This window comes from Cajanus cajan, chromosome 9 (assembly GCF_000230855.2).
Source record: "Cajanus cajan strain Asha chromosome 9, NIPB_CcT2T_4, whole genome shotgun sequence".
In the NCBI taxonomy this organism is placed as follows: domain Eukaryota; kingdom Viridiplantae; phylum Streptophyta; class Magnoliopsida; order Fabales; family Fabaceae; genus Cajanus; species Cajanus cajan.
In genome coordinates this window covers 20,541,089-20,613,177 of record NC_138525.1, presented here as the reverse complement: position 1 = coordinate 20,613,177, position 72,089 = coordinate 20,541,089, and the positions used below count along the sequence as shown (strand labels likewise).

The 72,089-nt window shown below is 31.7% G+C and overlaps 8 protein-coding genes and 1 long non-coding RNA gene across 13 annotated transcripts; 6 read left to right on the top strand and 3 right to left on the bottom strand.

The window, feature by feature from the left end:
• Nucleotides 1–5,173: 5,173 nt before the first annotated feature.
• On the bottom strand, nucleotides 5,174–8,993 carry LOC109795205 (peroxidase RIP1). The gene is made up of 3 exons (XM_020354644.3): nucleotides 8,729–8,993; nucleotides 6,904–7,098; nucleotides 5,174–5,959 (listed from the first exon to the last, which is right to left on the bottom strand). Exons 1-3 carry the CDS (start codon nucleotides 8,933–8,935, stop codon nucleotides 5,399–5,401), a joined length of 963 nt encoding a protein of 320 aa, XP_020210233.1. The 5' UTR covers nucleotides 8,936–8,993; the 3' UTR covers nucleotides 5,174–5,398.
• A 4,213-nt stretch (nucleotides 8,994–13,206) lies between these two features.
• BLOS1 (GCN5L1 family protein) lies at nucleotides 13,207–15,346 on the bottom strand. The gene is made up of 3 exons (XM_020354481.3): nucleotides 15,115–15,346; nucleotides 14,829–15,034; nucleotides 13,207–13,550 (listed from the first exon to the last, which is right to left on the bottom strand). The coding sequence occupies exons 1-3, from the start codon at nucleotides 15,233–15,235 to the stop codon at nucleotides 13,461–13,463; spliced, it is 417 nt and encodes a 138-aa protein (XP_020210070.1). The 5' UTR covers nucleotides 15,236–15,346; the 3' UTR covers nucleotides 13,207–13,460.
• Nucleotides 15,347–32,911: 17,565 nt separating this feature from the next.
• Nucleotides 32,912–37,217, top strand: LOC109789590 (peroxidase 4). The gene is made up of 4 exons (XM_020348573.3): nucleotides 32,912–33,214; nucleotides 34,650–34,832; nucleotides 35,272–35,443; nucleotides 36,529–37,217. The coding sequence occupies exons 1-4, from the start codon at nucleotides 32,990–32,992 to the stop codon at nucleotides 36,924–36,926; spliced, it is 978 nt and encodes a 325-aa protein (XP_020204162.2). The 5' UTR covers nucleotides 32,912–32,989; the 3' UTR covers nucleotides 36,927–37,217.
• A 1,854-nt stretch (nucleotides 37,218–39,071) lies between these two features.
• Nucleotides 39,072–44,324, bottom strand: LOC109792799 (U-box domain-containing protein 4). 2 transcript variants are annotated; one of them, XM_020352245.3, is made up of 4 exons: nucleotides 44,148–44,324; nucleotides 42,341–42,626; nucleotides 39,610–41,595; nucleotides 39,072–39,526 (listed from the first exon to the last, which is right to left on the bottom strand). In XM_020352245.3, exons 2-4 carry the CDS (start codon nucleotides 42,614–42,616, stop codon nucleotides 39,467–39,469), a joined length of 2,322 nt encoding a protein of 773 aa, XP_020207834.1. In that variant the 5' UTR covers nucleotides 42,617–42,626; nucleotides 44,148–44,324; the 3' UTR covers nucleotides 39,072–39,466. The 2 variants fall into 2 exon arrangements, with proteins under 2 accessions (XP_020207834.1, XP_020207829.1); XM_020352240.3 differs by having other exon boundaries at nucleotides 42,341–42,621.
• A 1,291-nt stretch (nucleotides 44,325–45,615) lies between these two features.
• On the top strand, nucleotides 45,616–48,899 carry LOC145951908 (uncharacterized). Its single transcript, XR_014429836.1, has 2 exons — nucleotides 45,616–47,660; nucleotides 48,625–48,899. It is a non-coding gene; the product is annotated as an uncharacterized LOC145951908 (long non-coding RNA).
• A 2,304-nt stretch (nucleotides 48,900–51,203) lies between these two features.
• LOC109810026 (uncharacterized) lies at nucleotides 51,204–53,810 on the top strand. Its single transcript, XM_020373408.2, has one exon. The coding sequence runs from the start codon at nucleotides 51,204–51,206 to the stop codon at nucleotides 53,808–53,810; it is 2,607 nt and encodes an 868-aa protein (XP_020228997.2).
• Nucleotides 53,811–53,840: 30 nt separating this feature from the next.
• LOC109810042 (uncharacterized) lies at nucleotides 53,841–56,048 on the top strand. Its single transcript, XM_020373409.2, has one exon. The coding sequence runs from the start codon at nucleotides 53,841–53,843 to the stop codon at nucleotides 56,046–56,048; it is 2,208 nt and encodes a 735-aa protein (XP_020228998.2).
• Nucleotides 56,049–56,117: 69 nt separating this feature from the next.
• Nucleotides 56,118–56,504, top strand: LOC145952001 (uncharacterized). The gene has a single exon (XM_083064218.1). It carries the CDS (start codon nucleotides 56,118–56,120, stop codon nucleotides 56,502–56,504), a length of 387 nt encoding a protein of 128 aa, XP_082920344.1.
• Nucleotides 56,505–62,008: 5,504 nt separating this feature from the next.
• EMB2768 (Tyrosyl-tRNA synthetase, class Ib, bacterial/mitochondrial) lies at nucleotides 62,009–69,341 on the top strand. Of its 4 annotated transcripts, none has more exons than XR_014429462.1 (5): nucleotides 62,009–63,478; nucleotides 66,339–66,620; nucleotides 67,027–67,078; nucleotides 67,346–67,596; nucleotides 68,910–69,341. XR_014429462.1 is itself a non-coding variant. In XM_083063190.1 (2 exons), exons 1-2 carry the CDS (start codon nucleotides 62,063–62,065, stop codon nucleotides 65,590–65,592), a joined length of 1,578 nt encoding a protein of 525 aa, XP_082919316.1. In that variant the 5' UTR covers nucleotides 62,009–62,062; the 3' UTR covers nucleotides 65,593–66,271. The 4 variants fall into 4 exon arrangements, 1 of the variants encoding a protein (XP_082919316.1); XR_014429461.1 differs by having other exon boundaries at nucleotides 66,298–66,620; XR_014429460.1 differs by having other exon boundaries at nucleotides 66,289–66,620.
• The last annotated feature ends 2,748 nt before the right edge of the window (nucleotides 69,342–72,089 follow it).

Below are 72,089 nucleotides of genomic sequence, written 5' to 3'. Positions count from 1 at the left end.
AAAAGAAAAAAACGAAAATTCATGACACATATACATGGTGAATGTAGTGTAGGAAATAAATAGTGAAAGCACACTAAAGTATGTCAAATCATGCTGTAAGAAAAGTTGATAATGGTAGGAAAAAAACAAAAGCCAATAACACATCTTTATACAATGTGAACGTAGTACCAGGGGTTGCAAAACCATTGAAATGTATCACATCATACTCACAAAGTTTTTAAAATAGTTGCTTGCTTACAGATTTGATGTGAATCCTGCCTGTAAGAAGGTGCACTGTGCAAGAGATGATTTTCTCAAAGGTGTTTCCCAGGCTGCACCTCATTGACGGTCTCCCCCTTGTTTAGACATTTCCTTCTCCTTTTATGGCTCTTCCCCTTTCGCTTTTGGCAACTGCCCTTTTGTTTTTTTTCATTTTTTTCCTCTCTTTTATCAATTGTTTATAAGCACCGAAAATTTTTTCAAAGCTTCCGTGAAGTCTCCAACTGCTCCCTTTGATCTGTCTCCTTTTTTTTTTTGCTACCAGCTTGCTAAGTTTGAAATTCTAAGAATTGTTTTACCGCATGGGGTTCCAAAACCAAGACTTTCTTACTAGTACCAAGACTTTGGCTTCATCTATTTGGCATTTTCTGAGTTTTTTTATTTTAAAAAAAAAAAAAATTGGTGTTTACAATATTTAATCTTAATTATACATAATTGCGTCATAATTTGTCAAGTTGAAAATTTAAAATTGATAAATTAAATGTTTGGCCTTTAGGCCATAGAAGAAGGTCTTGTACTAAAATTAAAATTGTTAACGAAAACCAAAGAATTCAGGTCTAATACTCCTTGCACTTAAAAAAAAAAGTGTTCGTTATCAACTCTTCATTATAACTTAGTCAACTATAGTTTCTTTTTTAGCGCAAAAAAAAATATGCTAAATTATAAAATTGATTTTATTTTCCTGTCGGCCGTCGCGAAAAATTCTTGGGCGTTATCTTCAAGATGGAAAAGTATAGTTTTAAATTAAAATTCAAATGATTTCTCATTGGATAAGCATGTAAATAATTATTTATCATTAGTTGCTATAAATTAATATTTTAATATTTAGTATTCTTTTATAATTTCATAATTTTGACTCCATGCTTAAACGGAGAATACTCTCGGGTAATTATGATTCTATTTGTGTTAGAGATTCTTATTTTGCTAATGTAGTTTTTGGCAAAAAAGAGAAATTAAGGGTACTTATGTTTTTTATTTCTTATTTTTACTTTTTAATTATAAAACTATTTTTTTCTTCTATTTTCTTTATAGCCTTTTAAAATTAAAACATACAATAAATTAAAAATAAGATGAGAATCTTATAATTAAAATTGGAAATTACCCTAAAGCTCTCGGCGTATAGGTAGTAGCACTACACTAAAATTAATTTTTTGTGGCAATTAATTTATTATTTAGTGGTTATATAAATGATCATTATTTTTTTTACCAGCAATTAAATAAAAGCTAGTGTATCCAATATCACTAATACTATTACCGGTATTTATATAAAATATTGGTAAAGATCTACTAAATTGTCAGAAAAAATTATTTTTTTTAGTGACAATTCTAATAGTCATTTTAAAGGTTATTAAAAGTTATTTTTTTCAATTGTTTCCTTTACTTTAAATAATTTATTCCTATAATTTCCTTTTCTAAATTCATAGCTTATATACTTTTTTTATCTCTACTTGATGTAGGATTTGTAAGATGAGGGTTGTCTTTTATTTATATATTTTTAAATTTATTTTTTTAATTGTCTTGTCTCTTAGGAAATGTGAGATTTATAAGGTGAAAGTTACTCTCTAATTGTTTTATAACACTATTGAATTTGATAATAATGGTGATTTGATACTAATTTAGAATAGTGAATTAGGAGACAACCCTATAAAATAAACATGTAAGGTGATAGTTATTACTCACTTATATACTATTTAATTATCATATCTCTAATCAATGTGGGACTTAAGTTTTTTCTAATAAATAATTATCGTTAATAATAAACTTTAGTGTAATATAAATACATTTTTAGTGGTTATTATATATTAGTCATTAATATTTTTATATATGACAGTAATTAAATTATTGTCATTAAATAATTGTCGTTAATAATAAATTTTGTTGTAGTATAGTTAGCATAGTTACATCAATGTTTTTATACATGTATAGAGGTAATTGTACAAATGGCACTAGTTTAGTACACGGCATGTTTTCATCTTTGACATCAAAAGTAAAACTATATAAAATGTGATCATCACAAAGAAATAATTAGTCAAGAATTGGTCCCTCTAAAGAATATTAGTCTTGCTAGCTGTGAGATTTAATAATGCCTTATAAAAATGTAAAAATTCGTGTTAGAAATAGAAAATTGCTATAAGGACATTAATATATATATATATATATATATATATATATATATATATATATACGAGTAATGCAGTGGCATGAAAGCAGCCTTAGCAGTAATTAATACATTAGATCAATACTTGGAGAACATTCATTACCCAACACGCTTTTCCTTAACTCTACACAACACTTGTATATTTTATTGAGTTGAAAAGATACGAAAGGAACATCTAAACTTCCAAGTAGTTGTAGGACAAGGAAACTGAATGTGCCCCCAAAACGATTTTATGTAATGATAATGCCATAATATGTAAAGTAATCACGTTTTCAACTTTTTTATTCTTTCTTTTTTACAAAACACTAGCTTTTTACAATGTGTGGAGAGGGATAGGAAGAGCAGAAGAAAAGTCTATCACAATATGGGTGTTATTATAAGAGTTAATTAATTTTTATATTATTATTCTGTACAAGCTTTTACATTATAAATTATAGATATAATTTTAAAAATAATTATTGAAAAAATCAACAATATTATTATATATTACTATAAAAAAAATAAAAAATAAAAAAAGGTATTGTGTCTCCATGTGTTTTTTTTTTAAATAAATATGAATGGTGAATAATAAGTTTTTGAATAGATATAGTTGCAAGGATAATTTTTTAAAATAGTAGAGAGAGAGAAAGAGTAATTTGAGGGATGGTTATAGAAATAAAATTGTCCAAAAAAAATTTGTACACTAAATGAAATAATTTTATTTATTAATAACTAGTGAATAAGTGCCTCTTTTAGTAAAATAAAATAGTTATTTAAAAGTGTGTCTCTCTTTTAAAAAGAATTAAAACAAAAAAAAATAGTAAATTGAGGTAATTATTTAAAAGGTGTGAGTAGTTTATAATTTATAAAAGAGTGATTTAAAAGTAAAATTATAATTAAAATGTATATATAAAAAAAGGTATATCATCTATATTATAGTTATAGATATAGATCACAATTCATTGTTGAATGTGAATGTAAAAATATTTTATACTATTAATAAAATTTTACTTAAACTCGTATATATAATAATAAAAGATATAAAAAAAAAACTATATATAAAAAGGTGATGTAAAAAATATGAATAAATACCATTACACTATTAGCGATAGATAATTATTATTGTGTCAAATGAAAGAACTACATCCTAGCCATATTGTCATAGTAACGATAATGGGTATTAGCAGAAATCGATAAATCTTATAATTGAATTATAAATAAAAGTCAATTTCATGCAGAGAATGTGAAAATAGTCGAAAAGACGAAAATTATAATAAAAATTTAAGAGATTGCTTTAATGATTAAAGGTGTAATTTTTATTTTGATTATTTTTTTTCATAAATTTGAAGTTTAATATGTCAGCATAAAAACAACAACAATGAGTTCATTAAATATATTATCTAATTGTGTGGGGATCGAAAGAAATATATGGTTAAGGATATTCATTATGGATTAATAAAAAATAATAAAGATAAAGAAGTTTTGTAGTTGAATTTGATTATTTTTTTAAAATTTTTTTTTGTATAATTCTCTACAAAAGATCTACAAAAGATAATCATATTTAAATTGAATATGATAATTATGGATAACAAAAGTCACCTCATAAATGATAAAGAACTTAAAAGCGTTAAGATGAATTCTAATGTCAATTAAATTATTTTGCTTTCTTTAGTCACGGACAAAACGCAGCTCTTTTGCAATTGCAGAATGATGATCCAAAAAAATATTGGACATCACTGAATTGGATCATGACAGTTGACGAGGTTTTTCAATCAATAGATTAGACCGACTAATATTGAATTATTGGTTAATTAATTAGTTGATTTAAGCAGCACCCAAAACTGATGCAATGGTAATTAAATTGCTAACCTAAAGGGTATACTTGTAAACAAGATTAAATTGAATTTGGGCCTTGTGGTTATCATATTGAGCTTCAAATACTTGGCTGTTGCACAGAAATTCGAAAGACAAAGAAGGGAGTTTTTCTTTCACAAAGCAAAATAATAAAGTGCAATTGCATAACTATACTTCCTTATTTTAGGAAAGAAAATAATATCTAAATTGGAGAGCTGAATGAAAATCTAAAGCAGTGTTAGTGTCACTGTCAGACTCTCTGCACCATAGTTGAATGTTAATTAATTATTGTGCAAGGACTACACTATCAGAATTAAATTTAGTTAACATACTTATAATTCACAAGTTTTTAGGTTAAAATTTAAACTTTTACGGATTTTTTTAGTTATCATCTAAAAAGAAAAAAAGTCTCATTGTGATAAAGATTTTGTGTATTTATTATCTTATATTTATTATCTTATTTTAACAATATAGGACTTCATTATCTTGATTGTATGTGTTGACAACAAATATATTACTGTATTACTGATAAAATAAACAAAAGTGTGAAATTATTCTTTGGTAAGTGTTGTTAATAATTAAAAATTGTTAATTCAAATGATTTGGTACTTAAATTTTTTAAGTAAAATTAAAGGTTTAATTTTTAACTCCCCATCTTATATATAGAGTCGCAATTAGAAGAATCATTTAATTTTTATAAAAATCCCTTAGAAAAGAAAACTTAACATGTGTTATCATTCCATCGGATATTTTAAATTTTAGAACATTATCACTCCATTATGTACATTATAATTCCATCTATTCAATTGTTTATGCGTACTAATAAAATGACAAGTATCTTAGCGAGGTTTGCCATCAAAATAAATTATAGTAAGCATTAATATTTAATTTGCACCCGAAAGGCACAAAATTACACTAATTAAGTTGGCATATGAAAAACTTATTAGTCGAAAACAATTAATTACATTTGGAATGAAAATAAAACATACAGCACAAACAACTAAATCTTATCACACAAACTCAACATATCTCTTCTTGAACAATACACATATTGACATGCCTTAGAATATAGTAGATAATATTATCATACAGCTTCTTATCTTTCCCTCGTAAACTTTTTATTATGCTCAAAACATGCAATTAGCAATCTTAATTGACCCTTCTGCAATTGCATCTGATCTCTCCGTTCCTCCCAGTAAGAGGCTTCATGTTACCCATCTTGATCATAGAAGCTTTGAAGTCTCTAGCAAAAGCTAAAGGACTCCTACTATATAGTTGCACCAATTTGTCACTTTCGCTACCGTGTCCCTTGAACAGCTCCTGATCAGAATGGAGGAGACCTTTTTTATGCAGCAAATCAGTGTAGTAAGTGGTGTCAACTCTTGCAGGAGTAGCATCAAGTGGTTGCAAGTTGTTGTTTCCTCCACTTCTAGGGCATGTCCTCCTCAAAGATGCTGCAAACCTGGGGTCTATGTTGGTGTCATTGTAGATTCTGTTTCTGAAGGAAGAGCACTTTGAAAAGCCAATGGTGTGGCCTCCAGAGAGTGCCACAAGATCCCTCACGTTCAATCCATGAGATTGGAAGTTGGAAAGAAGCTGTGAGAAACTGAAGGTTGGAGGAGGAAGGTTGGAATTTGCAGCCGCCCTGCTTGCAGTTCTTGCATCTCTTCTACCCAACAACACTTGGTACCAAAAGTGTGGACCACCATACTGTTACAGTGAAAGTAGCATGCTATGTTACATTCACAATTTTTAACATAACTAATGACAAAACCTTATTTGACTAGTTTATATAAGTTACATGGATCATATGTTCATTCAAGTTCAAGTGTTATTTGATTAAGTGACATAAAATATATGAACTACACAAGTTATTCAAGCCTTATTTGATTAAGTTAGGTTAGATGCATGGGTTACATGTATCATTCAAATCTTATTTGACGACTAAGTCAAATTAGATATATGGATCATGTCATTCAAGTCTTATTTGATTAAGTCAGGTTAATTACACGAGTCACATGTATCATTAAGTTTAATTTGATTAAATCTGATTAGTTACATAAATTACACATGCCATTCGACTAAATTAAACTTATTTAAGACAAAATTATTAGTTTAATGAATTAAATTTATTTATGTCAAAATAGACTTTGTTTAATAAAAATTGAAGAAATAGTATAGACTTACACACTAATAATAAATATGACAACAAAAAAAAACGATCGACTATTAGTCTCGATGCAAGTCATGATATGCTGAAACAAACATGTTTAGATTCAATTTGAGATTCTAAAATGAGTTTAAGTTGATAAAAGTCCAATTTTTTTGGATTTTGCGAGTTAAGTCTAAATTAACTCATGATCAAATTTTTAATTCAAACTCAATTTATTAGACGATTCTAATTTTTCTGAATTTTGCAAGTCTAAATCAACTCATGATCAAATATTTAATTCAGATTGAAAATTTGCTAGACAGATTTGGGTTGGCCAATGACTCGGTCTATTTTATCATCTCTAACTATAAATTTATAGTTTCTGTCACATAAAATTTATAAGCATGGGAGCCAGCTTAATAATTATATAAAATTTTAGTATATGACATTATTTATAAAGTATCGACAAATTGTGAGAGTGAAAGATTAATGTAACACTTACAATGGCTACAGAATCACGAGCTGCTATGGCTAAGATATCTGCACATGACACCACAGGGCGTTTGCAGGCTTTGTCAACCGCAGCTTTGATTTCATCAACCACCGAAAAACCTCTGACTGAATTAACATTTGGAAATGCCGTCTTTTCGCCAGTGAAATTTCGGGTGTCATCTAGCAAAATCGATCCATCACAACCCTGTTGTTTCAAACACATTAATATATTGATATTGTATCTCAGTTAATTAAATTATATACTATAGTAGAAGTGACATGGCTTTTTCTCCTGCCATGGCCTATGGGTATCTCTAACTTACTATAATGAAGACTAATCTCACTTACAGTATTATATTTGTCGCTAACTTGACCATATTTTGCATATAATAAGTATTAAATACGAGTTCTTCGTTGTATAGACTGTGGCCAATGAGTGCTGGGTACTTAATTATTACATTAGTAGAGCCTTTGGTGATTAATTAATTACTAGTTAGTAGAAAATGACATAGTGAATATGTTTTCTTGATTCTTTGGAAACTTTTTTTTATTATATGTGGGGTCCAACTAATTAATTAACTACTAATTATTGCCGTGTTATACAACATTTTACAGCTAGGCATAAAATTAACTATTTATAGTTCAGTCTTTCTTTGAACATCAATGAAAATTGAAATTTGACTTGAAGTTGTGGTTACAGTAACTACTGTTTTTATTTGGAAAAAATTATTGGAGCAAGCAGCCATGTATTAGGTGTGCAGTATTTTCCTAACAATTTTAAATTTTCATAACATGATGAGTTCCGTCTGTTTGTGTCTTGCGTATAAAATAATATATATAGTCCAATTAATTATTGTTTGCCACTGTTATGAATGATAAGATATAGAAAGTGGTTACACGACCAATTATTGCAAAATAAGCATATTATATACAATGGATTGGCACGTTCAGTTTGTTATAAAGTTCCTTTCAATGTATGCATGCAAAAGAATTAAAAAAAGAATTTTTCAGACTTTTGTCATGTATGCAATTTGAAATGGAAGAAAGAGAATCTGATAAAAAGTTATGTGGTAAGAAAAACGAAGAGAAACAAAAAATAAGTGTTAAAATACAATTGAAAAGAGAGAAAAAAACAGTTTCACTTTGAATATTAAATTAGACAAAAAGTTACATCTCTCTGAACTTTATTCATTTATTTTCCTGCCATGGTTGTACATGGACCAATAGCTAAAGATTTCATATCACGAGAACTTAGTAAAGGAAACAAGAGTTGCAAGGCAATGATTCTCAATAGTTACTAAATGGTGAAACTAAAATCATATATATGCATGCCATTACACACATAGACATTCTTAGAACAAATTAATAGACCTTTTTTTTAATATTTATAAAATTTTAGGGAGAAGAGATGGCGTTCTGATCCAAGCCAGAAAACCTCTGAGCTCAAAAAATGCTCATCATAAATGTAATTTCATTTATCTCAACCCTAAAAAATGAAGTAACAGACTTGAACTTATGAAATGTAAAATGTGAATATCACATCTTTATCTTTAAAAATAGTTACGAGTAAATAGTCATTTTAATATTAATAAAATTCAAGAAAAAAAAAACTTAAAATGTTTATATACATTTAAAGACCTACGACACTTTTTTAGAGACTTACTGATATTTTAGACTTACGACACTTCTTTAATTTTAAGAACTAACGTGTTTACTCAAATATTGACGCATGCTGGTACTTTATACAAAAAAGGACATACTCAACATATGCATGGTTCAAAGCAAACTTGTTCCATATGATTCAAAAATGTTGAACGTATATAGTAATAACTTACATTCACGAAACAGTCATGGAAATGCAATCGCAGCAGAGATGCTCCAATGCGTCGCTCACGGATAATTGCTCTTTGAACCACTGACCTTATGATTGGCAATGCCTGAGGGCAAACCTTTTCATAGAAATGTGGAGAAAGATTTGCATTTGTTTGGACCATTAATGTCACCATAGCTAGCACAAGCAACAATTGAAGATGAGAAGCCATGTTTGTTATGAAGCTTCTACCTAAGATATTGCCCTTTGGGTTATTACAAGATTGCTAGCTAGAGAGAGGATTTATATAAGAGGGAATGAAGACACAAGGTACCCACATTATTCATTAGTTTAATTATTTTCATTATTAATGTATGTATAATATTTTAGTTCTATGTATGCCAACTTTTGTGGTTGATACATTTGACCAAGGTTGGCTGCTAAGTGAAAGTGAATTTAAGTCATTGCTGCATCAAATTAAAAAGGAGGAAGCTACCAATTGATCAACTTCGAAACCAATGACTTCAAATACAGTAGAAGCACATCATCTTGATCAACTTTTATAGTGTATCATAGTACATTTCTATATTGCAAAAGAGCTGGCATCCAAAACACAACTGTTTCTTCTTCTATGTAAATCTAAGTAAAAAAAAATTATAAAGTTGTTTATTATTTATGATATAAATGACTTTTATAATATTATTATGTATTACAAGAAAATTGACTGCAATAAATAAAAATTGTCACTGAAAGTTAAAAAATTATAAATAAATATTTATTTTACATTAATTTATAAATGATCTAACTGTCCATTATATGAGTTATATATGAATGACTTTTTAGATTTTATTCAAAACAAACAAATATAAGTATTTGAAACTTTACGTTCACAAATATTTATAGATAAATTTAGTTTTTGATTTTATTGACTGTCATCAAGTATTTAAAAACAAATGTTTGTAGGTATTGAATAATTTTCTTTATAGTATGTAAGTTTAGTTAAACTTAGTTTTAGAGTAAGTTTTTCCTTATTCAACAACTTATGTTATTTATCAAATTATTTTAAAGATTCAACTGTTGAATTAAAATTTTTTAATATATAGATTAATCTTATAAGGTTTTTAATAAAAAAATAAAAAAATTATTTGATATTTTATTTTTTTAATTTATTAAAATTTTTATAATCATCCATTAATTTAAATTAGTGAAACAAAATATCAAATAATTTTATTTTTTAAAAATTTATAAACTTAATTTATATATTTTTTAAAAAAATTAATTAAATAATTAAATCGTTAAAATTTAATATAAAATATGAGTTATTAACTAGATAATCTCGTCTCTCTATAAATATAACATAGGCTAACTTCTTATGTTGAAATTAAGGTTTGGATCTTCCATGTCACTATACAGATTACTCACTATGCCTTCAATTTAATCCCGTCGTCATAGGATTCAATCATCTTCGTTCTTATAGTTATAGAGAAGTTTTGCTGCGATTTGTAGCACTAACTTAGGGGACAATCAAAAACAAAAATAATATATTAGTATTGACTTACGTAAACCAACTCGTCAATTTACCCTGCACCATATGTTATACTATTATTTTCTTTACACATGAAAGGACCAGCTAATATTCCCAATAGTTGTTGGCAAATATTTGATTTCTTATGCAGTATGAAAAGCCTGTAGGTTATAAATACAAGAACAACGACAACGAACTTTATTCCGATTCAACCGACATCGTTGAGACATATCAAAAGTTCAAAACCTAATCTTTTTAAATAAATAAAATCAAGGCGATAAATTTTAAAATAATAGTAATAATGCTAATAAAAAAGGTTAGCATCTCCATCATTATCTATTTGATAAGCATGTGAGACTCTTTATAAGAAAAAAGGGGGGAAAATATTTTATTATTACTCGTTTCCACCATCACCAAGAGGCGAACATAGACAGGAGAACAGCTGACAAAGAATACTGAAACTAAAGTAAGACTCATCAAAAGAATGAAGGTTAAATAGTCTTTTAAAAAAAAGTCTTCTAAAAAATTATAAATCATTATTTTAGTCTTTTAAAATGCATAAGTTTTTCTTTTTTCAACTAGTCTTTTAAAAATTAAAATCCTAAATGAACACATCTCCATTAAGAAACAAAATCAGCTACAAGAATTACCATTATGTTAGATTTACAAGAAAAAGTAAAAGGAATGAAAGTAGAAGAGAAAGGGAAGAGGAAAAAAAAAAAGAGTAGAACGTGAGATGATTTTTTTAATTGTTTGGTGTTGGTATGATTAAAAAGGAAAGAAAAGAAAAGTATAAGTTTTGTTTGATTGAATAGAAAATAAGAGGAAAGAAAAGATATATTTATAAAATGACATAAATACCCTTCAATAAATATACATATATATTATTATGAAGGATAATTTTGTCTTTTCAATTAAAATGGTTGCCTTTTTCCTTTTTTTCCAAATTGGAGAGAAAACCTTTTAAATGTCGGTCCCACAAAAAATAAGTATGCTTTCCATCCTACATAGACAACTATAGTGAGGAAAATCATATTTGTCTTTTCTTTCTCTTGCCTTCTTTTCCATTCCTTCTATTTTCAATACCAAAAAACACATACATGCAAGGAAAAACTTGAAAATAAGCAAATTTTAAATTGCAAAGATAATCCTAGAAAAAGACTTATTATCAAACTAAAAGGAAAAATAAACTATCATAAGTTGTGCTCAAAGAGTGACAAGGCAACTCTTTTTTTTTTTTCTAACCATAATACCCTTTAATCAAAAGTCAAGGATTAATCTCTTTAAACTTAGAGATCTATTTGAATATCTCCTAATAAATGTTTTTCATATACACAAATTCAAAGAGTGAATGTCGACTGAGTGATGAAGGATTAGAATCAATGTATGAATTTATTATTGTTGTAATTACTGATATATAAAAAATAATCAAAGATCAAACACTTGATTGTATGCTCGTATACTCATTGGACAAAAGTTATTTACTAAGCATATCATACCACTTGCAACTGCCAAAATATAAGAATGTATTATCAAGCCTAACATAAAGCATTGGTGTCAAATTTAATAAAATGATATTTTCAATAAATTTTCATCAAAAGTAAATTTCACCAATAAATTTAAAAATTTTATAAAGTATATTAAATCTATTAAATTTTACACAATTAAAAAAGTAACTGATTTTTCATTATCTCACGTTATTTAAATATATAATATATTATTTAAAATATAAGTAAATTACTACTATTAGATTGCATAAATTATGAATGTCCGTCTAAATTGTGTATAGTTTTATATGTAAGATTATGGTGATAATATCACATAAATCAACTACAGTTGAATTAATCACATTCACTTTCAATAAAAGGTATCACTTCATTAAATTTGATATCTTGATGTCTTAATATCCTTATATATATTTCCCAAACTTCAAATTAAGGAGGTATAGTGAGCAAAACTTATTTATACAACTTAAGTTTTTTATAAACTCTTTTATCTAATTTCTTTATAAGCACCAATAAACTTATAAAGGTTATTGAGAATCACTAATCATAATGATTCTTTGAAAAGTTTATCAAAAAGGGTAACCGAATTTCATCTTACTAGACTCCAGAACAGTGTGGAAGTTATCTCAAACAGGATAAGTCAAACCCTCTTGCACAAGATGAGCAAAAGCATGTCACATAATTTCTTACACATATCACACGAAGTTGATACATGTTAAACAAGTCCAGTTCTCACTTTGTAGTCATTTCGTTTTGGTTGGTTCATAAAGTTTAACAAGGTTGACTCTAGGGAGGGAAATTTGGGTCAACTTCCTATCATGTGCAAGTGTGCAAGACCACGAATCATCAGCCACAAGTATTTGTTGGAGTGCTTTTGGGCTCATTGACTAACATAATTTACCTGAGATTTTCATATTAGACTATCTAGGGAAGTTGTCATCATTAAAATAATTTCATCATTAAGTAATATATACTTTATCATAAATACAGATGAGATACACAAGTGTTATCTGCAAATTCAGCAATTTATGGGAATCCAGATCGTGACCCTTGAACACATCCACAAATTCAAATCATTTTCTGCAAATCTGTTCTGTTATCACTGTTATTGCAAATTGTTATATCACTTATGATTTATGTGTTTAGTTATGTGTTATATTCTGCACATCATTGTCTCTGGTTAAATTATTTGCATGTTGATTAAGTTTCATTGATTGTCTTCATATTTGTATGTTCTGAAATGTTGGAGACTTTGAATATTGTTTGCAAGTTTAGCTCATCAAATACATTGTATATGATATTGTTGTATAGGTATTGCTAAAACTTTAACAGTGTGCCATATCCAATATGCAAATACATCAGACTTTAAGATAAGAGCACAAAGACAAAGCATTTGTTTTCCTTTTAATGCTTTCTACTCTCATTTAGTGAATAGTGAAATAGTCTTTCAAATTAAACATGCATGAAACTTGATAATAACAAAATATAAGTTATTCAACATAAGGATAACAATCAATTGTTGCTTCTCCAAACCAATAACTTCATTGAAAACAAAGTGAAATGGTTATCTAATAAATCAAATAAATGAAAAAAATAAAAATAAAAAAGACAAATGGTTATCTAATGAACTAATACATGATATTGGGTATTATGCCTACAGTAGAAATATGAATGAAAAGGGATTAAAATTTAGAATTACATGGTGACATGCTTGAAAACTTGTCATATCAATCTTGGTGGATATTCTGTATAGCTGTTGTGATACTTTTACAATCATATTCCATGATCTTCATCCAGTTCTCAAAGTCTCCAATTTCCTATGAGTTGAGATGACAGATTATAATAAGTTGACCATATTTGATTAAAAGCAAATAACTAAATAATAAGTTAAGCACAGATCAACCTTTAGATGGCTTGTATTTGACAATTGCCTCCAAAGAAAAATACACAATATATAGTATAGAATAATAGATTATTGTAATATAAGCCAAATTTAACAAGACATTAGATATTAAACATCTCCTCCAACTCCATCTTTATACTCAATCATATAATTGTGCACAAAGAGTCTTTCAAAATAAAGTATTCTAGTTACTAAACCATTTATCCCATGGTTACTCTACAACATGATGGATGCCTATTTCCAGAATTAAACTCCTGCACTAGCCTTAAAATTACAGTGATATCCCAAACCACAGAACCAAACCTCTAAAGCTTTTCATAAGCCAGAAAGTGCCAAAAGAGAAACTAAAAAATGGCATGCCATCAATCGTCTACCATATGGCAAGAATAAATGTCACAGTCGAAGTTTAATTTACTAGCTCAACAACAAGGTTTAAAAAAATGGTCGGCAACCGCAATTGCAATTGCAGCACTAAGGTTTTTGGGGTCTTCAAAACTGCATGGCGCCCGCAGTTGCAGCCATTAGTTGCAATTTTCTACTATTTCAGCGATATCAAGAAACGCAACGAAACTACAACCACAACTGTAATTTAAAACCATGCCCAATAAATTCAAGAGCAGGCATGTCAATCACACTCCTTAACTTCCTAATTTGCAATCAGACAACAACAACAACAATCATTTACAAATAAAATTCTCCAAAATCATTTACAACTAATCACAACCAAGGTTGTTGTCTTGTTACATATCCCTTCTAATCCACACAAATTATCCATAACTATGCCCAATGCACAACTCAATAACAATAAATACATTACAAACAAGGTTTCAAAAAGCAGTCAATAACCGCAATTACCACCACAACATCAAAGTTTTTGGAGTCTCTGGAATTACAACTAAATCAACCACATTCATTCACAATTTTCTACAGTATTAAAAACCGCAAAGAAACCTCAATTATGACCAAGACAGCATTTTTTTTATACATCAAAATTACAATAACGACATCAGCAATGCATACTAACCCCCACTCCCATGGCCGACCCTAGTGATCAGCAATTTAAAACCATGATCACAATTTTCAAATTACAATGGAAAGAACAAAATTATAAAATAGGGCTCTCAAATATGAAAAATTTAGCAAATTCAACAAGACGTTGATGAATACTAAAAAGGAGAAACGATAAGAATACCTTGAGAGCAGTGTTGAGGGCATGAGTGGCAGCGAGCCACTGATCGGTTTGCTTGATGAACCTGGTAATGGTGGCAGCTAGGGTTCGAGTTTCGAGCTCAATTCGCTTCTGGTTGATGAAGGAGTCTTGGACCCCACCATTCACGGCTTCCACCAAGAGATCAGAAACGCGCTCCACCTTCCTAATCGCGTCCTTCTTCGCTTTCTCTGCATACCCACGTGGACAAAGTTGGCGTTAGCGACGCAAGATTGGATTTTGAAGGAAGGGGGAGAGAGGGAAGAGAGACCCGTGTTGTGGGCAAGGAGGAGGGATTTGTGGTGGTGAACTTCAACCATATGCTGCAGCGAACCTTCTAATCCTTTTGCCTCTGAGTTCATGTTCATTGCTGTCTGCGATTTTTCATTCATTTCATCCTAACTTCTCTTTGCTAATACTTGTTAGTTTGGATCCAGAAATGGACTGAATTCAGAGATTCTATGATATTTTTTACTTCTCTGGTTAGTAGAGACTGCATAAAGGAACAGAAAGAATTGAAAATTTTCATTAATTTGGAAATCTTTCTTTATTTGTTATGATTTAGAGATTTTTTTTTTAACTTTGAAAAAATGAGTAATTTTTTGATAATTTATTTTTAAATTTAATAAACAATATAGAGTTAAGAAGAAAATAATAAAGTAAAGAATTATATTTTCAATTAATATAAATATATTTTTTATATAATGAGTGGAGAAAAAATTATTATACTTTTTTCTCTCAATTTCTATTCATTCAAATATCACTTTTTTTTTCATTTCTATCTTTCATAAAAAAAAATTTCTGTTTTACTATTCTCTAATTCACTTGTAATTCAAACAGAACATAAAAGAAAACTTTCTATTTCCTCCACAAATTTCGCAATGGAAAAAATACATAATATATACACTAAAAAATATATAACTATAATTTAATTATAAATAACTATAGTTTTGATTTTTTGGGGTTAAAGTTGGAATTCCAATACTACATTAAGGATGATATAAGAATGGTGTAGGGTTTGCATAGTTTGTACATCATCTTAACTTCTTATTTTGAGAGATTTACTGGGTAAGATTTAGGTACTTTTTTTATTATATTTTGACATCTTCCTTAAACTCCAAACAGTTTTATATAAATCACTGTGTTTTTGCAAAGAATATAATTTAGGTATTTTATGTAACGTGATATTATATTTATAATGATTATTTATTTTAAAATATATATTGTAAAACATATTTGAATATAATTAATTTTATTTTTTTATTCTATAATTTAACTATACATAATATTTATAATGATATATTATATTAAAATAGTTGATTCGATTTCATCTCATATATTTTTTATTTTAGTGTTATTGTTAATTTTTAAATCTCTAAGTTTTAATTCTCAAATCTCTAGATCTTGAATTAGAATTTTAAATTTGATTAAAAAAAATAATTTGAAATAATAATTTTAATATAATCAAGATTTCGAATAAATCTAATTTTAGGTGATGTCAGTAGATATCCTTACCAATACTATATTTCAAAAATAATATTTCATATATTTTAATTATTGATCAGATCAAATTTAACTTTAAATGAATTACTCAATCAAAGTTTTAGATGAAATAAAAATAAATTCTCGACTCATTTTTATTCAACCTAATATATCGGTGAATGTAACGTCCTGGCTTTTAATTCCAAATTTTTAAAAAAATTTAAAGTAAAATTTTTATTAATATAACAATAGAATTTTAGGCATTCATATTGTTGCAATAGAAAATTTTATGGTATAAATATATAATAATTGAACGTTGTCATTGAAATATAGGTTTAATTTTAAGAGGTGGGAATTTAAAATTTAATTTAGAGATTCCAGATTTTTTTGAAATTGGAATTTTTTAGCCTTAGAAATTTAATTTAATATTTTAACCTTATTTTTTTTTTGAAGCAATATTTTAACCTTATTAAATCATATGTAATATCATAATGTTTCATTATTGTATATATATTATTTTTTATATGATTGGTATGATTTATTTTGATTTGGGCCACAAAAGTCTCGTCCAAGGTACCAGCTCTGAGTTCATAGGAAATCAATTTGGCTGATGATATATACACTTCCATTTTTTTATACATATACCTTTTTTTTAGAAAAAAAAATATTAAATTTCTAAATTATCCTTAATATCATTTGAAATAAAAAAAAATTATCCTGAAATTTTTTTTTTTTTTAGGTGTATTTGTACATAATTATGGAAAGTTCTTTCCGGAATACTAAAATTACTATTTCAGAAATAACTTTCCGTCGAAATAATTCTGGAAAGTACTTTCTGTAATACTAAAATTACTATTGCGAAAAGTTCTTTCCGGAATTATGGTAACAAATGAATAGTAATTCTAGTGTTACGGAAAGTATTTTTCATAATTATTTTGACGAAAAGTTATTTCTGGAATAGTAATTTAAGTATTCTGGAAAATACTTTATGTAATTATTCTGACGGAAAGTTCTTTTCGAAAGGCTCATGATATATACACCTCCTGTTTTTTTTATAAGTACACCTTCTTTATTTTTTTAAAAAAATTATAAAATATTATATATATTTTTTAATTTTATATCTTTAACTTTCAATTTTCTACTTTTTTCTTTTTCTTCACACACTTTTTTTTTTCTCTTTCAATTTTTACATGCTACCAAAATAGGTGGGGTGAAGGAAAGATAACGGGGTGCATGTAAAAATTGAAAAAAGAAAAAAAAAGAAAAAAGAAAGATCTGTAAAAAAAAGTATTAAATTAAATGTTGTGAATGTAAAATTAAAAAAAAAGCAAAAAATTAAAAATATTTTAAAATTTTAATTATTTTTTTTGAAAAGGAGGTGTACTTATAGGAAAAAGGAGGTGTATATATCATCAACCTTTGAAAAATACTTTCTAAAATAATTTTTTTTTATTCCAAATAATATTAAGAATAATTTAGGAATTTAATATTTTTTTTAAAATAAGGAAGTGTATGTATAAAAAAATGGAGGTGTATATATCATTAACCAATCAATTTTGCGATGGTCTCTGTCCATTTTCGGCACCAAGCCCAGCCATACGACCTGGAGAACATTCCCATTTGGGCCTATGTAGCGGATCAACAAAACTCAAATTAGGCTCATGATAAACACATGTTGTTCATTGTGATCAAATTAAATTATCTCATGTATTTTAGTTAGCATTTTTTCTTATCATGATTTCAACAAACAAAAAAACCAATTGGGTAATTTTTTGGGTAGTATATGTATATGACTAATGCGTCACTGAGGTAATTATTTTATAAGTAACATTTCAAATATATATATATATATATATATCGTGATTTTGTTTTTTTTTTTTGAATATAAATATTAACGAATTTAATTATTTTAAGGACAAATCTTAAATATAAATATTAGTAATGTTTTTCAATTAGTAATTAGATTCGTACCTTAATAATTCATATTAATATTTAATTAAATCTTTTATTACACTTTATCGAGGTGAAATTTCAATTTTAATTATAAAACAATGCTATAAAAGTTTTGTCCTTATTTGAATGTGTCATTAAATTGATCAGTTAAATAAGAATATATATCATGTTGACTCAAAAGACAACGAAAAATTCTATCAAACTAAAATGGTTTTTTTTATTAAAAGCAAATAATGAAACTTGGAAATGTGTTCATATTTTTTTTTTAAGTATATCAGTGAATTGTATATAATTAATTACAAGTAGAACCAACAACTTTTATTCAAATTCAATAAATTTATATGCATGTATTAATCGAATAACACAACCATAGCTTAATAGGTTCAATATACCTGCTAAATTAACAAGCATTCCAAATTCCAAGTTCAAACATGAATGTCTATGGTCTTCATTTTGAATTCATATGCATCCTAACCTAGGTCTAAAACAGTAGTTCCACCTTAATTTTTCCAGCAGTCTTGGCACAAACATCTATGTATTTTAATATAAAAAGATAGTAAAATAAGAGTTGGTACATGGTAAAGTGGAAGTGGTCAATATGTGTACCTAATTATATTGGAATATTGTTCAAAGCAATTTTTAATTAATATTATCATGTAGATCAATTATGGAGATAAAGACATTCTATTTGTTCTTTTCTCCTTTTTCCAACGAAATTAAGAAAAATACAAATGAATTTTCTTAAAAGAAATGAAAATGAGTTAGAAGAACACACATCACTTGCTTAAAGCAAGTTAATTTGTCATATTACTATATGAATGGAGTGCATAAGCAAATAATGTTAAGTTTTCAAGATTGGAAAGAGACTTGTATAACGAAGTGATAGCAATTAGCAACCAAATGCTTATCTTCCACATACACGTTTCTTGCTTTTCGTGAGCTTGAATGGAAGAATATGCAAAGAGGCATGCGACGACCGAATATACGACCAATTTTAAAAACTTAGACTTGAAGAGCAAGATAAGAATGATGAGTTTATAAACAATCATTAATTATTACACATTTTAGTCATGTGTTGTGTTGTTATTCGTCTTGCTTGTGGATTAAACAAATTGTTGAAATTCGAAGAATCAAGAACGTACGGCAATTAGGAGAGTAAAATTATTGACAATTTGACATGGATTAATTATTTATTCCCAACGTCGTTGATGCAAAATGACATTAATTTATATGGCTTTTCTCTCCTTTCAAACTACGTACTAAAGTGTAATTTGTTAAGACGTCATGTCTGTTCAATACATTTGTCGCAGACAAACACTCAATGATTGCGTTATGGAATTATATAAGTTAATTCCACGTTTGAAGTATGCTACTTTTTTTGTTTATTGATTGGAGTTCAAGTTTGAGGGCATTATTTATGAATAAAAGCAAAATGACCAAATGTTGATATGTGATTGAAGCAGCCTCTCTTGTTGGGGAAAAGTTAAAAATTAAAAGGAGTCTTGCTAACGAAATAGTCCACTCTTTCTTAATAAAATCAATTTAATATGATGTGAATTTTTTTACTAATATGCTCTATTTTATTGTACTATTATTATTGATTTTGAATTTCTTATACATTTTTGTATGTTCTACACCGAATTATTTAATATAAAATTTGTAAAATAGGACACACATTCTTACAAAATCAATTAAGATGTTTGACAAGATATTTAGCGAACTTATAAATTTATTTGACCAAAATAAGTTTGTTTACTATATATGTGAGCTTACTTTTTTACTTATAGCTTATTTTCATAAATTAATATTAAAGTAACTTATAATTTATAAGCTATTAACTCTTTTTTTCTTTCCTTTTTATTATTATTAACTTACTTTAAAAATGTTTTTACTTTTTAATTTGAAAATTATTTCATTTACGTATTAGTCTCCCATTTTTCTTATTAAACTAAAAAAAATGACATTTAATATTAACGAGTTAATTCATTAATTAATATTATCAAACACTTTCAATTTAATAAGTTAATTTATAATTTTCTATCTTTTTGTTCCTGACTTATGGTTTATAACTTTAAGCTAGTTTATAAATTTTTATTTAACTTATAAATTAATTTTATCAAACACATTTAAAATAAAAATTACATTTTTTTATATATTTTATTTTGGTGATATTAATAGTCTAGGTGTAATTTCAACAATGAAATCCATTGAATTTTGTAAATTTTAATAAATTTTAATTAAAATAAAATGTATTTAAAAGAGTGTATGAAATAATATGTTTATTATTATGTAAATTTGAGGAAGTAATTGTCATCCTTGAATGAGTATGCGTTCATGAGTTCTGTCTCTTTGCAACTATTTTACGTCCTTTACACATAGATGTATAACAATTCTTATGATCTTATCATTGCCATGATTGCTTTTTCATATACATTTATTCATAGTTTTAAAAACCGCAACGAAACGGTTAAGGTATTGGGTCAGTGGGGCAAAGGTTGAACCAGTGGGTCACTGATTGAACCGTATGACTTGATTTTTATTTATTTTTATTAAAAAATATTTATATTAAATATATTTATACTTATAAATTTTAATAAATTCATATCTTATTTTAAATTTAAATTTTTCTATCTTATTTAAAATTATTTTTATTTTTATTTTGTAAAAAAATACATAAAAAAATTACATGTTAAACGGTATATTAATACAAATTAAAAATATAAATATTATGTACATATATAATATGCTTGCAATTAATATCACAAAATAATATATGTAATATTTACATAGATATTGAATTATTAAATATATAATTTAAAATTAATAATATACTATAAAAGTTATTTAAGTTGTATATATTGCAAACAAATATATTAGAACAAGTAGTCATTGTTATATTTAATAAGACTCCTTACTTTTTCATTAAGAGATTCAATTTTCATTATTATTTTTGTGATTTATGGTCCCTTAAAAAAATTTATAAAAAAAAAAAGTCGTTGAACCGGTTTGACCCACCAGTTCACCGGTTGAACCGGAAAATTGACCAGTTCAATCCAGTTTGAAACGGGTCGACTGCATAACCGATCCAACTTCAAATTCGGACCGGCTGGACCACCGGTTTCCGGTCCGACCGGCCGGGTCGGTCCGAGTTTTAAAAAAACTGCATATATTTACTTTTCTCCTGTTACGTAAGTTTCTGTGTGCATGTTCCGTGTTATTTTTGCTCAATGCAATGCAACAATCATTACTCTTTGAAAATTGTGGTTGGTGACGTATTTTTTACTTCAACTTTACTAACATGTCCTTTTCAAATCTCATCTGAGTTTTAGTATTAATATATACTTGAGTCCTAGGTCGAAACTTTAGCAGCCATATAACTTTTTTTGTTGTTGTTTAATTTCATGTTTTGTTTTGTTCAGCACAGTGGCATTCACAGGAAATTCAAACAAAGGTATTATCTGTACTGTCAACAAGCTTATACTAATAATAATATCCATAATGTTATCTTGATCGATTAACAATGTAATAAACACAGAAAGTCATTAATACGAATAGTATTATTTTTATTTTTTTATTCGTATTTGATATGAAGTAGCAATTAAGACTTATATGGAAAATAGACTAACTCAATGGGAAATAGTTAATAAGTTTTGATTATATATAAAGAATAATGAAATAAACATATTGGTTTGCAGTTTAACAAAATTATTTGAGTTTAATTTATTTAAAAATTGGTGTAATTGAATTGAATTTATTATGTTATAACGCAAACTTGTGTAAGGAATGTACGCAAAATTAATAGATATCGGTACTAAATCCGCTATAATATATTTTAAGTATGAGCAGTGATATATCAAAAAAATTTAAATAGTGGGGCAATATTTAAATACATAAATTTGTCTAAATATAAAATAAAATTTCTATAAAGAAAAATATATATCATAATTGTTCTCTACGAATTTTCATAATTTGAAAATATTGAATGATTTGCTCATTTTCAATATTATAAAAAATCTCTCTCTCTATAAGTAATTAAACAATCACTTAACATTTCATCTCCCATATGATTTCGCATCCGATTCTTTATGATATTCATTGCAGAAAAAACTCTTTCAACTGATGTAGTTGTCACTAGTAGTATCAAGGTTAGCTCTAAAAGCAAATACACCAATGAATACAACATGTTTTCTTATCTCCACAAGCTTCATAGAAATATCACCAATCCCTTCTAATTTTGAAAAAGCACTATCAAAACATACACATCCATGAAATAATTTTCAAGTTGGTTATTTAATGCTAAAAGTTCAACTGGAGAAAATTCAAAAGAATAAAACTGAGCAAAACGAATCAACTTCTCCTTGTCAAATGTAGAAAATGAATTTCTTGGATTTAAACATGTTACACAAAGAAGCAACTCAATATTTTCTTCTGTGAAATAGTTATTTAACTCTTGAAGTTGTTGATCAATCACTTGAAAAAATAATTTAACTTGAAAATAATGTAGATTAGAAACTTCCTCTACCCTACGCCTTGACCTTCCTTGTGTTTGAAAAGTGTCATTTATATTTAGAACTACAATGTTATGTTTTTCACAAAATGATGAAACATTATTAAGCAAAGAAGACCAACATCATCTCTCATTGCTTGTAATCTTTGTTTGGTCTCTGAAACTAAATTCATAACATTTACAATATCTTGATCACTTCTTTGCAATGCTTGAGATAACTCATGATTAATCCCTAAAATATTTTTTATCAAGTGCAAGGTGAAAACAAATTCAAAAGTTTGCATAGAATTCAATAAAGCGCATGCTTCACCTTTTTGCGCTAAACTTATGTCATCTTCCTCAATTATTTCAAGCACATCACTTTAAATAAAGTAAAATAAAAAATAATAACTTTAAATACACTAACCTCAATGATCACTTTAAATGTATAGTTTAGCTATTGAAACATGAAGGAGTAGAGGTGGAAGAAGATTTTTTTTCTTCAATTTCACTCTTCTACACTTTAAAATATGTTAGAGTTAGAGAGGAACTTCAAAATATGAATAGAATTGGAAAAGGTAAAAATAAAATATATAAAATATCCAAAAAGAGGTTAATAACAACTTATGTTTTTTTTTATACTTAAAATACATACATTATTAATTTATAATTTTTTATATCTTGATTTACAATTTAAATGCATAACAACTTTTTTTCTTTTTTTGAAACATGTAATTTGTTGTCAATTTTTATAACATATTAAAATATATTTTTTTAAATCTTCCTTCTCACACAAAAATAATTGCAACAAGACTTAAATTCAATTTTATTTTGTAACTTTTTTAATTTTCTTTATTTTTTTCTATTTTTAGATTTTAAACAGAGATAATATAATATTATATATATTATATAAAAAAATAACTGAAAAGTTAGTGGGGGCAACTGCCCCCACAAGCCAGTACGTAGATCTGTCATTGAGTATGAGTGTAGTTTTCATGAAAATTTGTGGGATATTTATAATTTTTATTATCCTAAAATTTATGAAAGAAAGATTTATAATTGTATATATAAATTTGTTGTTTCGTAATTAAAAATTAAGCTAATAGGTAAACAAATATATAGAAACACAAACATAAAGTTAAGGAGAAAATGGTGAGAATGATTATTGAAATTGAATTTCATCTATTGCATTTTTTTATACTTATAAAATTCTTTACATATAATTCTTATTATTCAGTATTATTAAAATTTTAAAATTATTCCAAATTAATTTCTTATCTTTAGAAATTCTATGGATTTTAATTTAATAACCAGTTTCTTAGTTTACCAAATTAGAGTTCTTACATTAAGTTTAAGAATTTGATCAATTAATAACTCTAAATTTATTTTTAGCATTTAGAATTATTTGGTGATTTGATTCAAACTAGATTTATAAATTATTTTTCAATCTAAATCTAAATCTCAAATCAAAATATGGGTGATCAATTAACCTCAAACATTAAACATAAAATCAAATCACTAACGCTCTTGGGGCCAGTTATCCTACCCTTTGAGGTGTCTCCAATGTAGCGAGAAGATTAGTCACTGCTATCGGCGGTAGATACTCCAAGGACGAACTAAAAAAAAATTACTAATGCTCAATAACAAGATATTATATATATATATATATATATATATATATATATATATATATATAAATCAAACAGATTATAAAAAGAGTTTGATAGATTTACATTGAATCCTAATAAGGAAGAAGATTAGCTACTCATGATAGTGAGAGTAATCCCCAATTACAATGAAAACGTATAAAAGAAATAAAACACAAGATCTTCCATCCGAGAGGTCTTGAAGTTTTCTCCTTTCTTTTGTTCTTTGATTTCTCTCTATCTCTTATCATTGATTTTCTCTCCCTTTTCTTTCTCCAATCTCCCTTTTATATGTCTAGTAAAAAAAAAGTGTCACTTAAGTGAGCAATCTACTTGGTCATTTCAAATTTGGCCGAGCAGAATTTGAATTCTTCATGTTGAAAAAAGCTTCATCTACTGAGTGGTTTCCAATTTGCTCATCGTTTTCTAAAATGTAAATTTCTTAGTTCTCTAGGCTAAATCTGTTCAACCTTTCTAATTTGGTTGGGCGAATTTCCTGTAGCAAAACGTTCTTTACTCATTAACTCGAATTTGCTCAGCCCTTATGCTATGTTGAGCCAAATCTACACAGGTGCTCCCATTCATTTTTTTTCTAATTTGTTGAGTGAAATCCAATTGGTTGAGTGCTTTCCACAATTTTGAAGACTTTGAGACTACATCAATTCTACAAAGAAATAGATCCATTAGTCCATAAAAATCAACAACTATTCAAAACTAACTATTTGGCACATCCTTTTGATTTTTACAATATTTTTGGGGTTAAAATTAAATTTTCCTTTTAAACCTAGTCAAAATAGTGTTGAATCATTTAGGTAAAAAAGACACTAATTATCTCCCCCAACTTAGAACATTGTTTTTCCTCAAACAAATGTCTATCTTAACTAACTCACTAGTGCAAAAAGAGGTTTTTACGTCACCTAAATAACGTCGAAAAACGGCACCACTGACGTTATAAAAACGCGGTGGCATGTACCGTAATTTTGGCAGATTATTTACGTCGGTCCTAACTGAGTCCGACGTAAATTTTAACATCTACGTCGGCTACGTATTGTGTCCGACATAGATATTAAAATTTACATCGGCCCTTATTGGGTCCGACGTAAATAACCCACTGCTGGTTATTAAAAGAAGGTGCATTATGTGCGCGCAGTGTAGTTTCAAAAATTCTCCTCCCGCGCGCAAAGGCTGAAGTCGATCTCCTTCTTCCTCTTCTCCTTTAGAGTTGCTTTTCAGGGATTCATTTCAAGCTTCTCCTTCTTCCTCTTCAACAACTTAGATTTCTTCTCCCGTGCTTCTCGTTCAGCTTGGAACCACGAAGTTTACATATTCGAGATTAGGGGCACTATTTTGTTTTTCTATGAGTAGCATTTCCAGTTTTTCTCGTTCAACTTTGTGCTGCATTTCCAGTTTTTGAAGCTGGAGAAGGAAGTGACCACGTCCGGATTTGGAGTTGGGTCTATCAAGCAGAACGGCCCGTTCTCCATGGAGAACGGCCGTTCTCCAAGCAGAACGGGCAGTTCTCCAAGCAGAACGGGCCGTTCTCCAAGCAGAACGGGCCGTTCTGCTTGCATTCGATTTTTTTATTATTAAATTTTTATGAGTTTTTACGTCGGACGTTCTCATGTCCGACGTAAATTTACGTCGGTTTTCGTGCCCCGACGTAAATTTACGACTCCCGCTTTTACGTCGGACGTTTTTCTGACGTAAAAACCCCTAAAATAACTGACGTAAAATGCGTATTGTGTACTAGTGACTATACTATTTAAATATGTATATACTATATATATATATATATATATATATATATATATATATATATATATATATATATATACGTGTGTGTCTGTGTATGTGTACATGGTGGAACAAACATCCTTTAACAAAATGTTAATGCATAAACATAGTTCCCGATCAATCAGTGAAAATTGCCAAAATCAAAAAGTATCTTTATCATGTTTACACAAATGGTGCCCACATAATAATTAAATTCATGAAACAAAAGGCATTTTTAAGGATGAAATTCATTCACAATTCATTGTTTTTGAATAAGGAACACTAATCCTCACAAGTGTTTACTCTCAATTCAATCAATGGGCCGGAAGGGGTGAGTGTTTCTCTCATTTTATGCACTTAATCACACAAAAAGTCAATTTTGTACTTATCTCTCATAAGTCACAAATATGAGTTCAACATGGTTCACTAAGGAACTTTAGAGGATTGTAATATGTGACCTGACTATAAGGAAACTTGATGGACTTCTCGTACTTCTTTTACCCTTTTTTTTAATTCATTAAATTCCTTTTCTTTACATTTGATAGTTGAAGAAGAGAAATTATAAATATACAAAAAAAATATTTTATTTTTAAAACTAAATATTATGGAATCACAATTAAGGAATAATACTGATTTATATTAACTTCTTCTTAACCTCAAATGGACTCACTCCCCCAACTTATACTCAATCCTTTGAATGAAAATGTTATCTTACCAAAAAGGCGAGGGATGATTTTCGTGGCTTTTTTTAAAGGCTTTGGAATTTTTCATTTTTAAAGAAAAATTTTCCTTAAGGCTCAAAATGGCTAATTAAGGAATATGATGTCCAAGAGTTAACTTATTTAACTATTGACAAAATTATATGAAAAACAAATGTCTTAGTCATTTTCATGCGTCACAAATACAACTTTTACAAGATTCAAACGAAATCGACCAATGTAAAATAATGATAACTCTCAAAATCAAATTTTTGTTTAGCCTCACTCACTAACAATGTTACTAATTTCAAACAACTTAATATTCATATTATGCTTGCTTAAATTTGCAAAATGCACACAATCTTAATCAATCAAAATAGTGCATCCACTTGTTTCAAAATTCAAATTCTCATCAATTGCCTAAACCATGTTTTTGCATGTAACAAGAAAAGTATGTTTAATGAGTCTCAAAAAAATTGATGCTACCTAAATCTAGGTTAGCTTCCCACAAGGACATCTACATCCAAATTTTCCAACTAAACAACCATCCAAAAAAAAATTCCCACCAATCTTAATCAAAAACAACCATTACATAAATCAAAACAGAGTGCAAATCCAGAATATCCATAAACACCTAAAGTAACTACCAACAGCATAAAGTAAACTGTAGTGAATCAAAAGCTAAAAGCATAAACTAAAGCATTGAATTTAAAAAGCTGAAATTTAAAAGACTGAAAATTTAAAGAAGATCGAAAATTAAAAGATAAATTAAAAGAGGCCTTTTTTTTAAACTTAACTGGGAATAAAAGTTTGAAAATTTAAAGAGGACCGGAAATAAACCTAGTCACATACGAACAATTTATCTTTATTGGTATAACTTTTCTAAATAAAAATTAAATTATTAATATAAATATATCAAGTATACAATAATAACATGAGACATTTTATAAATTTAAAATTTTATTCGTATTAAAAACTAATATATATTATCAATAATTTTATAAGCATCATATTCAAAATACATAGTAACAGACTAACAGTATCTACTTTTTATAATAAAATGAAATTTATACTAATAAGAACAATTATAATGTCTAATAATTTTTTTCGTTATTAATATGCCATTCATTTTGTAGTGACGCCTTATTTTTCATATAAACTATGGCAAATTTTATAATTTAACAAATTGTTCCCAATCATGCAACAACATGAAACTTTTCTACAAAGTTCTTCAAATATTTCTTTCATATAAATAATAAGACTAATACCAAATTAAGTTTGTATGAAGAACATTAATCAAGTAGCTGTGCAACTCGTATATATACGTATGAATTTAAGAAATTATGTAAGTAAAGTTACACGTGTGAAGACACGTGCAATTATATGTAAATTATAAATTAATTGTCTATACCTAAAGATTAGCAAACTAGAGAGTACCGTATCTCTTAAAGTCAATACTTACTACTATCATTTTCGTATTGCCTTTCTTTGACTGAAATTGCATGCGAAAATAAATATGATTAGGATAGTTAACAAATGTTATTAAAGTAGGAAGAGTATTCATATATATAATTATCCCAACAAGGCAACGACTTCGTCACCGTACAGTTTTAAGAAACAGAAAAACTATATCACAGTAGAATATATACAATCTTGTATTTTCAATTCTATCCATTCTTATTTTAGTATACAAAGATGTTTGAAAAAAGTAATACAATCGTTGAGATATCTACTCAATTTAATATTATCAAAAAAGTTCTACCAAAATTTATGACTAATCAGGTAATCACTAACTGATGCAAGTCATAACTTACTAAATATGAATTACCCTAAATAAATTGTACTTTAAAATGCATAATCAAAGAAGCACCTTACTGTGCTGTGATTGTTTAAGACATTAGTGCATTCTTAAGTTAACGATTTTGGAATTTTGTCGAATGAAAGCCAGAAAACATGGAATTGACACTACGCGACTCACTTTTTCACTAATAATGCGTAATTTTATAATAAGTTAATTATGTCTTTTTTATTTTCTGTCTAAATTAGAATAAATTTTATAATAAAGATATGGAGAAAATAAGAAAATGAAAAAAAAAATTGGGAAATTAAATATACATATTCATTTACAATCTCTATCTCGCAATTTGACTGTCATTAGATTTAACAATATCCATCTTTCTTTCCTTGTCAAATTTTTTGTTTCATGATTTAACGTTTTATACCATTTGTGCCAACAAGAGAAGATGATTAAGATGAGACAGTAGTAGGATGAGGATGAAGGGAGAAGAAAAGTCTTAAAATTAAAGAGAGAATAAAATAAAAACAGAAGCCGACAAAGGGTTGAAGAAAAGTAAAAGAAAAGATACACCAAACATGCGTAATTGGAAGAAGGAAAAAATCCTTGTCTGTCTGTCACGTAAATTAAATATATATTGCTGTTGGCTAACGGTGAGTGTTAAGATTAGACGTGGCAACTAACATCAGTTCCGATTCTTCCACAAATCTATATGTTTTGAGCTTTCAAATTAGATTCAATATATTTTTAAGATGGATTTGTATATCGTTTAACCATTCAAACTTAACTTAATATCTTAAATACTTATATATATAGATATTAAATTCTTATAAATAAATATATATATATATATATATATAACATTATATTTATACCAATGTTATTAATCTTAAATATATTATAAGATATATTTTAATTTAATTTATATATATTTTTTATCCTACAACTTGCAATTTAATATTAATATTAATATATTATATTAAAATATGGAATTGATTTGATCATATTTATATAATTCATTATTTGATTGATTTAGATCTAAACAATGATTCTATCAAAATTTTGCCCGCGTACGAATGAAGTTAAATTTGTTCATTACTTGTCTTGAAAAAAATATATATAATAAGACATTTTTTGATAAGTTTGTATTATTGTTTAACTATTCAAATTTAATTTTTTCAAATACTTAAAAATATATTTTAATATATATATATATATATGTGATATTATATCTATATTAATGATGTTATTTATTTAAAATATATTATAAGATATATTTTAATTTAATTTTTTTATTCTATAATTTAATATTAATATTGATATATTATATTAAAAGATGGAGTTGACCGGATCATATTCATATATTTCATGATTTGATTGATTTAGAATTAAATAATGACTCCATCCAAAATTTTGGCCACATAGGCATGAAGTTAAATTTGTCCCTTATTTACCCTCATCAAAATAAATATAATAAGACATTTTTAAGATGAGTTTGTGTTATCATTTAACCATTCAAACTTAATTTCTTAAATACTTAAATATATATATATATATATATATATATATATATATTTTAATGTATATATATATATATATATATATATATATATATATATTTGTGTGTGATATTATATCTATAATGATGTTATTTATTTCACATATATTATAAGATGTATTTTAATTTAGTTTTTATATTTTTTTATTATATAATTTAATATTAATATTGATATATTATATTAAAATATGGAGTTGACTCGATCATATTCATATAATTCATGATTTGATTGATTTAGATTTAAATAATGACTCCATCAAAAATTTTGGCCACATAAGAATGAAGTTAAATTTGTCCCTTATTTGCCCCGCTTAAAATACATATAATAAGACATTTTTAAGAAAAACTTGTGTTATCGTTTAACCATTCAAACTTAATTTCTTATTAAATACTTATATATATATATATATATATATATATATATATATTAATGTATATATATGTGATATTATATTTATAGTAATGTTATTTATTTCAAATATATTATAAGATGTATTCTAATTTAATTTTTTATTTTTTATTCTATAATTTAATATTAATATTGATATATTATATTAAAATATGGAGTTGACTTGATCATATACATATAATTCATGATTTGATTGATTTAGATTTAAATAATGACTCTATCAAAATTTTAGCTATATAAGAATGAAATTAAATTTGTTCCTTACTTGTCCCACTAAAAATATATATAATAAAATATTTTAAGAAGAATTATGTTATGTTTAACCATTCAAACTTAATTTCTTAAATACTTAAATATATATATATATATATATATTTAATATATATATATATATTATATTTATAATAATATTATTTATTTTAAATATATTATAAGATATATTTTAATTTAATTTTTATAATTTTTATTCTATAATTTAATATTAATATTAATATATTATATTAAAATATAGAGTTAACTCGATCATATTCATTTAATTCATCATTTGATTGGTTTAAATTTTAATAATAACTTCATCAAAATTTTGGTCACATAAGAATAAGTTAAATTTAAATTTGTCCCTTATTTCCCTCGTTAAAATATATATAAATAAGACATTTTTTTATTCTTCTTTCTATCCCATTCTAGCTCATGTTGCAAAGTGTTATGTGGTATATGGAAATAACACAATACAAATGCATACTTTGTAAGCTTTACATTGTAGCTGCTATATGAAAATATATTGATGCTATTTTTTTATCATTGATTTTGGGGGCATTTCAGTCCCATCAAATGTTGATTTTGTATGGACAATCTTGACAAGGTCCAAAGTCCAAACCGAAGTTAATCTTAGGAAGAGGAACATCAACGTACAATATCAAGACTACACTTGTTTGTTCCGCCGTTTACAAGATGAAACTACCGTCGCTTAATGTTAATTCACATGCAAGCTCTCTCACCTGATTTAGGGTTACTGTTATAAATGGTCTTTATAGTTACACGTGAATTGTATTATTTTCGAAAATGTGGCCAAATTTATATTCACATGCTGGGAAATGAGAACAATTAGTTGATAAGGTTAGGGAAAGAATGAAAGATATTGGATTACAGAAAACGAGTGTCGAGTGGTACGTGGGCTACTTAGCTTCATTGCCAATATGTCAAATAGAAGATTTAGTGACATCTATGCAAAATCTCAACAAAGATATATATTTTACAGGAAAAACAAAATTAATTGTGGTTCTCAAATTCCTAAATTATAATAAACTGTTGCTGAAAGCAATGATAATGTTAACACATAACTGAACTGTGATAAATATTAATACATGTGCAAGCTGTGTGGTGGATTTCGCGGGATTCAGGTTGTGTTGGGATATATAGTACATGACGTTGGATATATATGAATAAAATAAAAAGGTTGTGGTTGAAAAATTAATATTTAGCACCCCCACAGTACCTTCTTGCTATTTACTATACTGAAATAATTAACAGCAAACAATTCCATTATCTTCTATGAACTTATATATATGCCTTTAAAATTTTAATTGATTGAAGCTCCACCACAGGTTTCTATAATGTTTAGATAAAAGGGATTATAGATGATGATTGATAATGATATAACCCAAATAATACTTATATATAAAATAGTAAACACTTTTTTATTCTTAATTATATATAACTAAATGCAGGCAATTTTGATTGGGTAACTTTGATGAATTGTCGAGCTCTCTGGCGTCTCTTGCCTGAGCCTTGCATGCATCTTCATCGTCAACTTTGCCAATAGATCTTAGCTGGTTAAGATTCGATTTTACTTTTCATTAATTATTTTATATATTTGATAATATAGCGCAATACAAGTAGCATTTCTCTTTGTTATATAATATAATAAACAAATAGCATGGGCCTTTTTGCAACTTTTGAATAGTCAACCTTGATACATATTCTTTAATAACAAACAACCAAACATATATGGACCCTATAATTTACATACTAAGGACAAAGACATAGATAATAATTTAATTTATCGACCAAGTTCATTTCACCAGAACCTTGTGTTTTCCTAATTAAAAAAAAATTTACCAACTTAATTTCATCTTTTTCAACCGGTCAATTCAATCCACTACATTTTCCAGACTTAGACATAAATGTTATGTGCCATGCACTAATTTGTCGAGTTCTCGATGATTAGGTGAGAATGAGTAGCCATCTCACACACCCTCTTTGTGTCACGCTCTATATATTGTAACATCTTCATTGCATTCTCTATAACATCATTCATCTTCTATAAGCTTTACTTAGCAAATCAAAATGGCAACTTCTTCTTCTTCTTCAACAACCACTTTTGCTTTAGCTTTGTTCACGACAATTTTGCTTATAGGAAGTTCTTCAGCTCAACTCTCTGAGAACTTCTATGCTAATAAATGTCCCAAGGTTTTCTATGCTGTGAAATCTGTTGTTCAATCTGCCGTGGCTAAAGAACCTCGCATGGGAGGGTCTCTCCTTCGCCTCTTCTTCCATGACTGCTTTGTCCATGTAAATATTACTCCTAACCTAAGCTTCTAAGTCTCTACTTTTCTTTTCTTATATACTATAATACTTTATGTATATAGATATTAACTTCTCAATTGATCAATACAAAAAAATACTACATACAAAAATGTTAATATATATATATATATATAATATATGTAGATATAAATTTATTTCACATATAAATATACATAATTTTAGTATTAATTTTAAATTAAATTTAATAATATATTATGATATTATAGTATATATTTATATTTTTAATAATATATCAACATGTATTTATATATAATATAAATAAAAATAATTTTTAATAATAAATATTGTATCACTATATAATATATATCATAACAAATATTTTATTTAGGGATAATGGATAATTAATGCTTAATTTTTAGCATCAATGGGACAAAATTTCATTTGGTTGGGAACAAAATTTTCTAAGTTAAGATTTCACATACCGTTCACACATTTCTTCCTAATGTGTTGTAAATGGATAATCATAATTACTATAATACAAGTATATTTTAATTTTATTATAGTGTAATACTGTGTTCTTTTTATGTTACGGTATTGACCATCAAACGTGTATTTTTCTTTCTTTCTAAGTTTCCATCTCTTTCAATCAGTCTTATTCGATGATGTGACATCACCAATAAAAAAATGAAAGTGAAAATACTTTTATCTGGATGTGTCTATGGTTATACGTGTACTATTTTTTTAAGACATAGGTTTTCCGGCTTACAGGCCATAGGTCCGAATCTCTGAGAATAAATTTAATATTCTTAGTCGAATTTGAGTCATCGTGTAATTACTGATATTATATTCTACTTATTTATACAAATGTAAAGCGTTTTACAAATGAGTACAATCTTTTAATAAATAATAAATAATTCATACTTCTTATTTTCCTTTTCATTAATTTCCTTTGTGTACATGTACAGTACATTAATTTAACACAATCCACAAATTTGACTATTCAAATTAACATTTCATTTACGTTTTGTATAATTAGCGTATTTCCAACAAGAAGGGAAAGATAATGGCTTAATTACAAAGTATTATCTACATGTCAATACTTATAGATTGAATTAGATAGACACTTCTTCAAGATTTCGTGAAATTACATATATACTTTTTTTTTTTTACTTATACACTATTTTTTTAATTGTTTAAAAAATATTACATCAATACCCCTCAAATATTACACTACTTCACATACTCGTTTGAAAAACATTACAATTTTATCATGCAAAAAAGTAAAAAATAAATTGTGTATAATTTTACAAAATTTTCGAAATTGTGTGATTTACCCATATTTATATTCAACTTTGGTGTTCTTTGAACATGCATTTCAGGTAGTAACATTTTTTACCTTTGCATTGAATTTGGTAAAATGAGTGAGTTGATGGGGCTTTGTGTGTTTAATTGGAAACAGGGTTGTGATGGATCAGTACTACTTGATGGGGCTTCCTCGGAGAAGATTGCACCTCCCAACAATAATTCTCTAAGAGGTTTTGAAGTGATTGATGCCATCAAGTCTAAGGTGGAGGCAGTGTGCCCCGGAGTGGTGTCTTGTGCTGATATTGTAGCCATTGCTGCTCGAGACTCTGTTGTAATTGTGAGTTCAAAATCAATAAATAAATAAATATAACAGACTCATTTATTTTATAAATAAGTTTATATTTTATATTAAATTTCAACAATTTAATCATTTGCATAAGTTAAATTTATAAATTTTTTAAAAATTTAAAAATTATTTAATAATTCATTTCATTAATTTAAATTAATTTATAAAATAATTTTATAAATATTTGTCAATTTAAATTAATGAAACAAAATATTAAATAATTTTTAAATTTTAAAAAATTTATATATTTAATTTGTGCATTAAAAATTTTTAATTCAACGATTGAATTATTAAAATTTATTAAATAAAATAAGTTTAAGTAAATTTAGTAAACGAATTTTTTCTTTTATATATATATATATATAGTGTGAGATGAGAGCTACAAATATATGTAATCTATATGTTAATTATGTTTAAAATAATGATGCAGCTAGGAGGGCCATCTTGGAAGGTTAAACTTGGTAGAAGGGATTCCAAGACAGGGTTCTTCCAAGTAGCAAGCACTCAAGGTGTGCTCCCATCTCCTGCTTCTTCCCTCAACAACCTTATCTCAAGCTTTCAAGCTCAAGGCCTCTCTGCCAAGGACATGGTTGCCTTATCTGGTATATCACTAATCATATTTACATTTTTCTTATAATTGTTTTATAAGAGAGAGATAAGAAAAGAAGTCAGAGAAATATAAAATAATAAGATGAGAATCGTGACAAAGGAAAAATATGTTGGAAAATATAAATTTTCATATCAGTTGTTGTGCTTAACTAAGAGTTTGTTGACATTTTTTTCTTAATCTTACTTGTAAACCAGCTCAATAACCCTACAGGCTACTCTCATCACATTATTGAGGTTGTACTAAAAAAAACAATAATGTTATTTATATAAATACATTATCTTTAACTTAATAATTTACATATGGTGGATCTGTGGACCTGGATGTGACATTTAAACAACTACGTACATGCATGTCATGTTCTTTTCTCTCAAGCTAAAGGCCATGCGACTTCTAAACAGAAAAAAGTCAGATTAAAAGAAAAGCATGTTTAACTAACTGGGGAAAAGATATATTCGACATTACTGTTGATTGGTTTATGTTTGAATGTTTCCATAGCTAATAAAGAAAAACTACCCCTTCGGGTATTATTTATATATCATTTTCAGTTATCAGTATCATTCTTCCTCAAGAATCTTTCATAATATTTATATTCATTTTCAGTTATTAGCATTATTATGCCTCAAGAATCTCTCATTATTTGTATATTATACTTATGTTACATACGCAATTTACTAAATTGTGCAAAAAAATAAAAAGGTGAACACATTTTACACATAATCATAATCATTATATATTGCAAGTTTTTCTTTTCACTTTTTATTATAACTATTTTAAAAGTTATATTAATAGTATCTTTTATTAATTGACAATGTAAAAAATTTTATACTCACAATGCATGACTACAAACCCTACTAAATGTACTTATCATTTGTCATGCAAGAGTATTATAGATGAAATTAAAATGTAAAAATATTGAACAAATGAAGTATCAATTTAATTAGTGCATCAATTGTATACAGAAATTTTGCACTATAGCTTCCATCATGTTTCAATATTTTAATGTCCTAGTTTATATGTCCAAAATGTTATTGACATTATAGTGTTCCTATGTTTCCTCTGTGGTCTCTGTGGTTTCAGGAGCACACACAATTGGGAAGGCAAGGTGTTCTAGTTATGGTAAACGCATATACAATGACAAGAACATTGACAGTATCTTTGCTAAGGCAAGGGAGAAGAACTGTCCAAGGACATCTAAAGGGACACCAAAAGACAACAATGTAGCAAATCTAGACTTCAAAACACCCAACCATTTTGACAACAGCTACTACAAGAACCTCATCAACAAAAAGGGTCTCCTTCATTCTGATCAGGAACTTTACAATGGAGGATCCACAGATTCATTGGTTACAACTTACAGCAACACTCAGAAAGCCTTTGAGTCTGACTTTGTTGCTGCTATGATTAAGATGGGAAACATCAAACCTTTAACTGGGTCAAATGGGGAGATAAGAAGGCACTGTAGGAGGCCCAATTAGAGGAATAAATTATAAATTGTATTTGTATACTGTGCTACATAGACACCCCAAAAGTGGGGGAGTTCTTTTGTGAGTTGATCTGTTAAGGTGTTTTTCTTGTGCATTCAAATATTGTTTTGTTGTTTGGATCAATTTGGATTTTACTAGAGTTGTCGTAAGGAATTATAATTGTAAAGCATGTTTTTTATGACATGGAATTATAATATGTTGTTGTTACTTGTTACAACTACAACAATTGTATCTGTTTAAAAAAAGAGTGATATAATAGGAGTGAAATATTGTTTTCTATAACTATTACTTTTAATATGTTGTCACAAATTATAACGTTTTCTTTTTGTTTATCATCTTATCGTCTATAGTCAATTGTTAAAAGAACTACACTCACAAATTACTATATATAAACTCATATCTTAAAAGAAAGAAAGAAAAAAATACACATAATATTTTCATATAATTTTTTAATAATAATTTTATACAATTTTATTTTTTTTTATAACTTCTTCATTTTCTTTTTGTTTCTCATCACAATTCTTATTTCATATTATATTTTTTTGTCTTCTCTTTCTATCTCTTTTACCACTCAAGATGAATATACAGGTTTCATTCCCCACAGATTTTTAAGGTATCTCTATTTTCTTTTTTCCTAAATGTTTCTTAATAAATAAGAAGTTAAAGGAATATTATTTGATTGTGATAATTCTTTTGAAATCAAAGAATATACTGTTCTTATTATTCTCAAGTTAAAAATTATTATTTTTTTAACAAAATTTGATTTCAATGTCCATTAAACTTTTTGCATGCATCTTCTTTGTAGGTTTTGTTTTTAATGTATACTTACAAAAATGTACAAATACCTTTGTCTGAGTACACCTTATGCTACTTGACTTTATTAATAAAAATTTCTCTGCTATTAAAAAACAGTTGTTACCATAAATTTTAAAAATGAACTTCTTTTCTCTTATTACAACTTTATTGTTTTTGAATGATTTATTGAAAACACGATCTTTTCTCATGCTACAACCTCAAATTTTTTATTTCTTGTTTTTATTGGAAAGCACGATATCTTTTAAAATAAATGATGATTTAGCTTGAAAATACAATTTCAAAAAATATTATAGTTTTATTACTTTTAATTGAAAATGTACCTTTTTAATATTAAAACACACTGACATCAATTAACACTTTCAATTTATTAAGTTGTTATAAATCCTAGTAATACGTTTATATTCAAATATGCTTAACTGCATAGTTGTGATGGAATTTGATCATAGTCATATAATTCACATTACATTATGCGTTGGTACATGGAATAAGTACGAATACGGGGTACGTAACCTCACAAAGTATAGTAGATATGCTTCAATACATTACTTCAATTTATAATAAATTATAATATATAAATTAATATGTTACAAATACATTTTTTTGTCATCATATTATATATACACATTACCATATCCTCATATGGGAAGGTTGTGTGTGTAGAAAAAGTTGTGACAAAATGCAGGAAGCTAGGAATTTGTGTGTGGGAAGTTGAAAATTGTTATGAGTGTAACGAATGGGAAGTTGTGCCATAGTAACACAACATGTGTTACATGTTAACGTGGGAACCAGAAAGGACGACAAACTTCAACATGGTAGGGCATCCGAATTGGTACATACGAAACAATTCACAGTTTTCCCAAAAGCCAACGAATGTGGATCCGATATATTATAGTGTTGTTATAATTGCACTCAACAACCGTATGTTGTTAGGGAATAGCGTTATGAGATTCATAAACTAGATATAGCAAATCATACATTTAACTGGATATTGCAAACTATACATTTGGCGATAAAGATGTACATACTCCATTATCACAATGAGACATGCAACTTTTATGTTGCTTTTAACTCTTGATACTTATTACTCAGTCTTGAGAATAAAAAAAAAAAAATAATTGATATTAATTTAAAAAGTTAATTGATAACATTTAATTTTATTATTTTCATTTAAAAAATGATATATTTTTCTAATTATTCTTTATTAGAATTTGATATGAAAAAAATTTGAAAATACAATCTCAATTAAATGAATGAGTATTTTGAAAATAATATCACTAAATGTAATAAAATTAGTTAAAATTTACTTGCATTTAACATCAATAAACATGAATTTTTTTCTTACTTATATTCGAGACCAAAGAGTTTTTTTTTACAACTTTTCTTTCTATTTTATTTCATAATAAATAAATAAATAAATAAAAAATAAAAACACAGTCGTGAGAACTGGGAATAGTACAGAAAAGATAGAAGTCACTCGTCAAAACTTCAAAAGTTAGACTTGCATGCATAATTTTTCTTCCATCAAAGAGAGGTGTGTCACATGAGTACACAAATGCTCCTCCTCCATACATATTCTCCCCCTTTACAAGCACGTGTAAACAACAAACAAAATGCCTTTATGCATATTATGTGCATAAGGCAACGTATAAATCAGAGATGTTTTGTAAGAGTTGATTCAAAACCATTGGATGGCTCACGAGGTTGGAAAATTGAAATCAACCCCTCCCAGCCCTACCATGTCTCTGGCTTCTAAATTGATTAAGGAGAGCCAGGGCCTAAATTGAAAAAAGAAATCCATCACCTCTTTTGGTAACAGAAAAAATTAAGATAGAAAGGCAACTAAATTATGAAATCATACCTTTTCTTTGGCCCTTGGGGTGCCTGATTGTGACAATGCTACTAAAGGTGGCACAGCTCCTTCTTGGAGCACCGTGTTTAAATATCTGTGATTGTCTGAGCATAGATGAAGAAGAGCCGCCGCTGCATTCTCCTTCCCTCTAGTGGAACCCAGCTCAATAACCTCGACCAGAACAGGAATTCCACCTTGCTGACCAATTTCTGTTTTCCCTTGTGCTATTGTAGCAAGATTTGCTAAAACAGCCACTGCCTTATCAACCATTCCAGCTGCAGGGTCCATTAGCTCCACAAGGTGTTTCACAGCACCGGCTTGCACAATCCGATCCTTGTTTTCGTGAGATATCGACAGATTAAACAAAGCAGTGGCTGCATCTTTCTTCCCCCTAGGGGTTCCAGTCCCTAATAACTCAACTAGTGGTTCAATTGCCCCAGACCTCCCTATCCTGATCTTGTTTTCCTCAGTAACTGATAGGCTGAAAAGAGTGGCAGCTGAATTCTCCTTGGCTTCTGAACTCCCTGTCTTTAGGACATGAATCAAAGGTTCAATTGCACCGGCATTTGCAATAGCTGCTTTGTTGTTATCATTGATTGATAAGTTAAGCAGTGCTGTAACACAATTTTCCTGGACAGTAGTATCAGCTGATTCAAGTAAATCAATTAATAAGCTAATGGCTCCACAATTGGAAATCACAATTCGGTTATCCATATTGTGCTTAGCAAGAAGGCGAAGTTCTGCTGTCGCCTCTCGCTTAGCATCAAGAGAGTCACTCCTTAACTGCTCCACTAATTCCTGAACCAGGGTTTCGGTAGCAGAAAGATCAGCTCTTGTTTCAAGAGGTGTAGACACTATCCTAGGAACAAACCACTCAGATGACCGTTGCCACACAGTGTGGCTTTGAGACCTTGGCACTGCCAACTGGGGTGAAAACTCAGGTTCTCTATGCCGAGTTGGCATTGCAACAGCATCTGGCCCTGAATTTAATTCCCCAGAAGTATCTAGATTGGTTGACAGCAGAGGATCATTGTTGTTATCAGAAGTAGTTCTGTCATCATTTTGAGATTGTTCTGAGCTAAAGGCATTGCAGGATTCCCTTCTAGATGGTGACATTAATGATTGGTCAACTGAATCTACACTCCCTTCATCTGAGCTGACAAAGCCATCATCTGAACATGTGGGTGATATTCTTTCAAGATCCACATGCTGCCCATTAACCATGCCATTTAAGGAACCACCTAGAGTTGAAGAAGAATGCAATGTCGAAGCTCGTTCTTGGTGGATTTCACCACTAGTTATAACAGACGAATCCTTGACCAAACCAGACTCCATAGACCCATGAGAGGGAGATGGTAGGTTTATGTTTTTGGACTTAATGGGATCAATAGGTTTCACATCATTCAATTCGCACCAATTAGCAATTAATGCCTTTACAGTGTAGTTAGGTATTAGATTGGTGTGAACCAGAGTCTGACGTGTCTTTGGACAAACATTGAGTCCTAAATCAATCCAGTTCTTGATGAAAGCGCGCTCATATGTTTGCCCTGATGCCACAATGACTGGATCTGTCATCAACTCCAAAGAGAGAGGACAGCAAAAATCAGCAGGTACTTTCACTTGGATAGAGTTCTGAGCTTGCTTAAGCGTAACAAGATGCTCATGCATACGATATACAACTGAGATCATTTGATCAATATATTCAGCTTCTGCAGTATTTTCAATTTGTTCAGCATTCTCCTTCAACTTTTCAAGGGCCACAACCTCAATCAGGACCTCTTGATTAGACCTTAGACCTAGGTTCTCAGCAATGTTTTCCAGGACCTCCAAACTTTGTCCTACACCTTCCAGTTGTTCCATAATAGCTTCTTTAATGGTTGATGATTTTTCATTTCCCAAATTATCAGGAAGACATTCCGGTGAAGCACTCAGCTGCTGTAAAGTGCCAAGTCCCAAAGTCTGAATTATTGATACCAAGGGATCAACTTGAATAACCTAGTCATTAAGAAAGAGGAAAGAGTGACAAGTGAGAGCCAACAAATACTTAACATCCAAGAACCCCTTAATATAGAATGTAGATAATATTATTTAAAAATTCTTCACAAATAACATTAAGTCATTAACTAAATCCAGATATAAACCTAATTCAATGACCTACATTTCATATGCATATAACATAATTCTCAAAACAGTGTTAATGACCACAGTCCCACAAAATGGGTGCAAATGGAAAAATGGGAAGCAAAAATCATTTAATGAGTAGGGAAAGCAACTATGTGAATGAGAGGATAAATGGATCAAAAAGTTATGTAAATGGGTGGGAAAAAATTCAAAAAGCACACAAATAGGCTGGAAAAAATCATGCAAAAGGATAGAAAAAGGTCGATAAATTAGTTGTGGGATGAACCTTAAATTATAATATACATAGACAACAATAAAATATATATATATATATATATATATATTTAAATAACTTTTGTTATCTAAAAATAAAATTAAGAATATTAGATAGATGGTAAATAATATAATATTATTTATTATTGTAATATAATGTATATAACTATATTACTATAATATAATATACTTAACTAATATGTTTTTATATATGATATTATAATATTAGTATAATAGAAATAATAGTATATAACATATGATGTTATAGTTTTGAGAGGAAAAATAGAGTGGGAAAGCGGGTGGACGGAAACCCTTTATTATAATGTAGAGACATAATAAGACTTACAAAGTAAAATTTGCTAGATAATGGATGCCAGCTCATAATAAGCTCCTTCAACTCATCAACAGCCACACCAAGTTTCTCAAATAGCTTACCAAGCACTTCGTTAGAAGCTAAATCAGAAAAAATAGTTGTATCAATAATCGGCTTCAACAACTTAAGCGTTTTCTCTGCCTTCTGGTAATACTTTGATACAGGTTCTGACTTCATTTTTTCAGAAAACGATAAATGCAAAAATGAGGATATTGCATCAGATAGCACCTTTAACAAAGATATCTCCATAACAACTGCACTAGTAGCCAAAAAATTGTTCAGTAGTATGTCATTAGGAAACCAGAAACAGAAACCAGAGAGGAAAAAAAACGGACTTATGTCTTGATTGAAAATGAACAAGACAAGGAGAAAAATCTCTAATCCAAGGTTTCCCCTTTGTATGATGGATCTAATGCTCAATTCTCAATTGATACAAAACACAAGGCTACTCCCTTCTACCTGATCTATTTAAGTTAAATCTATGTTCTTCCATCCTCTGTAACTAACTAACCAATTGTTCTAGCTATTTACGGTAACTAACTTAACTTGTACCTATTGTCATTTGGAATCTTTGACATGTGCAGATCTGAATGAACAACAATATAATAACTCAGATATTGCATTATATAGGATGGCATAGGATTTGAGGAAACTATAAGACCTGATATAATAAGAAACTGACAAGCCTTTACTTTATAGAACTGTATTAGCTACCTGATAGTATGAAGACCTAACAATTTGTTAGTGGACTTTATATAACCTAATTATGCAATTAAATGCCAATTTAGAAAGGAAACATTTTTAGAAGAAAAAAAATAGAATCATGCTTATGCATTGCATTTCCTATCTGATTTTATCCAGATAACGTCAATATAATAATGTTATAAGATGTTATTATCTAGAAATCATTGCACTATTTTGCACAAAAAACAAATATCTGTCTTCACTGGATAACAATAGAACTTGATTTTCCAGTTGAGTTAAGCTAAAAGCACAGTAGGATCAAGTGCTCAACTTAACACAATTCCAATAATAATCAATAAAAGCTTTATCCCACTTGGTGAGGCTGACTATATGGATAAAACAGCAACCTTGTGTTCTTCAAAAAAAACTAATTTTTCATAGTCATCTTTTCCTCAGCAAGTGTAATTCCAACTTTTTCTCTACCATAAATTTGATTTTTATCTTGTCTAAATCATCTGTCCATGCATAAAGATTCTACAAATTTTTAGCTATCCATTACACAACACAATCCACCTCTTATACTCGGTCTAGGTACTGGCTATGTAATAATTGGCAACAAAGCACCACACAAGCATAGTTAGGCTCAATTCAACTCAATGAAAAAGGGGGAAGGAAAAAAGTATAGAAGCATGATCAACTCAAGTGACCAAACAAGTAACTGCTGGGTGTATCAAATCAAACACAACTTGACTCCACGTTACTGAAAATCAATTTTCTTCACTTGAGCTCGACCACAAGCACATTCCAATCAAGAATATTACAAAATCAGTCAAAAGTTTTGAGTTTCAAGCAGAAAAAACATAACATTACACAACAGTGAAGCAAGCAAGACCAACAAAGAAATACAAGACTAAACATCAAATGGTCAAGGTGCAGAATAGAAACTCAACAAAAACACTTACCCTTTTTTATTATTATTAAGAAACACTTAACCTTTTGGTACAACGAAAATACAGTGATGAAATAAGGTGTCAAACTCAAAATTATATAAATAAATAAACAAACAATTGAGAAAGTTGTGAAATGCGAGTTTTACCAGAAAGAGGTGAAGTGGTATATGGGTCCCAGGTGTTTGTTAGAGAAAGGGGGGAAAAATGGCTGTCACCGCCGCTCAAATAGGTTTTCCGGCCACCGTTGGAATGGGAGAAGCTGTAAAGCCACAGTGGTGATTCTCAAATAAATGTGAAATTTTGGGCAACTTCTAACCTATGCTTTGACTTGCATAAAAGTAAAACGTGTGAAACAATGCTTTTTTCTTTTCTTTTTTTTTTTCTTTTTTACGCAAAGTATGTTATTATATAATTATATAATACCAAAACAAATAATATATATATATATATTTCCATTTCATTTATTATATTTATTATGAAGTGATGGGTAATTTTATAAAATTTTATTTTACATGAACTTACTCATAAAAATGTGATAGTTCAATAGAAAGATTTAGTTTCATACCTCGTAATAAATTAATATTTGAATCTGTTTGAAAGAGGTGTTCATGTTATTGCTATAAAAATATCATAATATAAAAAAAAAAATTGATACCGATTAAAAAAGAAAATCTCTTGATATTTAACTTAATTACGTACGATACTTTAATTCGAGACAAAATAATTTAAACAAGTTGTCCACAGGTTCAATAGAAAAAAAAAATCAATAAAAATATCATCTATAATAATTTGATTAAATATAAATATAAAATTATTTTATATCGTGTGTGTACGAAATCTTTGAATGCTCTAACCTTTGGTGTTTCGGCGAAGTTCTTTTAATTTTGGTCGAGAGGTATAAAAGTCATAAAAGATCAATATTTTACAATTATATTGTTATTTTAGAATGTGATGTTTGTTATTATGATTCTTGTCAATGACATAAATATCAAAAAAGTAAACGAAAAACTTTGACAAATTCAACAGAAATAGAATAAATTAGTCTTTATCTGTTTTTTTTTTTTTTTAATGTTGAGTTGGTCAAATTATATACAATGATAAATTTTAAGTCGGCGAGTTTGATTTTTCCTAATACGTGTTGCTGTATTTTCATTTTTCCCCCTTTGTTTATTCTTCTTTTTGTAGGGCCTGTTCTTATTCTCTCTCTAAAAACAATTGTTCAAATTTGCTAAACTTTCCCATTTATACAAATAGCTTAGGGTTTTTGTTTTTTTACAAATAAATATTAGTTAAACTTTAATTATTCTAATTATTTTTGTTCTAGTAAAGGGATAGCAGCCGGAAAACCCTTAATAATATGAACTAAGAGAACATAGTTGTTGTCCTGACCTAGAACATTCAAGAATGAGAAGAACATGTCTTTCACCAGTCATCTTTCTCCTTATTTATAAGTCTATGAACCGCATTTATAATCATAATCAAACCTATGCAAGAATCACAGGAATCACAACCTTTATTAGTTTTACCGGAACTCACTCGTCAATACACCGATGACTAGCCTAAAGTTTGGGTTGCTATGTCGGATGGGAACGAGGAAAGTATGTACTGTTCAGCCTGCTTAGCCAATTGGAGACGAGGAGGGTAAAATTTTTAAATAATTTTAAAAATAGATAATTTAAATTTCATCTCCTAGCCATTACAAATAAGCACTTCAAACTTCAATCTTATTTTAATTGTTTCTTAAATTTTTACTTTCTATATATAAAATATTCAATTCAACTATAGATATAAAAAAAAAAAAAAAGAGAAAAAATGATATCCATGAAAAGTTTTTTAGATTTATATTTTAATGTAATTTTTAAGTAAAATTCTACCTTATTTATGTAAATTCATATTTATATTTATCCATTTTATGACACTCGTTGATATTTATATTACACATCTTTGCAATATTTACAACTTTGATAAAATAACATAAAAAATTAGCTTAAACAACTTAAAATAACTCACAACTTTGTAACATGTTTAACTTACTACGTATCAACACATATGTTATTTTACATGATCACCCATACAACTCATTCATCAACAATCAACTGTAAAACAACTTCAAGTAACAACTTTTTATCATACAACTTGTGCCCAACGCCATTGAGAGATGAAACTCCTTGTCTCGTCCATGCCTGACATCGCACCACTCATGTCCAAAATGATTGAGGTAGAGAGTACTCCACACTCTTGTACCTAGTGTGGCAACACCTACGTTTGGCCCCAATTAGATAAAGAGCTTCGTGCCTGACTCTTGCCCAATGCCACACACACAAACACTCGACATGAACTCAGGCAAAGACGAGTCACTCTCCTCATGTCCGACACTATTGATCTTGTGCCCCATATTAGTAAGATAGAGACTTCTTAGGATAACACAGTCTCAAAGCTCTTAATAGTGACTGCCAACAAAATAACAAGAGTTATGAATTGATAGTGTTACAATTCTCTTTAACAAGACTGGGACATCCTTACCAACTACCTCTTCCTTCCCCTTCACTAAATATGATGAAGTGGAAGCCTTAGCACCAATCAACACAAAAACTTGACTTGTAGTGGTCGGCCGCTCTACACTTTGTGCACCCCTATTTAACTGGTCTTTTTTAGACAATCTCTAGCAAAACTTATTACACTGAGAACACTTGGAAGTGGTAGTCATGCAATCTCTCACAATGTGTAGTCCCCTATATCTATAACACCTCACATCCGGTGCCCCACCTTTAGGTGCATCCGCATGTTTCTTTGTGATAGAACTCTCTTGTTGAGACTCAGGTCTATCATAATGCTTCCTTAGACCATTACTCCTCTTGGATCCAGTTGGTCCCTTAGTAGTCTTCCCAACTTTATTGCCTCCCTCAAGTCTTTCCACCACCTTCACCTTCTCAACCAAGGTCGAAATATGCTTTGATGCCTAAGGTAGGAAAATATGCTTTGATATGCACGATATGCCCTGGTATGCATGATAAGAAAGAGATAAAACAAACATGCTATGACATATATAAAATGTAACATCCCAAATTTTATTCAATATTAATATTAAAAGGGTTATTTTTTTTATGTATGGGATTATTAAAAGTTAAAAAAAAATGTGAAAAATATTTTATAATATTATTTTGATGAATAATAATCTTCAATCAGAATTCAAATCAAATTTTTCATGAATAGTATTTTATTATTTGAATAGTAATATATATATAATAATTGTAGTAATTATGAATTCAATCAGACGAAATTCAATCGAATTCCAATTCCCTTCATTTGAATAAAATATTATTATAAATAGTACATTTTGTAATAATGTATTAGAATCCAAATCAAATCCTAACATGGCCTCTTCTAAGTGCAGTAGCAATGTGAATGCAATTGGCAAAGCAATAATTGTGAATGTATAGCAATTGGCAATTATGTGCGTAGGAAATGTGATACGTGGCAAAGCAATTATATAGCAATCATATAGCTTTAGCGTAAGCAATTACGTAAAGGGATAAGATACAATTGTGTAGTAAGTGAGATTTCATTTCCTATAAATAGGCTCCCATTAAGACATGCAGCAACGGGAAAAATTGAAGAGAACGTATGATAATAAAAATCTGATAAGTGTGTATTTCTAGGTAAGGGGAGGAGAACTTTATCTCTTTAAAATTTTATATACTACTATGTTTATTTATTTATGTTATTTTAGTGGGGTGTCCCTAACCTCACTATATTTATATATTTATTCAGTGAGGTGCTTCTAACTTCACTATATTTATATATTTATTCAGTGAGGTGCTTCTAACTTCACTATATTTATATATTTATTCAGTGAGGTGTTCTTAACCTCATTTAACTACTTAACTTTTAATTACAATGTTTATTTATGTTATTGTTATATTTATTCAGTGAGGTGTTCCTAGCCTCATCTAACTACTTAACTTTTAATTATTATGTTTATTTATTTATGTTATTTTTATTATTTAGTGGGGTGTTTCTAACCTCATATATTTGTTTAACCTTTAATTACTATTACTTATTCTATGATTATTCTTATCCATGATAATTATTAATATATTCACATTTTATATTGTTTAATTATTTTATAATAATTGTCATTGTCATTTAATTAATTAGTGCTCTTAATATATTTTATTTGAATTTGTGTTATTTAATTAAAGCTTAAATAATGATAAATTCTTAAATCTATTTTGAGTAATTTTTTATGATTAATATAATTTGTTAAAATGTTTTTGACTCATTTTAAAGATAAATAATACTCTATGGCCATAGACGATAAAGTTTGAATTATTTGTAGCTGGAGGTTTAACCTTGGGGATTTAAATGAGTAAGAAATGAAGGTGAAATATCCTTTTGTTGGTTGCTGTTATAATGATGCTCATTTATCCTGACTAGTCACTACAAGTATAATTCAAATTTTATTGTATCACCAAAAACTAATATTTGATCGGTATATATATTTATATTTAATTTTGTTTATAAATAATTCTGTTTATTCTTTTGAATTATTTTATTTATTGGATATCGTTCTTACTCCTTTCTTTTCTTTGTTTTTTTTAAATTAAATATATTATAAAATAGATGGATCAACTTGAGATTCCAGATCATTTTGCTGTTGTTGTTATTGCTGTCCTACTTGGAAGGAAATCGGAATATGGAGGCTATTTGATGGATTTGTTATAACTTTACTTGTCAATCATATTATTTTAATTGAAATTTTCTTTCCATTATGAATATAAATATTGTATTGAAAGGGTAAGGAAGAGGAATAATGTGTAAATTAATACGTTATTCTAAATATTTTAGAACGATATGTCATGTATTAAATTCACAAAATAATCTTTTCTTTACTTTCATTTTTATTAAATAAATATATAGATATTGTTAATGATATAATTGCAGAAATATTTTAAAATTTTATAATTTTTATTATATAAATTGGGTATTAGAATTTGGGCGTTACATAAAACTCTTTTATATGCTTTAATTTAGCTTTGAAATGCTAAGACTAGAACTCACAAGATCTATATGCACACTTAGTTTTACATGTTTTAAAATTGAATATAATTCTAGCTGCCATATTACAATCGGTTAGTTTTTCTTAAACACTATATCAAATGATGATAGAACTAAGTAAATGCAAGAAAATACATGTCTTTAAAGAGTGTACTTGTGAAAATTAATTCACTTGAATGATCTTAGAATGTCTTAGATATGTGCCTTACATCACTCTAATGAAAAATGCTTCCAAATCATTTTTGCACTTTTAAGAAAAATGTCTTAAGTAAAATTGAAAAATCTTTTCAAGGTTAAAAAGTCAAAACACCTTTAAGAAAAACCTTTTGATAGATGAAAGCATTTCAAAAAGACAAAAGTCTTTTCATCTTACAAAGTAAAAATATTTTTTAAGACAAAGGAAAATGAACATTTCAAAAATACGAAAACGTGTTTAACACAATAAAAAGGGGAGATTGTTAAGTCAAAAGTCAATCTTAAATCCCTTAATCTTTAGAGTTTTAATGTTAATAAACAAAATATTTTTATAAGAGAAAATGTTTTCATAAACGTCTTCAAAAATGCTTATTAGACAAAGTGTAAGATGTGGATCGTCTGTAAAGTGATATGAATCAGACAAAACATATAGACCAATGTGACTAATGACATAATTCATTTTAAATGCTTTATTCCTTAACAGATCGAACTAGAAAATCATCTTGGAATACACAAATCTGTTAAAGAGAACAAGATCATACTTTTTGTAAGGACTAAGGATATAAATCCCTAAAATCATGGGAAAAAACAGATAAAGTCACTTTGGCTGTTGTACTACGCTGACATTGCTTCTACAAGCTTCATTTGGTATGAAAAATTGATAAGTAACTTTCTTGATTAGATAAGAGGTACCATTTGGTGAAATACATTTAATGTTTGTATTGAGTGAGTCAATGGTTACCTCTCATCTTAAGGAAAGACATTGAAGATAGATAAATCAAACTTGTGAGTTAGACTCAACGTGTTGCAATAATCATCTTTTCCAAGCTATTGTATAAGAAGATTTGAAACTCAAGAAAGGCATAGAACACAACGACAAAAAGAGAAGAGACTTGTACATAAACATATACAAAGAAGCATTATTTTTAAATTATACTTGTGTATAATCCTCATCATTTCGGTAAAAGTTTACTGCTCTATACTAGTTGTATAACATTTAAGTTAAAGTGAACGAATACAACATCTTTGTAATCTTTATAACAATTGTTATAAGGTTGAGCCTAAAGAAGTTTGTTTATAAAATAATACTTGTTTGAGTCTAGAAAAGCTTGGTTAAAAAATAATACTTGGTTGTTAAAGGTTTATCCCTCTCTATATATAATATTAATATTATTGTTATTAATTTATCAATAATATTATGATACTATTAATATACAAAAATTTTATTTATTTAGTGTACCGGAAGGACCCTATCGGTCACGCGGACCAACACGTGCCTTGCCGTTAGACACCCACGCAAGGTGAATAACCCTAAAAGCCTTAACATTAGCACCGGCTTGGATTACAGCCGAAAGTATGTTATGAGTCGGATAGCGCGATCGGCTCGGTGTGAGGTCGATACGAACAGAACCGTGGGCTTTGCAAGATGTACACCGGCTCAGACAGAAGCCGATCAAGTATAACAGCACAGTAAACATATGACGACCCGGCCGAAGGCCGGGCCGAAAGGCGCAGCAAACATGTAAACGGCACGGCCTAAGGCCGAGCCGAGGGACGAGATAATAATTATAGCCTTCACCATGATTAATGAGGATAAGTACGTGATTAAAGCATAATGAGCCTATTAGCGGCGTATTACCTAATTTGGTAAACTTTAGGAGAGGCCCACTACTGACAAGGCCCATCAGTGGTAGTATAAATAGGTCACTTTTGTCAAGGTATGTCACTGTTCATTAATTACCCTAGAATATCGTGCTTGTCCTGACTTGAGCGTTGGAGTGCCTTTTGCAGGAACCTCCCCCCCCCTCGCGTAGAAGAGCACACCTGAAGACCCTCGTTCGGCCCTTCCCCCCACTGCAGAGTACGAGTGTGCCCCTAGACAGGTACATTTTGGCGCCCACCGTGGGGCCGAACCGAGAGACAACAAAGAAAGAGAGTTGAAGGGAAGCATGGTAAAGACAAGAAAGACCAACATGGGAGATCATCAGTCCGAGGAGCATCAATCGGGAGTCGACAATTCTGAGACCATTGAGGAGACGAATGTGACTGAAATGATGCGACAGCTGAAAGAAGAAATGGCTGCCATGAAGCAGCAACGGGAGAGGGATGCGGCCGAGATGGCTGCCTTGAGAGCGGAAAATGCTAACCTAAGGAGTCAACACCGAGACACTACCTGGAAACCCTCCGAGACAACTCATTCTCAGGGATCGTTCCACTCGCACGGTCAGCACACGTCTGCCCCGAATACCTCTGCCGCGGCCCACAGCATCCACGCATCGGCCGCACGACCGATACAGTCAATGCCGACCGGAGCGCACCGACATCCGTTTACAACGAGTATTATGCAGTCAGCACTTCTCGACAACTGGAAGTCACTCCCCCTCGATAAGTATGATGGCACCACAGACCCAGACGAACACGTGGACGTGTTCTTGACGCAGGTAACCTTGAGTACCACAGATGACGCCGCGCTATGCCAGATTTTCCCGACCTCCCTGAAGGGTCGCGCACTAAGTTGGTTTACCCGACTCCCGGCAAGCTCTATCGATTCCTTCAGCATGTTAGCATCCCAGTTCACAGTTCAGTTTGCCACTAGCCGTCCTCACCAGTTGACCTCACTAGCCCTGGTCAGTATTCGTCAAGAGTGCAAGGAGTCCCTACGGGCATTCATGACTCGATTCAACAAGGCGGCCTTGGAGATCAGAGACCTTAATCCCGCCGTCGCTTTGCATCATTTAATTACCGCTTTGAAGCCGGGTCCCTTCGCTAATAACATATGCAAAAAGCCGCCCACAGACATGGATGATCTTCGGCGAAGAGCCGATAAGTACAAGCAGATGGAGGAGTTAGCCGAGTTTCGCAATCAGGCTAGAACAGAGGTGGCGGCCAAGTTGGAAAGGCCGATCGAAGGCAATACCCGAAGCCGACCGAAGGAATTGGTACCCCGGGAGAGGTCCCGGAACGGACCAAGATACCCGCAGTACACCCCCCTGAACACTAGTAGAGCGGCTATACTAGAGGAGGCATTGGCCTCTGAAGTATTGACAGTCCCGAAACGAGCCTCGACCCCTCCCAGGGCCGACACAAGCAGGTCTTGCAAATATCATCGTAATCGGGGGCACTCAACCGAGGAATGTGCGGCGTTGAAAGACAAGATAGAGGATCTAATCAAGCAGGGACAACTACAGGGTTTCGTGGAGCGTCCCAATACATCCCGGCGTACCGATCGGTCGAGACAGCCTGATCACCCCGAAACCAGAGTCGAGACACGCGGGTATAGAGAGCGCAGCCGCTCCAGAGAAAGGCGAGACCCGGAACCTACATCACAACCCAGGAGAGTCATCAACACGATAGCAGGCGGATTCGCAGGTGGTGGTTCTTCTTCATCGGCGCAAAGAAGACACCTACGCGCCATTCGACACGTCAATGTCGTTGAGACGGCTCGGCATTCACAGCCTACTATTTCCTTCACCAGCGCCGATTTCAAGGGGATTGACCCGGATCAAGACGACCCAATGGTAATCAGCGTCGAAATTCATAACTGCATTGTGTGTAAAACGCTGGTGGATCAAGGAAGTTCGGCCGACATCTTGTACTGGAGCACGTTCAAGCAGTTGGGCATCACGGAGTCTGAGTTAATCTCGTATGACGAACCGTTGGTCAGATTCTCTGGCGAACGGGTTAAAACAAAGGGGTATATCAAGTTGTCGACTCGTTTCGGATTTGAAGGAGCAGAATACCGTGACATCCCGGTAAAATATGTGGTAGTCAACGCCAATACATCCTACAACATTCTGCTCGACCGGCCATCTCTGAACAGACTCGGCGCTATCGTGTCCACGCCTCATCTGGCCATGAAGTTCCCGTCCGGTTCGGGGCGGGTGATCACTATCCATGCCGACCAGAAAACGGCACGCGAGTGCTATTTCGCCAGCCTGCGGTTACCGAAACCTCGTGCGGAAATTGTTGAAGAGCCCAAGCGTATCCACTCGGTATCATCAGAGGGGGCACTCAACCTTGACCCCAGAATGGATCAAGATGAAAGAGTTGAACCTATTGAAGAAAAGCAACCTCTCCAAGTCGGGACTTTTGATGCACAGCTTACTTATCTAGGCACCGTTCTCTCAGAACGAGAGAAGGCAGCTATCGAACAAGTAGTACTTGACAACCGAGATTTGTTTGCATGGCACCCCTCCGACATGCCTGGCATCGACCCAAACTTTCTTTGCCATAAGCTCTCGATTAGTAGGGAGGCGAGGCCGATTGCCCAGCGGCGTCGGAAAACCGGAGAGGAGAAGAAGGCGGCAATTGAGGCTGAGGTAGCCAGATTGCTGGAAGCGCAGTTTATACGGGAAGTGCACTACACAATGTGGCTGGCTAATGTGGTCATGGTCCGAAAGCCGAATGGGAAATGGCGTATGTGTACTGATTACACCAACTTGAACAAGGCCTGCCCGAAAGACGCCTACCCGTTGCCCAATATCGATCGGCTCGTCGATGGGGCGTCCGGCCACCGATTCCTATCCTTCCTAGACGCCTATTCGGGGTATAACTAAATTCCCATGCACCCTCAAGATGAAGAAAAAATGGCGTTCATCACCGAGACGGCCAACTACTGCTACCGCGTGATGCCGTTCGGTCTGAAGAACGTCGGGGCCACATACCAGCGTTTGATGAATAAAATTTTCCATGATCAGATAGGTCGGTGCCTGGAAGTTTACGTTGATGACATGGTCGTAAAGTCTGGTGAAGTTTCTGCCCACATGCACCACCTCGCTGAAGTGTTCCGAGCGCTCAGGCAACATCGGATGAGGCTGAACCCTGAAAAGTGCGTGTTTGGTGTTTCAGGTGGAAAGTTTTTGGGGTTCATGTTGTCCAGTCGGGGCATCGAGGCGAACCCGGATAAGTGTCAGGCCATACTGGAGATGAAGAGTCCCGGCACTCTTAAGGAAGTACAGAAGTTAGCAGGTCGGCTTACCTCGCTTTCACGGTTCCTTCCTCGGCTGGCCGAGATATCTCAGCCAATCCTTGCCCTGCTAAAGAAAGCAAAGCAGTTTAGCTGGATCGACGAATGTGAAGAGTCGTTCCAACAATTCAAGCAACGCCTTAGCTCACCCCCGGTACTCTCCAAACCGAATGCCAGCTCCGATATGATAGTTTACCTGGCCGTATCAGGTCATTCGGTAAGCGCTGTTTTGATACAAGAAGACCAGAAGGATCAGCGACCGGTGTACTTTACCAGTCGGACACTACAAGACGCCGAGAAGCGCTACCAGTTGATAGAAAAGATGGCTTTAATGCTCGTCTACACTGCTCGCAGGCTCAGGCAATATTTCCAAAGTCATAGGGTGGTAGTCCGAACTGATTGCCCGATTGCAAAAGTCCTTCGGAAGCCAGAAATCGCTGGTAGAATGATGGTCTGGTCGGTCGAGCTCTCAGAATTCGACATATCTTTTGAGCCGAGGGGACCTATCAAGTCGCAACATTTGGCTGACTTCGTCAACGAGCTCACCCCAGCAGGTAGTTTTCAAGACGAGCCATGGACCATGCATCTCGACGGATCATCTAACGCTCAAGGAAGCGGGGCGGGGATAATTCTCGCTAGCCCCTCTGGCATCACGGTAGAACAATCGCTCCGCTTCAGTTTTCGAGCGTCTAACAACCAAGCGGAGTACGAAGCATTGCTGGCCGGAATGAGACTAGCAGCTGAAATGGGTGTGAAAAAAGTCGTATGCTGGACCAACTCAAAGATTGTGGCCGAACAGGTCAACAACAACTTTCAAGTCAAAGATGCTAATTTGTTGCAGTATTATCACCTCTTCCAGAAACTCAAAGATGATTTCGCCGAGGTTCAAATCCGGCATATTCTAAGAGGTAGCAATGAACGAGCCGACCAGTTAGCTCGGCTCGCTAGCAGTAGAAAACTGGGACAGCTAAGAGCAACAATTCACCTGGAAGTCCCTTCTCCAAGTGTGGCCGTAGAGTGCATGGCTACCAATGCTGAAGTACCAAACTGGATGACTCCCATTCGGAACTTCATCCTCCAAGGGGAATTGCCCACCGATCTGATGGAAGCGAGAAAGTTGCGTACCCAAGCAGCTCGGTACTCCATAGTAGCTAGCGAACTCTATAGGCGAGGATTCTCCACCCCGTTGCTTAAATGCATTGACAATCTACAGGCTGAATATGTAATGCGGGAAGTTCACGAAGGTATCTGCGGATCCCATTCCGGAGGCCGAACCCTGGCAGCAAAAGTGTTACGAGCCGGCAATTATTGGCCGACCCTGAAAGGAGATTGTGCTGAGTTTGTCAAGAGGTGCATACCATGTCAACGACACGAAAATGTCATTCACGCATCGGCCACCGAGTTACACAGCATCAGCTCCCCGTGGCCGTTTGCGTTATGGGGTATCGACATGCTCGGACCGTTCCCCGTCGCAAAAGGGCAGGTAAAATTTCTTTTGGTCGCGGTCGACTACTTTACCAAGTGGATAGAAGCCGAACCGCTCGCCTGCATCTCGGCAACTAACGTTCAGAAATTTGTATGGAGGAATTTGGTTACCCGCTTCAGCATTCCATACGCCATCGTTTCGGACAATGGCCTCCAGTTTACAGACAAGAAGTTCAACGCTTTCCTTGAAAACCTTGGAATTCGGCACCGGTTCACGTCAGTGGAACATCCTCAGTCGAACGGCCAGGCCGAAGTTGCAAACAAGGTTATTCTCACCCAGCTCAAAAAGCGTCTCGGTACGGCTAAAGGAGCATGGGCCGAAGAGTTACCGGAAGTCCTCTAGGCTTACCGATGTACGCCGCAATCAACTACCAGGGAAACACCCTTCCGCCTGACGTACGGCGTAGATGCAATGATTCCGGTGGAGATAGGCGAACCCTCGTTCAGGAGACAGCATTTTCATGAGGAATCTAATGATGACTCATGCCAAGCCGAACTGGATGTCCTCGATGAAAGGCGAGAAAAGGCACGAGTGGTGGCAGAAGCATGCAAACAACGAATGAGCCGACGTTTTAACTCTAACTTAAGGCCGAGAACGTTTCAGGAGGGTGACCTAGTCTGGAGAGCAACTGGTTTGGCCAGGCGGAACGCTTCCGAGGGAAAGCTATCAGCTAATTGGGACGGACCGTTTCGCATACGGCATGCGCTTAACAATGGGGCATACAAGTTGGAGGAGCTGTCCGACAAAGTCATTCCGAGGACCTGGAATTCAACACATCTGAAAACGTATTATAGTTGAACCCAACTTGTATTTACCTTACAATTGTGTGTAAAATGGTGCACTCTTTTCCTTGAACCGATCTTTTTTCCCCTTATAAAATTGTGAAAAGGGGTTTTTGATTGGCAAGGTTTTTAACGAGGCATCAAGTCAATAAGAATACACTTCAAAATCTCAGACATCAGATGTTGGCTTATAGTTAAAATTTTAAAGACTTAAAATTTTTACAAGTCTTCCCTCCCGAGATGTCTCTCGGCTAAGGACGCGGCTTAAAATTTTTACAAGTCTTCCCTCTCGAGATGTCTCTCGGTTAAGGACGCGGCTTAAAATTTTTACAAATCTTACCAATTTTCAGTACCGTGTGAAATAAATACGACAACTAAGCAATTATAACCGAAATGATAACATATTCATTAAGGCACTATCGGCCTGGAGAAGTACAAGGATAAAAGGGGCACTATCGGCCCATCCATACACAAACCAAACCAAACAAAACAGCAAAATTCAACAAGAGCACTATTGGCTCATTAACACAAGGCGCACAAGAAAAAATTCAAGACTGCACCTCCGCCTCACCCTGCACGGGGCCGTCTTCCGGGGCGCCTTCCTCGTATGCCGTCTCGTCGTCCAGCCTGGTCGCCCGAACCGGAGCCGCCTCGTCCGGCTGCTGATCCGGCAGGATAGACGTTAAGTCCACCAACTTCCCCTGGAAGAAGTCCTTGGTCATGTCCAGCTGGAAGTCGGAGGGGAAGTCACCAAAGTAGCGCGCTTGCCGAGCCGCCTGGTTGAACCCAGCCTCATGCTGGGACAAGACCTTGCTACGAGCTTTTTCTTGGTAAGCCCCGAAGGCTATCTTCTCGGATTCCAGCTCTTTGGTCAGCAACCCAACCTTCTCCGTTTCCCCCCTCAAGGCAACCTCTAAGCGCTGGACTTTTAGCGCCAAGTCATCAGCAGTACGCCCTCGGCGGTCCAGTTCGGCCTGATACTTGCTGTTGGCCGTTTGAGCATCAGTCAACGCTGCCAAAGTCTCCTGCAAAGACTTCTCATGCTCCGCTAGTTGACGACGGAGGCCTTCCGCTTCTCCGTTCGGCTCCATCACAATACTTTGAGCCAAAGCAACCGCCCGCACCTGGAACTCGCAAAAGAAGTGCCACTTTTGAGCCGAACTCATGCGGCTCAGCACCCCCTGCCCAACTTTGGAGGTCAAGTCCTGGCTCAAGAAATCTTGAGCGTTGACGTTGCCGGCCAAGAAGTTAGGCCCAACCAACCCCTCAGGAGCGTTCGGGTTGGCTAGTCGTTGCTGCTTTGCCCGTCGGCTTTCATCCACGGCCCTGCCTCCCTCGGGCCTTCTTTTTTCTGCTTGAGGTCGGACCCTTATCCCCCTTCCTCACCCTAGCAGTGGGACTCGACCCCCCACCTTGAGGTTGAGATGTATGGCCCGCCGCACGGGCGTCAGCCGGAACAGGGTTCCCCGTCGTCGTCGCCAGCCGATTGCGGATCAGCGACCGAATGTCCAAATCATCGTCTGCACGGCTCACCATTATACCTGCACATCATTAAGTCAAAATCAATGATAACGTAAGAACCTACACAACTAGGAAAGTTACTTTACCGATTAGTTCTTCGATCGGGTCGGCCGATTCAAGTAACCGAACCAGAGGTCGGCACGGCAGCGGCCGAGGTAATTTCAGCAAAAATTTTAAACTAGTGCGCTCTTCAGGGGACAGCTGGGACTTGGACATTGTGTTGTACTTGCGCGGCTTCCGAGTCCAGTACAACGGGAACAGAGGCTGTCCGTCGTCATCAAAAAAGTACTTATTCCCCGTCGACGGCCTAATCATTACTTTGAGAAATCCTCTCTTAAAGTTTTTATAAGAGGTAGTAAACGGCTGCAACAAATAATCAGCATGCCGAACCAATGACAACCACTTGACCTTCTTAGCTGGCCGAGACGAGTAGAAATACAAGAACAGGAGAGGGGTAGGTTGAAGGCCGAGGGTCGAGCACAACCGCCTAAACCCTTGCATGGCAGCCCAGGTGTTGGGATGAAGTTGAGTCGGCGCCACATTTAGCAAGCGCATTATCCCCATGCAATACTCGTCGAACGGCAGTGTCACCTTTAGATCGCGGAACATGTAATCATACATGTAAAAAAAACTGGTATTTACAGCTTCCTCGATCTAAGAAGACGAAGTCTGGGTTGGGACCGCCGTCACCTCGGCACGGCTGAAAGAAAAGAGGAGCAGGATCTTCCTCGGCCGGGAAGGTCACACAATTCGTCGCCGAGAGAAAGAGCGCGATCGAATTCTTGTCGGCGTACCGAGAGTAGACGCTACCCACTTCCCCGTGCACCCATGAATAACCAGGAGTCGTAATAGGGGGAAACTGCCATGAACCCGTAGACGGCCGTTCCTCCGAACCTATTGCCGAGGCGGAATCGCCTTCGCCAGTAATGTGCCTTGACCCTGAAGCGGATCCAGTGTTGTCGGATCCGTTCGACGCCGAGGCCGACCTGTCGTGTCGGTCCGACGCTGCCCTCGAAGCGACGCTAGCTGAGCCAACCGTGTCCCCAGAAGAGCCAACATGAACAATACCTGAATTTGCCATTACGTACCTGATGGTTGAGTTTGACCTATTGTCAGTGAATAATCTAGCACTTGGATGATCTCGGCTCGAAGCAAGTTTAACAGCGTGCCTTTGAGGTTTCCCCCTACACACCTTTTTATAGGCGTTCCCGCAACCACGTTGAAAGCCATACCCCTCCGCGTACCGTTGGATCGCTTAGATCCAATGGCCCACAACGCGCGACCTTTCGCATGCGTCATTTACTACTCAGCGGTTATAACCCTTGGCATTCTTCCAACAGCTATAACCCTTCATCTCCCACCAGCAGCCATAACTCATCATTAAGACTCAACCGTAGCAACTCTTCGTTTCCCTACAACGGGTGGCCTTGTTCTGAAGGACAGTTAAGCCATTTTTACCCTCTGCGTCGTTTCACTCCTCAAGGCTGGGGGGCTTGTGTACCGGAAGGACCTTATCGGTCACGCGGACCAACACGTGCCTTGCCGTCAGACACCCACGCAAGGTGAATAACCCTAAAAGCCTTAACATTAGCACCGGCTCGGATTACAGCCAAAAGTATGTTATGAGTCGGATAGCGCGATCGGCTCGGTGTGAGGTCGATACGAACAGAACCGTGGGCTTCGCAAGACGTACACCGGCTCAGACAGAAGCCGATCAAGTATAACAGCATAGTAAACATATGACGACTCGGCCGAAGGCCGGGCCGAAAGGCGCAGCAAACATGTATACGGCACGGCCTAAGGCCGAGCCGAGGGACGAGATAATAATTATAGCCTTCACCATGATTAATGAGGATAAGTACGTGATTAAAGCATAATGAGCCTATTAGCGGCGTATTACCTAATTTGGTAAACTTCAGGAGAGGCCCACTATTGACAAGGCCCATCAGTGGTAGTATAAATAGGTCACTTTTGTCAAGGTATGTCACTGTTCATTAATTACCCTAGAATATCGTGCTTGTCTTGACTTGAGCGTTGGAGTGCCTTTTGCAGGTACCTCCCCCCCCTCGCGCAGAAGAGCACACCTGAAGACCCTCGTTCGGCCCTTCCCCCCACTGCAGAGTACGAGTGTGCCCCTAGACAGGTACATTTAGTAATAATAAATATATGATTTGATACATGAATGAAAATTATAATATATATGTAACTTAAATATATTAACAACTATATAATTTTAAAAAATTATATGTATATAATATAAATTTTTTAATATTATTTGATTTTTAATAAGATGATCTAAAATTGTATCATTGCAATACTTGATGATTAAAATTGCTAAATTTAACATTTTTAGGGACTAAAATAACACAATTATTATATTTGAGAAACTTCTCATTTAAAATTTTGAAAACCAAAATCACACAATTGGAATAGTTGAAATAAAAAAAAACACAATTTAGCCTTTATTAATTCATTAAACTTCAGTAATGTTACACTATATGCATATAACGTCTTAGTTAATTGAATTTATTTTACTTTTTTATGTTGTTATTCCTCTTGAGATTATTATTAATGCTTATCTTTTTCAATAAACTTACGATTGACATCAAAATAATATTTTAATTATTAAAAGGTTTAGTATCAAAGAATGAAACATAAAACTTATATTACATATTACGGTGTAAGAATTAACATATATTGACAAAGTATGTATATGAAACAATTTTATTTGATTTCAAAATAAAAATTTTATTATTAAAGATTTAGTGTGGAAGAAAATATTATTGTTAACACATACATTAGTTATAATAGGATAAAAAAAAAAATTAGACTTATTGTTATAAATGTCATATAATCAACTTTTTTATATTTTAAAATAAAGGTAAAAATAATTTTAAAATATAAATAAAACATACTTTAAAACATGAAACTAATAAAAATATTATCTTTTTAATATATTTATTATTATATAAAATATATATTAAATCAAATATCGTGCATCGCATAAGTAAATATACTAGTATATGCACTAAGATGATATATTATGGATTTAAATCTCTTATTTCTTTTTATGATCATCTAAATCATGTTTTATTATTATTGTTATTATTAGGCCAATAAATCTTAAATTTAATAATCATCATCGAAATCAGACTAAATTTTACTATGAAACGTATTTCACAAATTGACCGACCATCAATCAAATGGTTGACTTGATCTACTTGGTCGACAATATATTAATACGGTATATAATTCTCTAAACTTAAGTATTACAGTGAAGAATCTACACTACTTGATCGTTGAGATTGATATAACACAATTATTATTATTTTTATATATTTATTATTATTGTTTAATAAAAAAGTATTTGTTATTATTAAAACATAACCTTAATTATAATTCACCTTTTATTATAACAAATGAGCATAATATTATTTTTTATGTTTTGTATGAATCTAATGCATGTAAAGTTTACCTTCTCCATGTTGATCAATCACTTAATTTGAAGCACTCTTTTAACATTTTGAGATCACACCTAAGAAAAAACAAATTGTATCATAGTATTGAATTGTTGCATTTTGTTCCATTTTACTTTTTTATGTTAATTCACGTAGGATCACATTTCTTTTGAGTTATTTAAGATTAGTTCCATGTATTTATTTAGCTTTTATTTTGACAGAATTTATTTATTTAGTTTACCATTTGAAATACTTGAGAATCAAAACATTAAAGACCAAAATTGGGTAAATATTACAACACTTGAAAAATCAGAGAAAACAACTAAAATTTTCTTTTGTTCATTATATTTATGTGTCTGATAATATCTGCGTCTTTTATTTATGTTCTTCGTTAAAATATTAAAATGACATAGAATTAATCACTATATTTAGAGTTAATCCACTGTATTTATTATCGTTATTTTAACACTAACGAATAAATGAAATAATGCAAATAGCATCCAAATTAATAATTAATGAATAAAAATGGTGAATGAGACAAAGCCTCGTATCCATACTAAGGAAGAGGGAGAGATAGGCACACAAGAAAGAGCGAATGGCGTCCATTTGTGCTCCAACAAGAGCACTCATCTTCACCCATTCAACCAAACGCTTCTTCCCTTCCTTCAAACCCTTTTCTCTCCAATGCGCCACAAAGACAACCTTCATCCTCCAACAACCTCGTCACAACAACAACAACAACAACAACGTCATCCAAATCCTTCAACAACGAGGCCTCCTCGACTCCCTCACCAGCGACGCGCTCCGGAGCGCGTGCTCGACACCTCTCCGCGTCTACTGCGGCTTCGACCCCACTGCCGAGTCCCTCCACCTTGGCAACCTCCTCGCCCTCGTCGTCCTCTCCTGGTTCCGCCGCTGCGGCCACCGCGCCGTCGCCTTGATCGGCGGCGCTACCGCCCGCGTCGGCGATCCATCCGGGAAATCCCTCGAAAGGCCCGAACTTGACGCCGACTCCTTGGAAAAGAACACATTGGGTATTTCCAACACCATCGAACGGATTCTGGGTGGCGCTCAAAATCCTAACTTGGTGGGTCCTGATTCCTCTGTTGTGATTCTCAATAACTATGATTGGTGGAAGGAGTTTAGTTTGTTGGATTTTTTGAAGAGGGTGGGTAAGTATGCTAGGGTAGGGTCAATGATGGCTAAGGAGAGTGTGAGGAAGAGGTTGGAATCAGAGCAAGGAATGAGTTACACTGAGTTCACTTATCAATTGTTACAGGGTTATGATTTCTTGCACTTGTTTCAGAATGAGGGTGTTAGTGTTCAGATTGGGGGGAGTGATCAATGGGGTAATATAACTGCTGGGACTGAGTTGATTAGGAAGATTTTGCAGGTGGAGGGTGCTTATGGTTTGACATTCCCTCTTCTTTTGAAGAGTGATGGCACAAAGTTTGGTAAGTCCGAGGATGGTGCCATTTGGTTGTCTCCAACGTTGTTGTCTCCCTATAAGTTTTACCAGTATTTTTTTAGTGTTCCTGATGCTGATGTGATTAGGTTTATGAAGATTCTAACATTTTTGGACATTGAGGAAATTGTTGCCTTGGAGGGGGAGATGGGGAGACCTGGCTATGTGCCTAACACCGCTCAGCGGAGGCTTGCTGAGGAAGTTACTCGGTTTGTTCATGGAGAGGATGGTTTGGCTGAGGCTCTCAAGGCCACGGAGGCTATGAGGCCGGGGTCCGAGACTAAGTTGGACTGGAAAACCATTGAGGGGATTGCTGAGGGTTTGCCCTCCTGTTCTTTGGCTTATGATGAGGTTTTGAATCTGTCCCTGGTGGATCTTTCGGTGTCTTCTGGTTTGTTCGAGAGTAAATCGGCTGCAAGGCGGTTGTTGAAGCAAGGAGGGCTTTACTTGAATAACAGCAGAGTGGATAGTGAAAGTAAGAGGATTGAGGCTGCAGATATAGTGGATGGGAAAGTTTTGCTGTTATCAGCAGGCAAAAAGAATAAGGTGCTGGTGAGAATAGCTTGAGATTGTTTACTGGATTGAATATTCTTTGGAGACTGTTTATTTGCTCTGTGTGGTTTTGTTGTACTCTTTAGAAAGAAACCTTTGATTTTCCTGCCTACACAGAAGCTTCAAAGTTACCTGTGGAATGCCAACCAGTTTTGCTTTAAAATTCCATTATGATATCCATGCATCTAAGTTTTGTCTTTTCTAATTACACCTCTTACTTGCATCCATTCTTTGGTAAACATTGCAGCTGCGTTCTTATTTATGGAGTATCTAACATTGCAGATGTAAATTTATATGTTCAAAAAATTTATAGATTAGAGAATGTTGAAAGTAAATATATTTATTAACCATTGTTGAAAAACCGCTAATTGCATTGAGCATTAGTTAATGAACTCATTGGTCGTTGGTTGGGGGCAAGTGGTCTGTTTGCTGGAAGTCTTGATCTTTGATCTATAACATTGTGATAAATAATTAGTATTGTGTGTCTGACACGGAGTAAAAGCCTGGTTGAAACAAGTTGGAGTTCTATTTGCCCTTAATTTGTATGGCAATATTGAGATTCATGTCAATCTATATGCTATCAAGAACCAGATGTAGCAGGTTGCACTCTTGCCCGATGAAACCTTCATCTTTCCAATGAAAACCCTTATGTAAAGTGAATCATTAGACTCGTCTATATGGCAAATACTGATCTTCTCACTTGAGCCTAATGTCAACTACACATTAGGTGCTCATTATCATACCTAATCTTTAATAAATAGATATATGGAACAAGATGGGAGTATCTATTAAAATAAATACCATCCAATCCAATCTCCAAGCATTGCGAGTCACCTAGAGATCGTAATCACGTGTCTTCCATCATTTTCTTTGCGGCGTGTTGTGTGTATTCCCATCATCGACTATTTGTGTGTGAGGATTTTGCCAAAAGAGAACAAACCAATTCAAGAGAACAAACCAATTCAAGCACAGATTCCTACCTAATACACATTTTTTCCTATTATATCCAATCATACTAGCTTAAATATTCCATTATCTATCCTAAGAAGGATGCTGCTGCACAGGGCAAGATGGAGAAATGAATCAAATCAAATCCCGGTTCTTTATAGAGACAAACAAAATAAAATACAAGTTTACGGCTGTCTTATTTGCAGAACTTATGATTTCAGTCAATTATTTTTAATAATTCCTTGAAATTCTCAAGTCATTGAAACTTGAAAGCAGAAGGTGAAACCAAGTAAATTGAACATTTATCAAAATATAAAGCAGAACAGAACAACATATATACCAATATCTGTAAATAAAATAGTTAGGCACAGGCACTTCAATTCAAAAAACATGAAAGTTTTTTACACATGCAAATATGCTGCTCACATAGTTTAAGATCTTGTAAACAAAGAAAAAAGAATGGTGATTAATATTATATCATTACGACAAGTTGTTGATTACCTCAAACCTCTTGTTTTCTTCAAGTCTTTGTTTTGTAGCCTCATGGTAAGTTTTGGTGCAAGTGCAACCCTTTGCCATCTGCTAGTGCAAAGAATGGGTTTAAGTATGTCATAATGTGATATCAGGTTTTCCCTTATATGCTACTTGGAGAAACAGAAACACACCATGGGTCAAGACACAAAGCAATTACTTATAACATTTTAAGAAAGTGAATTACAGTCTAATTTAATCTTATAAAACTGGCTTGGAATTCGATGATTACTTTTCATTTATATATATTAGCATAGTCATTTCAATAGTGGATGTAGGATTATATGCTATAAGTTGCTGTCAAGTTAAGAGCAACTCTAAGCTGGATTAATGTCATTAGGACTGATAAATGAACATGCTGCTGTATAATATTATAAATCACAGTCATTCATGTATGAATGTGATATTTTCCAAATGTTTTATGGTTGGTCATTTTTTTCCATGTACTGGTTATTGTTGTTGCACAGATTATCCGCTCTCCAAGTTCAGGGATAAGCAAAGGTGCACTGGCTGGAATAATCTTAAGTGCAATTGCATGTGCAGTTACATTATCTGCAATTGTTTCCATTCTTATTTTGAGAACACGCTTGAGAGATTATCATACACTTTCCAAACGATGTACCTTATGATGAGTGAACTAGCCAATTATCTTTTCCTCTTTGAATTGTCTCCATGCTCTGGCTATGTCACATATCAGAAGTCTAGACTCTAGATGTTATTGCAAGTTTTATTTTGACTGAAGTATATTCTAAACTATTTTCCTCTTATCATCATTCAGAATATTCTTAAAGTTTTCACATTAACCTTTTGAGACTATTTCTGTTGGCATGGATTGTTAAATTCTCAAAAATGCTGCCACAATCAATAGGTTTTGGTAAGAATTGAATGATGCATGTTGAAGCTCCTTTTCTAGAGAAATATATTTTTTTTCTGTGTTTTATGTCCCTTTGTTCCCCCCTTTTGGTTAGGTAGATACTTTATTAGAAAAAAAATGGTAATTACAATTATGGGGAAGATAACAAAAAATTCTAGTAACAAGGAGCATGAAAGAACCCTGAAAAAGGCTTTCTAGTCTCTCTACACATCAAGAAATAGGACTAAAAAGGTGAAACATCCATGAACACTGATAAGTGATAACCATCCCTATTCCATAAAGAACCCTGAAGACGTGAGCTTTCCACTCAAACCATTACATTTGGCCCTTTAGTTTATTTTCTTTTGTCATTCAATAACATTTTCATTGAAAGAAAGTTCATTTTGTTGCTTATATGGAACTATAAATTCATTGATGCTAACCATATCTGATTGGTTGTGAACTTGTCAAGAATGAACAGGTTAAAATATATCTTAAGCAAAGGCTTCTATATTTTCACAGCATCTAGGATATTGATAAAAGTTGATGATGTAAGATCATTTGATTACAAAGAAATGGCCTTGGCTACAAACAAATTTAACGAGTCTTCTCAAATTGGAGAAGGGGGCTATGGGAAGGTTTATAAAGGTCATCTTCCTGATGGCACTGTTGTTGCCATAAAACGTGCACAGGAGGGTTCACCGCAAGGAGAGAGGGAGTTCCTTACAGAAATAGAATTGCTATCAAGGTTACATCATCGCAATCTTGTCTGTGTTTGGATACCGCGATGAAGAGGGTGAACAGGTAACTTTTGGTTTAAAGTTCAAAAATGTAAACTCAAAAGAATTTGTTGTAGTATAATTGTCAGTTATCTTCGATTTGTGATTTATTTTTGGAATTTTTATTTTCCACAAGTTCCATTGCCTTGCTGTCTCATGTTGATTGATGCATTCCACGAGGACATGATGTACTAATGAGTGCTAGTTAGCAAAGCAACACAGTCTTAACACATTTTTTTACTATTGGTTAGAAAAACTACAAAATCATAAATAAAACTCATTTAAATAAGAAATGAGATCCACAAAATTTTGTAATTTTCAGGAAGTTTTATTCAATAATAAAGATGTTCAAAGAGTGTGTTGCTAACATTTTTATGAAAATATTCCGTTAAAATGAGGATGTAAGTTGGTTTGTTTCTTTGTGCTTGCAGATGTTGGTTTATGAATATATGCCAAAAGGAACACTAAGGGATCACCTTTCGGGTATATTTTGTGCTCTTGTTATCCAATTTTCTGTATTGTCTATTAACTAAATAGCGTCCATACTCCATTGCATCTTTACCATTGACTATGTCATCAATGATGAAACAACAAATATTGTTTTGCCTGTATAAGTACATTTTTTTTATCAAAAAAATAAAAATATCATAGTATCTTTTTACTTTAAATAGGACTCTGTACTTTCCATAAGGCTGAGGACTCTGTTGTTTGTTTTAACTTTTAACTATGTACTTTAATGTTTTATGGCAGCTTATTCAAAAGAACCTCTTAGTTTTTCCATGAGGTTGAGGATTGCTTTAGGATCAGCCAAAGGTCTTTTATATCTACACACAGAAGCTAATCCTCCAATATTCCACCGATATGTCAAGGCCAGTAATATATTATTGGACTCTAGGTACACAGCAAAAGTTGCTGATTTTGGACTTTCACGGCTTGCCCCAGTTCCTGATACTGAAGGAAATGTACCTGGTCATGTATCAACAGTGGTAAAGGGGACCCCGGTATGGTTTTCATAACTGGATTTACTTCAGCTAAAATTGAGCACGTGTGCATTCAGGATAAGCCTAGAAATCTTATTAAAATTTGTTTTATTAGTAGTAATAGACACGAGACACCATATTCTACAAAATTTAAAAAGGAAAATGTTGAAGAATGCATTTATTAAAGAATTAGTGAACTATTGTTACCCTTCAGTAGTGAAAAATAGGAAAAGAATCAGGATGCCATCATTATACACAGAAATCTCAACTAATGTGCAGTTTGATGACTAGTTTTTATTATTTGGTTTGTGAGGGAGTGAGGGCAACAATTATGATTGTCTACTACACGAAAACAATCTTCTTTACTGAATATGGATATTTCCCATACTAACTGCATATTCCATATTTGACAAATACTTCCAAGTCTTAAATTTAAAGTTTCTTCTCTCTGAAGTTAGTGGTGGTTGCTTGTATCCACACTCAAGTATACTATAAGCACATTTGAAACAAAGGGAGTGTGATCTACTTTTCTTTAGTACAGAGTAATATAAATAATGGTTAATAATTAAAGGAAAAAAATGATTGATCTTTATCTGCCAAGGCGTGTTTGAATTAGCATGTGTTCATAATGTTCTGAAATCTGTATGACTGTAATTTTTTGCACCGACCATTTTGTGGGATCAGAGCTAGTAGTTATGATTGGTCTCTTTTAGGTACCCCAGTAGTTTTGTATTTAATTCTCCACTAGAAAGGACCCAGTCTATGAAAACATATTTCGTGTATTTGTGCATGCACTTAACTGTGATCTTGGTGGTTCTAATCTAGTTATTTAGGCCAATTAGTGGTTATGTTCAAGGCTAAAATTTTTTGCTTTCAATTTTTTATGACCTAATGGTGGACTAAGGATGTGAATTTGATAATACCAATTAATTATTACTGTAGAACAATTTCACCAAATCAAGGTTCAAATTTTCACCTTTAGCTATATATTTCCCTATCAAAATTCAAACCTAAAAACTTAAAAGATAAGGTTTCTATGACTAGATTCTGAGGTTTATGTTCTTCTTGGAAAATTTTTGTTGTATTTTAGTAAAGGATAGCATAGTATTAGAACTTTATAGCAATCAATGACTTTCAGCGGTCTACTAGTATACTTAGATTAAGTCATATACTATACTTCTAGAGAGAATTTAAAAATAAGACTTTTGGATTTCCGAAACCGAAATAGAAAAAGTATCTTACTAATTGATTGGAAATTATTTTTATATATTGGTTAAAGTTGATTTTATCTGTTCATTGATTTAATTTCTCTATTGTTCGTTTAAAACATGCAGGGTTTATAGTCGCAATTTGACTGACAAGAGTGATGTTTATAGTCTTGGTGTTGTATTTCTGGAACTTGTGACTGGGAGGCCACCAATCTTTCATGGCGAAAATATTATTAGACATGTATCGTTTGGTTTCTCTTCTTGACAATTGTGATTTGATCAAGCTGGGGTAACAATTGTGTTCAGATCGTTTATCTTTTCATTTTCAACGCTGATATTGTGTTTATGATGAAATCTTACCCGGGTCGGCGGGTTCTCATTAGGAAAGTGAGTGCAGTTTTTCATTTTTCTATTTCTGACAAATTTGCAGACTGAGGCTAAGCATTTATGGCTTCCTGTCATTGTACTCATCCATATACTAGTTTGGTTAGATACAGTGTTTGCAGCTGTAGTGTTCAGACATTATCTTATTAATCTAAGGTTTTGGTCTAAACAGAATTTTCCAACAAATTCTACCAAATTCCTCACTAACTATTATCTCATACAAACGGAAAGTGTGAAATGCTTTCCAATTGCAGGTATTAAAAGGACAAAAGTTGAATTATTTTTGTTTTTTCACTTATTTTTTCCTCTAAGAGAATTATTAAAAAAAACAAAAAAAGACTGGTTCATCTGAAAACTTCTGGAACAGTAGCATATCTAACATCTAACATGGGTCCTGAGTGAATTATTGTTGGGAAGAGACACTTTTTCGGATAAAATGGGTTTTTGATATCTTGGGAGATCGTGAAATATATGAAAGAGTGCAACTTTGCTGACCATACGCAGAATCTACACGAAGAAAGTGCAACAAAAGAAAAGAAATGATGATTACGGAAAAGAAAGGAAAAGCGCACTGGACTCATCTAGCTATTGGACAATTGGTATAAATGATCCTCCATGTTCTAATTTAGAATCCAACCCAAATATTGGATCAGATTGAGTCTTTTTTTTTTCCTCAAAAAAATCCAATTTAATTCAACCTGAGTTTAGTTAACATAAGCTCAATCGTATAATTAGGTAAATTTATTAAAATATTAATATATTTTAAAATTTTCATACCAAAAAACTTAAATATGCTTTTAATTTTTTAAGGATAAGGTAAATTTGATTTTGATGATTCTTCAACTACAAAATTAATTTCTTTAACATATGTGATTTGAAAATATTTTATTTTAATCTTTTTGTTCAAAAGTTGTTAATAAAACTCACAAATTACTGAATTTGTCGTATAAAATTTAGTTATTAGTATTATTATTTATAAAAATATTACATTAAATTAATTAATGTTACAAGATTGACTTAATATAATATTATCTGTGATGCTATGTATAATTCTAAGAGACTAAAATAAGCTTTTTTATAGGGGTTAAAAAATTAATTTTAAATTTGAGAGACAAAAAATCAACCTTTCTAAAATTTAAATGACTAAAAATATATTTAAGAAAAACAAAAACAAAATATAAATTATAAATCAATATATGTTTCAAACTTCACTAAAATAGATTATGCTAAATTGCAATTTTTAAATGATATTCAATTCATGATTTTTTTTACCTTTTCTAATTATACTATTTGCAATTTTAGTCCATCGACGTCTAAAAAAAATGGTAAAAGTAATTGTATGTAATGTTTGTATATCCTGTAACCCATTATATTTCTAATCTATATTCATCGAGACTAATTTCTGTAAAGATTATGTAAAAAAAAGTGTTAAAAATAATTCAAAGAGAAATAAAATATGTAATCCAAATTTAAACCACTTAATCATTTATCTTACTTGAGTTACAATGTAAATAATAAGATTATATATGTATCATTATTGCATGATTTAATGTTATTTTTAAAGTACTTTTTAATGTTAATGAATTTGATAAAAAAATATATCGAAAATGATAACATTAATATAGTCAAAGTAAAAAAAAAGGACTAATTTTCAATAAAATTAATAAATATTTTTATACGTCAACATTATTATGATAAAAAAATCTAATTTAAAAATGATAAACATTAAATTCATATAATAATAAAAAAATATTAAACAATTATATAATTTATTATTTGATATATTTTTCATATAATAAATATGTATCCTTCAGGGTTATTTCATTTACAACCATGAAATGAAAGCACATTGAGCAACAGTAGCATACCCAATACACGTTGAGCGCAAGAACCTCCAAAAGGCATGCTTAGATCCTTTATGCATTGGTTAAGCTCCATCCTTCATCCTTGTGGGCTAAGAGCGGCCATACCTGCACAGAGCTTTGGAGAAGTATATATCATATCTATCATGTTTTAAGTTATATATGATATGTGAATGCTGAGGAGTCTCCTCTGGAGGAAAGAGGATAGAAAACCCTTCACATACCATAACATAATGTATTATGTAATAAAGATAAGCATGCAAAAGACTTGATGTGCACCCTCGTTGATGATGGGAAGGCTTCGTCACTTCCCATTCTGATAGAGTAATAATAGACACCCCTAAGATTAGAGGTGAGCAATAATAGCCATCCCTTCGTGCATGTTTATTTTATGAAAGTTTTATGTAAATGATTCATTTATAAGAAATGTTTATGTTGCTGCATGTCTAGGTTTAGCTTTCATGCTTCAAATTGAATAGGTTTGTAAAAGTGAATATATTTCTATCTTCATTATAGGCTAGATTTCGAAAGACAATGTATTTTTTTAGAAAGACGGTGTATTCTCTTGTACTATATGCGGAATTACTCTTATGTCATGTATATGATAGCTAGCATTACTTAGAAATGATATATGTTTGTATGATTACACTTATGGTTAGTATCCATATTGTTCCAATGGTTAATGGCTTCATATATATGTTTGGTCCTTTGTTGTTGTTGATGTTGTTATTTTACCATGTTTAAGGGACACATCTAACTATTTGATCATTATGTTGTTAGGAAGCTCCATGAAGTCGAGTTTGCACATATATATATATATATATATATATATATATATATATATATATATATATATATATATTTTGTATGACTTATCATGATCATATCGTGTTGTTGTGAGCACTTATTGATTTATGATGATCTAGTGCACAAAATTGTTGTTGGCATTGTTGAGAGATATAATTTAAATATTTTATTTATTTTATCTGGATGCATGCAAAATATACTAAGCCTGTGCTATTTCTGTGAGTTCACCTTTTGCATGTATGTCTGTGTTTAT

Bases quoted from the DNA above. Each gene is read 5' to 3' on its own strand.
- LOC145952001 (XM_083064218.1), top strand. From the start codon at position 56,118: ATGATTCCGGTGGAGATAGGCGAACCCTCGTTCAGGAGACAGCATTTT.
- LOC109810026 (XM_020373408.2), top strand. From the start codon at position 51,204: ATGGTAAAGACAAGAAAGACCAACATGGGAGATCATCAGTCCGAGGAG.
- BLOS1 (XM_020354481.3), bottom strand. From the start codon at position 15,235: ATGAATGAAAAATCGCAGACAGCAATGAACATGAACTCAGAGGCAAAA. The intron at 15,035-15,114 runs GTCTCTCTTCCC...GTGGGTATGCAG, and splicing joins CCTCCTTGCCCACAACACGG to AGAAAGCGAAGAAGGACGCG. The intron at 13,551-14,828 runs GTATTCTTATCG...CTCAACTCATAG, and splicing joins CCCTCAACACTGCTCTCAAG to GAAATTGGAGACTTTGAGAA.
- LOC109789590 (XM_020348573.3), top strand. From the start codon at position 32,990: ATGGCAACTTCTTCTTCTTCTTCAACAACCACTTTTGCTTTAGCTTTG. The intron at 33,215-34,649 runs GTAAATATTACT...AATTGGAAACAG, and splicing joins TCCATGACTGCTTTGTCCAT to GGTTGTGATGGATCAGTACT. The intron at 35,444-36,528 runs GTATATCACTAA...CTGTGGTTTCAG, and splicing joins GGACATGGTTGCCTTATCTG to GAGCACACACAATTGGGAAG.
- LOC109792799 (XM_020352245.3), bottom strand. From the start codon at position 42,616: ATGGAGATATCTTTGTTAAAGGTGCTATCTGATGCAATATCCTCATTT. The intron at 41,596-42,340 runs GTAAGTCTTATT...CTTAATGACTAG, and splicing joins TATCTAGCAAATTTTACTTT to GTTATTCAAGTTGATCCCTT. The intron at 39,527-39,609 runs GTATGATTTCAT...TTTTCAATTTAG, and splicing joins CCCCAAGGGCCAAAGAAAAG to GCCCTGGCTCTCCTTAATCA.
- LOC109795205 (XM_020354644.3), bottom strand. From the start codon at position 8,935: ATGGCTTCTCATCTTCAATTGTTGCTTGTGCTAGCTATGGTGACATTA. The intron at 7,099-8,728 runs GTAAGTTATTAC...TTGAAACAACAG, and splicing joins TCCATGACTGTTTCGTGAAT to GGTTGTGATGGATCGATTTT. The intron at 5,960-6,903 runs GTAAGTGTTACA...TCACTGTAACAG, and splicing joins CTCGTGATTCTGTAGCCATT to TATGGTGGTCCACACTTTTG.
- LOC109810042 (XM_020373409.2), top strand. From the start codon at position 53,841: ATGGCGTTCATCACCGAGACGGCCAACTACTGCTACCGCGTGATGCCG.
- EMB2768 (XM_083063190.1), top strand. From the start codon at position 62,063: ATGGCGTCCATTTGTGCTCCAACAAGAGCACTCATCTTCACCCATTCA. The intron at 63,479-65,430 runs GTGCTGGTGAGA...GTTGTTGCACAG, and splicing joins CAGCAGGCAAAAAGAATAAG to ATTATCCGCTCTCCAAGTTC.